The sequence below is a fragment of the Durio zibethinus genome, chromosome 12 (genome assembly GCF_047325235.1).
Source record: "Durio zibethinus cultivar Kanyao isolate XHJ-2024 chromosome 12, ASM4732523v1, whole genome shotgun sequence".
Lineage (NCBI taxonomy): Eukaryota > Viridiplantae > Streptophyta > Magnoliopsida > Malvales > Malvaceae > Durio > Durio zibethinus.
The window spans coordinates 17227262-17299350 of NC_143173.1; the positions used below are offsets into that span (position 1 = coordinate 17227262).

Consider the following 72089-nt stretch of genomic DNA (forward strand, 5'->3'; position numbering starts at 1 on the left):
TTTATTGTTTCTTAGTGTAGTATGGATTAGGGATAATGTTAAGGATGTCAATAGATACGGGGAAGGTAGAGCATTTTTCGTCCCCTATCCACGAACTTTTATATTATATTTAGTCTCGTATCCATACTAAATGAATATTTCAAATTTATTTTTATTTCTATTCTCGTAAGTATTTAATGAGTATGAGCAATTCCCATTTCGTTATAATTCACCAAGCTAATTGAGTTAAGTCTAATTACACTAAGAAAATATGATATATTAGCTAGAATTATATATAAGAATATATATGTAGCTTCAGTAGTGTGTAGTCAGGGAAAGGTTAGATCGATGTTTGCAATCTCACCCCTGTTTTTCAGAAAGGATGTTAATACAATTTATAATTAAATGTTTAAATTTAGGCAATAACATTAGACAAAAGGTTAAATCCGAGTCTAATGCAAATGAATAAAATTGCGAATAAATAAAAATTGGCGAATAATAACTTTTTTTTTTCTTTCATTGTGCATGTTCACTTTGGGAATTTATTGAGTTGTTGGTTTATTTAAGCTTAAAATGGTGGTTCTTTTTTTAGACAAGCTTGTTAACTGACTTCCTTGTGATTGTGATTTGAGGGCTATCCATTTAGCTGCAATACAACAAGGAGAGAATGCAATAGGAAGATTAGGTCTCTTGTAGCAGTAAATACAACTAATTCTTGTTATAACAATTTTGAGATCACTAAATGAAAATTTTAAAAGTTTTAAAATCGGAAAAGTCATCATTATTTTTTTTATTTGATTGATCACCTAAAAAGTTTATTTTTTTATTAAAATTTTAAAATTAATTAAAACTTATTAAAAAGAAAAATTTTGTATGATTTACGAAAACAAATTTGAGTTTGAGAGTTTGGTTACACGTATGAAAGGATTGGCATCCCACAATACCTGTTTAAAAAATGATACCAATTGATCACATGCTATCCTTTTATTTAAATAAAAGTAATCTTAATTTTAATATTTTAAATAATCTCTTTAATTTTTTATTTTTTAAAAAAATCTTTTTAAAACTTTTTATTTAACAATAAGAGGAATATCTTTAATTTTGAAAATTTTCTTAAATTTTCCAACATTGAGAAGGAATTTCTAAAAGTATTTATTCACTTATGATTTTCATAATAATCTTTAAAATTTGGCATTATATCCCTTTGTAACAATAATTGTTGGGATACCCTCAAATATCTAAGTTGTAGGGTACCTAAATTTATTTTTATTTAAAAATATTAGCTTTTATTAAAAACAACTTTTCAAAATCATTATTTATTGATTTATATTTTTTGACAATGATAATGTGCATGGTATAACATGAAGCAGGTAAATAATACAAACACAAATTAAAAGATGCAAATTCAAACTGAAATATGCAAATGATCAATGTCATAATGTGTATGTCCTAAAACAAATCCATTAGACACAAAAATCATAGAGTTGTCTTCAATTTTTTTTAATTAGGGGTAATTGGTTACTTAAATAAATCTACTCTTTAAGGTTATTTTAAGCTTAATCAAGGATTTCTAAAAGAATTGGTTTTAGCCTTTTAAACAGAACTAGGTTCAAGAGTTTAGTTACATGTAAGAAAGCAGTTTAGTTACATGTAAGAAAGCTTATAGTACCTCTATAATGCCTATAAATTAGTATTAATTAATCTTAAATTATCCTTAGCCTTAATTAACATGACCATACCTTATTCTTATTATTTATTATTTTTATTAATTTTACTATTTAAATATTGGACATATTTTTAAGTTTTTTCCAACACTTTGATCGACCCCTTAAAAATATTCATCACATCAAAAGTATTCAAATAACACACTTTTTCCTTGAAGATGCTACGTTATCAAATTTATTAAAGATTTTATGGAATTTAATACATAATAAAATTTACAATTCAATAAACTACAAATAAAATACACAATTCAATAAAACATAATAATAAAATAATCACAATTTAATCAATCATAAAATCGTCACAATTTGTTTCCAATTTTAATTTTTTTAATTAGAAATAAATAAAATTTTTCATTTTGAAATCAATTTCTAAATCCTCCAATGTCTTTCTTAAATTTAAAAAAAGTTCTTTCACCTAGAAATTCTTAAAAAAAATTACATACTAGTAACTTTCTTAGAATTTCATCGTTAGATGAAATTTTATTTATTTCTAAAGTATTTATTGAATACTACACCAAATAACCAGCTATACAAAAATTCTAATTACCTAATCTAACATTTATTTTCTTCTCATCTTAACCCCTTTTATTTATTTACAAAGTAATTGAAAAAAAATATCTAAAATTTTAAAAGTTATAAATGCATGAAAAAGAAATAAAAAACTAAATAAATAAGCAAACGAATACAAGATAAATAAATAAATATATAAACACATCAAATAAACAAAAGAAAGGGAAAGAAGAAAACAATCAGAATGCCAATACCATCTAATTGAAACTTGTTGAAAACCATAGGTATCTAAGACTATAATTTATGGGGTACATCTTGACTAAAGGACATGACCCCATATCTCCATTTAACAACCTAGGAAGTCTAGTCCAATGCAAGAAAGAAAAGAAAGAAAACACAAGTGGCAACATGCATTCACTATATCTTGGTTTTCAACGTGACAAGCAGGACCAGGTGTTGATTGCATTGGGTTTTAATATGTTTTGCATAAAAGAAATTTGGAAGTATTGAATGAACCTGGTTAGTTATGTCATGATCTTGACAATTTTGCATAAAATCCTTGAGATGATTTTTTGATTTCTAGTGGTTTTGGGCTGCTACTTTCTGTTTCGGGATTTTGGGTATGGTGTATTGTGATAGCTGGAAATTAGGGAAGGTAAAGTCAATCCTTTGTGTTTTTTGCTTGTAATTGAAAATTTTTTTTCACTGCTAATTCCTTTTCAAGAATTTTCTTTTTAACCTGCCCTATTTTTATGATGATGAATATATAAAGAACACATCCCAATTGTGAAAGAGTTATCAACCAATTTTCAATGATTACAAACTAACCCAATTTCAGCACTTTTAATCCTTTACCAATTCTCTTACTAAAGTCTAAGCCAAACAAATCTCTTTTCTTTTTTTAAAATAATAACTTTAAACTAAATACAATAAAAAATAAAAAAATAAAATAGAATTCAAAATCTCATCGTAAAATGTGAATTGATCTTGGACTAAATGAGGTGTTTACAATCAATTTTAATTACATCATATAATTGTTTAGCTTTATATCTTTTTATTCTTCATAATCCATTTAAAAACATTTAATCATAAAAGAAATTTTATTTGTTTATTTATTTTTGTGCTGAAATTTTTTTTAATTCTTCAATATCTAAGTAAAATTTAATAAAATTGATATTTTTTATTTGAGTTCTCATAAATACATATTTTTTAAATTAATATAATATTATTTTATAAAAATAGTTATTTGAATCTTCTCTATTATTTAGACAGTATTTTCAAAATTATTTTTTTACTTAGAGATATCATTTTATTTTTATTATCAAAAAATCTACTCTTAAAAAAAATCATTATTAGATCACAAAATTATTATTATTATTATATTTATTAAAAATTTACTATTATTTTTTGATAACCTCAATATTCCATAAACAAACTTATTTTCAAGAGTATTTAAAAACATAAAGAAAACAAATGCACATAATAATAAAGCAAAATAAAAAAAAAAGAATAAAAAATATCAAATAAAATTTTTGGGTTTGAACCCAAATCAACAAAAACAAAATGGTCCAAATCTGCTAGCCTCTTGGGTCAGGAATTGATGCAAGTTGGGTCGGGTTAATACCGAGTCGGGTTTTAAGATAATATAAAAGCAAATATTTTTAATCCATTTCATTTCCCCCGCTTCACAAAAAAGACTTTCTTCTCTTCAAAAAATGCAAAAGAACCGGCCACTCCCCAGATCCCAACGACCGGCCGCCGCGTTGCCACCGCCTACCACGGCCGGCCGCCGCTTGCAGACTTCCTTTTCAGCCCACATTTCACCTAGAGCCTCCTTTTCACCTCCTCTTCTCAAATCCGAGCTCAGATTTCTCAAAATCAGCCATCCAAAGTATTAGATCTAAGCCAAAAGCCGTGGCACAAAACTCCAAAACGATACACCTGCTCCGCCGGAAACACCACCGTTTCTTGATATGTTATTCCCTCCCCAAGATCAACCTGTCCTCCAAAAATTGCTTCCATAATCTCCCTAAAACTCCCTAAACCGAGAACCCAAATCCCCCCTCTCTCTCTTCGTTTCAAACTTGCTTCTTTTTTTTTTTTTGCTTGTGGCTTCCCCACGGGGAATGAGGTTTATTTTATTATTATTTTTTTTTGGTATTTTTGTATGTTCTTCTGGTGTTAGAAAAGAGAAGCAGGCATTTTTTTTTTGTATGGATTTCGGTTTTCAAAGAACAAAAGTTTTTTTCTTGGCTGGGATGGTAGAGGGTGGAGTAGTTTGGCTGCTGGTGTGGGGATTGGGGGCTGTGATGGTTTGGTGGTCAGTGGTGGCTGTGAGGCGTAGGCAGTGGGCTTCGGCTGGGGCGTCTGCTGGAGTGTTGGTGGTTGAGGGCTGTAGGTTGTTGGCGGATGGTGGGTCGTGGAGGCAGGGGGCTGAACGAGATTAATTAGGGTGCTTTTGGGTGTCGGTGTGGCTAGACTTGGTAGTTTTAAGTGCTGGGATTTTTGTTTTTTGGAGTTTTTGGGTCAATGATGGAGAAAGGGGAGGTTTTTTGGGTGCAGGCAGATTAGCTCTTGGTTTTTTCTGTGAAAATTGGCTTCCTTCCTCCCGTGTGTACGAATCCCCCTGTGCCCAAAAAAATTTCGGTTCTTGTAGGATTCAATTTCTAAAAAGAAAAAAACTTGGTAATTGATTTTAGTTGGAATCATGTTGCAGCGGCCATTGCTGCATTTTTGGGAGGTGTAGCACGCTGCACTTTGGGTCCTGAAGACTTTGATGAATTGGTGTTAGAAACCAACAGATAAAATGGAAGGTGAAAATTTCAGAGCTTAAAATGGAGGCAACAGTTTGGGGAAGGAAAAAGTGGATCTTGGAAAGCTGGCTCCAAGCTTTAGTCTTTTTACTTTTTTAATAATTAAAGAAATTAAACTTAAAAATAAATTTGGACCCTAAAATTAAAGGTTGAATTGTCAAATTTTGAACTTTAAATTTTGATCTTAAATTTTGGATTTTAAGCTCATATCATTTAGGTTCGAATGGACCCAAAATAAATTGAATTGGGTTTTGATTTATGTAAGATAGTCAAAATTTGATTAATTTAAAACAAATTTAAATGAATTTAAATAAATTTAAATAGTTAAATTAATTTATATCAAATTATTTAAATCAAATATAAAATTAAACGTGTGTTTAAGAATAAAATTAGATGTTTACAATTCTATTTTCAAATTTATTGGCAAGCTGGCAGGATATGCTCATGATACTCGTTGGACGCTTTGTTTCTCTCTAATTAGCCTAAAAGCTGCGAAAAAAGATTAGAGTACATTATGTAAAATTTACAATATATTTTGAGAGTCAGTTATATTTTTTGGTATTTTGAAATTGTAAGAATTTGGTCTCTAGTAATTAAAGCCAAGTATTCAGCACTTTGCAAATAAAGGAGATGATTGTCGGCTAAATGCCAATCATTTGCTATATAGGCAATAGTAGCTTTCATTGACTAAATTTAAATTACACGAATAAAAGTGAGGAAAGAGAATTAAGCAATTTATTCCATTAAATAACAGTGTCCCTCAACCATAACTGTCAATCCTCTAAATGCAAACAAATAATCTGAATAATAAATCTAAAGGAAAAATCCTTTTTTTTTTTTGGAACATTAATTCTGAACATTATTTATTTTGATATTTTTCTAATTGGGTTTCATAGGGAAGGAAAAATGGTTTGGCTCAATATTTTTTGAGCCTAAGAAGGATTTTGCGGCCCACTAGTACGCTTTGGGATCAGATCCGTCAAAGTGGTAAAATTGTCAATTCATAATGCCTGATGCCTTCTAAAACCCAAACGGGACTCCGAGTTGATATAACATTGTATCTCAAGTCTGGCAGCTGTTTAGCCGAATCCAGAGACTGCAGGAGCTTAAGCAGCAGCCATGGGTACGCCATTTTCTTTAGTTTTTCATATCTAACATTCATGATTTAATAGCTAGCTAGCTCTTATTTTCTCTATTGTTTTTCGTTAATGGAAGGATTTAAGTCTGGGATCTGTTTATTTGTTTTTGCAGAGTGAAGGGTTTTTCTTTGCTTTATTTTTTTTCCTTTATTTGATTAAATCTAGAAACTTATTGAAGGTTTGGTTCTGACTTATTATTAGTTTCTCATCTTTTTTATATATTTTATAACTATATTTGCCACATTAAAAAATTAGATGGTAAGTGGTAGAAATGGGCTTTTAGTTGACTGGAAGTCTTTTAAAATGAACAGGGTTATATTTGATTGCTTTTTTGTAAATATATTTAGATGGATCATTGTTTTGGCATTTTGGGTTCTGATTTGTGATGATTTTGTTTTTGCTGGGTTTTTTGGGGAAAATATGGGCTTACAAGTACGTGTCAGAGCTATGGAGGACGAGGCGATCTGATGTGATGAGGTTCTTGCAGATGGTCAGGTGTAGGGAGTACCACCAGCACCCTTCCATTGTTCGAGTTAACCACCCAACTCGCCCTGACAAGGCTTGTCGCTTGGGAAAGAAAGCCAAGCAGGTAAGCTGATTCATTGTTTCTTTGATATTGCTTTCTTCCTCTGCATTTTTATGAGGTTTGGTATTTTATCTTTTAATTTTTGGCTTATCCTATTTGCTTTATTGCAGTTGTAACATATTTTAGTTATATGATTATCCTTTGGTCTGAAAAACTGCATTGCAAAAATGTTTATGGCCGGACTTACTTTAAATGTGAGACGACTCATATGTTGCTAATATAGTTGTAATATATATATATATAATTATATTTACAAATAAAATAATAAATTAAATGATTTTATGATTGGCAACAATAAAATTGTTATGAAAGGTATAAAGAAATTTCAACAGTAATGTAACAATAATACGAAAGGTATAAAGAAATTTCAAACAGTATTCATGTAACAATAATAGTTGTTATAATTAATTAAATTGGTTGTATTAAAAATTTACTGCTACAAAATTTATTGTTATAATTAAAAAATTATTGCAAAAATAATTTTATCAACAATAATAGTAGATATGTAAAAGATTTTTCAACGATTATAATCGTTGTTAAAGTTATTTATTGAAATGACAAAAATCATTATACTAAACGTAATTAGCAATGATATGTGATTATGTTGCAAAATAAGTTTTTGTATTCGAAATTTATGGTTGTTAAAATAAAATTAAAGCAAAAACATTTAATCGTTACAAAATATTTTATGTAATTAAAATAATATTAATATATAAGTTTTTATAATCAAATTTTATGGTTGCAAAATTAAATTTATACAACATTATTTTGTTGTTGCAAAATTTTATACAATGACATTTTATCATTGTGAAAAAAATGATTTATTTGGCAACAATTAAAAGTCATTGTAATTTTTATTTTTTTCAACAACACTATAAGTTATTGCATTAATTCTTTATTAACAAGGTTAATAGCAATGATAAAAAATTATTTCAAAACAATTTTAACAACGATAAATAATTATTTAGTAACGTGTTGGACTGTTATAATATATCAATTTTCTTATAGTACAAACATAATCAAATTAAGCACAAATATTGGAAAGATTGTTCATCACTTCATTAAATAATTAATGGCTAAGTGAGTTAAACTAATAATATATCAATGTTAGATAAAAGAAAATAATTCTGCACTACAAAAAAAAGTCATTTTTATTGACACTTATAAATGTCAATGAAAAATTAAAAAAGTGATGATATTACTGTTGCGGGAGTTAAGTGAATGTTGATGAAAACTTTTTGATGGTCAAGTCACCAATGTCAGAATTACAAATGTACTTGCTGATATTATTTTTTTGGTACTTTAAATTACTGTTATAAGTAAATAACTTTTAAATGTATTTTAAAGTGTTGGTTAAGATCACATTTTATTTAAATTTTTATATTATTTAGTGAGTTATATTGACACTTAAAATCATCCTTAAAAGTTTTAGTTTTTTTAAAATAATTTTCATATTGCTAATCTTTGTAACCAATAAAATTAAAAAATAATTCATACCAATTAATAGAGAACACAGTCTGAGAAATGAAAGTCTGCAAGTCACTTTTGCAATTTCTGGCAAAAGAACATTTTTAGATTATTTATTTCCCAAATTTTTATTTTCTACTTGAGAAATGCGATCATCTTTCTTGCAACATTTTTTTTTATTTTCTATTGGAGGAACATTAGAGTGATATGTTTTATTTGGAATCCATAGTATTATTGAATCATATTTTGAAAATAAACTATGCAAAGTTTATTTAACTTCATGCCAATGGTTTTCCTGTTACTTTATTCTATGAAGGTGTCAATATTTTTTATTCAATAAATTGTGAGTAGCTAAAATACAAGTAACTCAACTGAGAACATATGATATAATTGTTTATATTTTTGTATTCAGAAGGTTGTCAATTTTTTTTCAATTTAGAAGAATTAGTTTTTCTTTTTTTCTTGATATACTTGAACTCTTGATTTGAAGTAAGGATTTGAAGTTAAATAGTCCAAAGACATTTTTCGCTAAAATGTTTTAGTGCACAACAATGGCTAATCATTTTTCTATAAATTTCCTCATGTTTTCATTTGCCAATTATTAATTTTCTATAGAATTATTTAATAAATTGAAAACAAACCTTTGAAAGAAAAAATGTCAATGTCCTCTTTTGGTTTAAAATAAAAATTGTTCGTGAAAAGATCACTTTTTTTGTTTTTGATTTGATAAATGATAGGGAGAGGAAAAAGCATAAAATTAATGATTTGAAAATAATGTGAATTTTTTGTACTTTTTAATTAATGATTTGAAAACAACGTTTAAAAAAAATAGAAATAAATTTTATTAAAAAAAACTGTTGATATCATAGTAACTATTGAGTTTGATTAAAAATAGGTAGGAAAAGAAAAGTTATACAAATTATATATATTAATTCCAATTTTTTCATATTTTATTTAGTTAATTATTTGAAAATAAACTTTTGAAATAAACTTATATTTTATTAACTAATGCCTTGAAAATAAAATTTTGATAGAAAAAAAAAAACAAATCAATTTAATTTAGAAAACTTTTCATGTTTCACTAACCATTAAATCGAACTAAAATGATGGGGAAATATTCCATAAAATCCGAAGTATATTTAAAGATCTTTTCAATTTGAAGAAAGTTTGTATCATCCAATGTATTTAGACTTTATTGTCAAAAAATGTCTCAATTTGGAGTGCTTGGATCAAGGCTTATTCTCTTAAAGGAGAAATTATTTGGCAGGTGTTTGAAACTCAAAATTGTAGTTGAAGTTGGAAAAACTACCATGGCTACCCTCAGTTTACAACCCTAAATCTTATAAAAAAATCAAATGCATAACTAATTCAAACCTTTGAAATTCAATATTTCTTTAAATCTAATATCAAACCCAAAAAATTTGATACAAAATATCAAACTTAGAACAACTCTACCAATATTTAAAGCCTTTGTCTATGGTTTAGCATTTTGAGAAATTACATTTTGAAGATTTTAATTTTGTTCTTTTTTCACTGCAAATATATCAATAATTTCACACAAACCAAAATCTAAAAATCAACTCAAAACAAGGTAATATAAAAATCTCATAATTAGCATTACTATGTGCAATTTTTCGTACGGCAAATATTTTATTTTATTTGAGGCCCAACTCAATTGGACTTGGCCTAATTTGAAATCCAATTATTGAATTTTAGATTTTAGATTTTTATTTTATTTTTCTGCAGTCTTTTTATTCTTATTTATTTTATTTTATTATTATTCTATTTATCTTGATTTTATCCTTAACTATCTGATTATCTTTTTAAAAAAATTGATAATTTGAAAGTTTAAAATAATGTTTTTTCGGTGAAGATGCTAGCTTCATCAGAAGCAGTTTGAGATTTAAATTACTTTAGGGATAATCTTTAAGTTTAAAGAAATCTAATCCGAAGTGAGTTGAAACTCTTGTGATCTTACCTAAAATAAACTTTCAATTCACAACAACTAAAAAAAAAATCACAAAGAAAGCAATCAGCAGAGAAAATCAGAGGGTAACACAGGGAAGATAGGAAGCAAATCCTCATTTTGTTCGGCCTAGCTCCCAATTACCAGTCACCACCATTAGTCATCCACTACCTAAACCAGCCACCAAAGACTACCATTACCTTTCCTCGCCCAAATAGTAATCATCGATCCAAAATCCAACAAATAATCAAAACACAATAAATAATTAATTGACATGTGCATCACACTTGAAGTATTGAAACATGGTTAAACTCAGACAGAGACCTCACAAATTTTATATCAGTAAAGTGACAATATCATGATTCATAAGTATTAAAATCAGCAAAATTCACTAGCAATGTCAATGTCTACAAGCTATTAAGAACATCAGGTAACCATCAAAGGCTAATTGCATCCTGATACCAATCCCATTACAATTACCAAAACTACCAAAACATCAAAAAGTTATCAAATTATCAATTATCATCAATAATGCAATAGCATCATCCTCAAAGCTTCCATATTTCTTTAGTTATTGGCACATAGCAATCCCAATGAATTCGATGCATCTGAAACCTGCAATATAATACATTTTCTGGATTAGTTCAATCATAAGGACCACCTCATATTAGTAAAGTAAGGGGTTTTTTTGTTATTTTAGCCAATATTCTTCTACAAGTGAATAGTAAGGCCTATAGAGCTGAACAGCTAAACAAGAGGGGTTTGACAACTGCTAGGAAAAATAATACCACCATGAGTGTAGGTAATTTACTCAATATACTGGCAAGACGTGGTTTTAAATTTTAAGCCAGTACTATAAGTTGAATCATAAACTTACAGGGTGAAATCCACCTTGGTGTAGAAATTCGAGAGCAGCATGACAAAAGAAACCAAACCTTTCTGCATCTTTTCTGCAGCCATAAACACAACCTGTCCAAAAGAATCTGCAAGCAACAATACACCAAAGGATTCTTATGATTATAATTTTTTTTTTTAACGAAGTGAAACATTGTAATTCTTAAAGGTGCTATAGGAGTATAAAAATTACCCGTTTTCTGGCTCCACAAAATAAACTGGAAGGCCTTCCACTTTTCCAAACCAAACTTTAACTTCAGTGCCACCCCAAGAATAGCCTGGTAATGAATATCCTTCACCTATATCATAGAACATTCATTTGACAGATCTGAAATTATTAAAATGACAAGTTTGAAAAAAGTAAAGAGATGAATGAATTGTTTTATATCTTTTTTGAATATTAAGATATGAATGAATGAAATCGAGAATCTGATTATATGACAATAAACATCTTTTAAGTAGCATTCCCAAAATTTTCGTCATGTATAGCCCAAATAAAGATGAGGGCAGGGAAGCCTTATATGAAACTTTTGTTTTCTGGAAAACCCAATAAGAAAAGGTTATGCGACAATTTAGCACCGATATCTTATTAAAGGAAAAATGCACTTCAGCCACCTCATGCAAGATAGATAACACCACACGCGAGCTTACAAACAGCATGCCTAGTAATCAAGAATACAAACAAAAAAAAAATCCATAATTTTTATAAACACCGATTTTATCCGGGTCAATCGTTTTATATTTAATAATAATAATAATAATATTTTTAATAAAAATTATTAATAAACAAGAAAAAAACAAAATAAGTAAACAAACAAAAGAGATAAAAATCAGGGGTTGGTACGGTGCCAATGTCGCCAACCCCTGACCAGCCCCCGACCAGCCTTTTGCTAGTCACCTTATAGCCACCAACTAACCACCCTACAGCTAATCAAATCTCACCTAATTGAAACTCTTTAAAGGACGAAAAATTTTTTTTTCAGGGGGTTCGAAAAAAAAAAATTGTTTTTCTAGCTTGAGAGTTTTGGAACAAAAAAAAATTTTCCCAGCTTGAGAGTTCTAGAACGAAAAAAATTTTCCAACTGGGAGGGTTCTGATTCTAAAACGAAAAAAACTTCGATCTACCCACAAACCCAAACACCCAAAATACCCAAACAAAAAAAAACAACCGAAAAACAGACAGAACCGCACAAAACAAAATACAAAAAAAATTAACACAGTCCTCCCCGTAGGGAGGAACCCAGCGCCAAGCTTCCTGCACGAAGAAGAAAAAAAAATGTCAGCTTAAAAAAAAAAAAGAGAAAGAACGCAAAAAAAAAAAATTTCATCGAAACTTTGCCAACAGATCTAGAAATTTTGAGACTCCTTTTGGTGAAAAAGGAGGCCAAATCTGCGCTCAGGGGTCGAGAAGAGTTTGTAGGAGAATTTTGAGATTTTTCGACCACCGGAGACAGCGGCCGGCAGGCGAGCGGCTGATGAAGAAAGAAAAAAAATGAAGGTTTCTTTTTTTTTTTGGAATGAAAAACTGACCAAAAAAAAATTTGAACTTTTTATATAAACTGCCAAAATCAAAACGACGTCGTTTCATTAAAGGCCCAAAACGACGTTGTTTTAACCCCTAAGGATCCACGTGTCGACTCGCGACCCGATCAGGGATCCGCGCACCCGACTCGCGACCCACTTCCTTCATTAGCCTCTGATCGGTATGATTGGACCGGTACTGAACCGCGCCAGACCGAACCGAACCGGTAAATGAACTGCTCAGACCGAGCCGAACCGTCGGATTGAACCACGCGTTGACCGGATCGTTGACCGATCCGGTTCAAGTAAAAAATTTTTTTTATATATTATTTTATTAATATTTATGTATGTTAAAATATTTATATTTGTTAAATTAAATGATGAAATTGTTGTTAAATTTTTTTAAATTATGTTAATTTTTTTATAAATAAACTTTAAAAACAATAATATAAAAATAATTTTAATAATAATACTAAAATAATAAAAAATGTAAGAAAAGAAAATTTTTATCCAACGATGAGATTCAAAGATATTCCGAGTAATGATGCCTACAAAATCTATAGGTGATAAAATTTTTTTTAAATACTATCAGTATATTGGATATTTATAAAAAAAAATTTTAATACAGTAAAATTTTTTTTTTAGTAATAAATAAAAATTGATTAATAAAATTAAAAATAATAAAAATAGGAAGAAAAGAAATTTAATCCAATGATGGGATTCTAAAAGTATTCCGCGTAGAGATGCTTTAAGAAATCTCTAGGTGAGAAGATTTTTTATAAAATATTACTAGTGTATTGGAATATTTATAGAAAATCTTCAATATAATTAAATTCTTTTTTCTTCAAAATTTCAATTACAAATTAAAAAATTAATAAAACAATTAATAAAATTTCTAACAAATGAGAATAAAATGTGTGCATAAATATGGTAACATTTTACATTGCATGCATGATATTTTCTTATAAAAAATAAATTCGAGCCTTCGAGGATGAGATTCTAAGGTATTCCGAAAAACGATGCCTAAGAAATCTCTAGGTGAGAAAAAGTTCTTCTAATGTTACCAACGTACTAAAACATTTTAAGAATTATTTCAATAAAAAAGTTTTAATTTATTTTTCTCGAGAATAATTTTTTTTAATAAATAAAAAATCAAAGAAATTATTTTTTCGAACACCAAAAATTGGACTATTTTTATCAAAATCAAAGGATAACATGTAGTTAATTGGTACTGTTTTTTAACAGGCGCTGTGGGGGTGCTAATCCTTCCTCACACGTAACCGACTCCCGAACCCAGACTGTTTCGCAGACCGAAAAATTATTTTGTTTAATAAATTTTAATTAATTTTAAAATTTTATTAAAATGATATGTTTTAATAGGTGGTCAATCACACCTAGCCAAAAAAAAGATTGGTGGTGACTCCATTTTGTTTATTTCGTTTTCAAATTCGTAGGCGGACACAAAACCGTTATGACAATTTTAAGGAAATTAAGGCAATCCAGTGAAAACAATTAAGATGAAAAATGTGGCTAAAGTGATGGCAATGAAGTTTACATGGCCAAGGTTCAAGCAGTCATACTTTGGAAGAATGATGTCCACATTGTTGTTTAAATCTTGAACAGCACGCGAGAGACTTGTAACGACATCACCCAGATCTCCAACCTGCAAAGTTATAAAAAGGAAGTAATTGAGAAAAAGAAGGATAATGGAAAATCTTTTGGGTTTTTTCTACATATTCGACCACAAACTGGAAATAATACAACACAGATGTCTGTGATGTTCCATTTCTGTCTGTGGTTCAGCATCCTCTCCCCCAACTGTCTCATTTCCAAAACACTTTTCATTAGGAAAAGACATTTCTTTCTGGCCTTCTTTCAGCTTAAAGAATTTTCTCTTCATTAAGAGAAAGAATCTGAATGGACTCATAAGCAAAGAAAAACTAGAAAAGAAACCTTGATATATATCAGGGCAATAAAAAAAGGTTTAAAAACCCAAACTCCCTGAATGTCCAAAAGTTACCTTTACTATTTAGGATGTGAACTTTAATGGGATTTTGTATTCCCGTGTACAAATACAATAGATCTCTCTCTTTCAGTCTCACTCAAGAGCTTCATGCAATCACATTTAGAGAAGAAACACCAGTACTTCTTGTATGGACATGATTGAAGGATTTATTCCTACTGAATTCACAAGTGACCTGCTCCTCTATCCTCTGGAAGGACAACTGCAAGTAACACAGAATTTACATGATCAGTCTTCTTTCTTTCTTTCTTTCTTTTTTCTATAATTTATATTTTTGAAAATCATTTTCTAACCACAATAAAATGAAGAAAGATGAACATCGACAAGCTTACACTTGCATCTATTATTATTATTCTATCTCAACATGGCAACTAAATTTGGTTGGTAGATAAGACTGAAGACAAAAATCAGAAAAAAAATTAAAAAAAATGAATATAGTTCACAAATTAAGAACATGCAATAATAGTTTACATACCTTAATAAGCGTGGCCAAGTTGATGATAAGTGACCAATTCCACGACATTTCAAAACCTAAGATGACAAAACCATATGAAACCAAATCAAGTCAAATTCAATACTGCCTTATATACATTACGGTGTTATTATGACTCAAATATATGTGTGTATATATATATATACATATATATATGTATTATTTGATTACTAAGAAGAACAAGAAAGTTACGGAAATAACCATTGAAAAGAACAAAAAATGTTGTTTTTACTAAAGAGTGTTATCTTAGGAATATTTAATGTTATTTGTATGGAAAATGTTTAATTAGTTATCCGAAAAAAGAAAATATTTTTAATATATATTTTGGATAATTGAAATATAATAATATATAATTAAAAAGCATGAAGGTACCTTCAATATGGACACAGAATACATAGCTGTACTGCCAATGGTCTGCAAGAAAAATATAAAGTTCCAATGAAAATTGTCTTGGAAGGTAGTTAGAGGCATTCTATGTACTTTTCAATAATCTTAAACTATATACAAACAATTGTGTATCTTACTTTATTAATCCTTCTCCATGTTTTTCAAAAGCTCTCTTTTGATATTTTTTAGCATGGAAACAACATCCTTCATATTTATCCTGTTTTCAGGTAATTCAGATGAACAATCCAAAGCTAACGCCATGATGGACGATATACAATTCACTTTGACAACAAAATATTCATCCTCTTTATGCACTAAACTGGAGTCCGCTACATCAATTATTCCTTTAGATAGAATAGTGACATTTTCACCCAATGTCTTAAACTCATTTCTCCAGAAAAAGATTCATCAGTGGGCCTCTTTCTTGTGAAAATTTCCATTAATAGAATACCATAACTATAAACATCACTTTTTACAGAAATAATTCCTGCTGATCCATATTCTGCATTTTAAACATAATTGAATAATTAAAAAATGTTATAGCTTCATAATCATAAAAAATTGCTAATGTTAGAATATAGGAAAAAAATAAAACATCACCTGGTGCCATGTAGCCAATAGTGGCAAGTGTCATTGTTTGTTTCACAGAATCTTCTCCCAACAATTTGGAAATGCCAAAATCTCCCACATGAGCAACCATGTCTTTGTCTAGTAAGACATTACTTGGTTTTAGGTCACAATGGATTATAGGTGTTGGATGTCCCGAATGGAGGTATTCTAATGCTGATGCGACATCTATCATTATGTTGATTCTTTGTAGAATATCCAGGAAATAATTGTAAGAATATAACCATTTCTCAAGACTCCCATTATGCATGAATTCAAGCACTAAGGCTTTGAAGTCAATAGTAGAACAACAACTAATGACCTTGACAAGATTGCGGTGAAAGATATTGCTCATCACTTCACATTCAATGTCAAAACTCCTAAATGCTCCATCTATTTGTAAATTAAAAACTTTTATTGCAACATTTGTCCCATCTAAAAGTATTCCTTTGTATACAGAGCCAAAACTTCCTGAACCAAGTAAGTTGTTTCCACTAAATCCATTAGTCCCTTCCAATTGTTGATTATATGAAATTCTTCTCCACTTCACGACAGGAATTAAATCTTCAACAATCGCCAAATTCTTATTCCCCCGCTGCCATTTTTTATAGACAATTATGACTGCTACAACTATTATTATTGAAGCAAATGTTGGTAAAACATACCTCAAAGCATGTAGAGCGGTCTTCTTGAATTTTCGATGGATTTTATTTTTGCAAGGTGAGACTTGTAGTCTAGGTGAACCATAGAGTGCATAATTTTTCATGAATGATTTGGCCGTGAAGTTTAAAAAGGGACCTCCACTTGGGATTTCCCCTTCCAATCTATTGAAAGACACATTAAAATAATTGAGATCATAAAGTCTTTCCAAAGACTTGGGAATGACTCCAGAGAGATTATTGTTAGATAAATCCAAACATTTCAAACTCATCAAGTCACCAAATGATTGAGGAATCGGACCATGTAATCTATTACTAGCAAGATTCAAAACCTGTAGATTATGAAGACTTCCAATTGTGGGCGGAATATCACTTGATAATAAATTCCTTGACAAATTCAAAGAGATAAGTACTTCCAAATTTCCAATGTCAAGTGGAAGTGAACCGTTAAGATAGTTTGATGACAAGTCTACTTCTAAAACATCTTTAAGGCTCCAAAAAGTTAGAGGTATTTGCGAATTCAATTTGTTGGAGAACAAATATAGATATCTTAGAGAAGTCAAATCACACAAACATGTTGGTAAAGGTCCATCAAGCTCATTAGCAGCCAATGATAATTTGAACAATCCCTTCAAACCACAAAGATCATGTGGGACAAAGCCTTGTAACTTATTTCCAAAAAGATTCAAAAATTGGAGATTTTTTAGCCTTCTTATTGTTGTTGGAATACGTCCCATCAATTTATTAGAGGAAAGTTCTAACGTTATAGCGTTGCTTAAGCTACCAATTTCCATGGGAATGCTGCCTCTAATTTTGCAATCATGGACACTTAATTGTTGAAGTGATGTGGAAAGATTTGAGATAGAAGCTGGAAGGATGCCATTCAATGGGTTGAATAATAGGTCTAAAATTCTTAGATACTTGCAATTTGCCAAGGAATTGAGAAAGCTCCACTCATGAGTTGAAGTTTTGGTGGTCAAATGATTCGACCAAAGGCGCAAGCTCTTAAGGAACCTCAAATTGCCAAGTGTATCTGGAATAAGGCCAAAGAATGAGTTTTGTTCTAATTCTAGGATTCTGAGCTTAGAAACATTAGAGATAGAACCAGGAATATTTCCACTGAGATTATTGCCCCATAAGTAAAGCTCCTCAAGATTTGAAGCAGAGCTCATGTATGGTAATTTACCTAAAAAGACAAAAAAATAAAAAAACAAGTTTGCATCTTTCTATACAAGAAATAATTTAATTCTTTTGCTTTGTTGTGTTTTTCATGAATCTATGATGCAGGCTGGAGTGAATGCAATGCTTACATCCACAAATGTGAGTGAGGAAGAACATGAAACAATTATAAGTATGAAGGTACAAGAAAGGAAGGGAGAAAAAAAATATGATAAGGTTTCTAGTATATGCTTAAAATGTTTTGCATTTATGTGAGAATTTTATTTTCTTTAACTTATCTCAATTGGTTTAATGATAAAAAAGATTGAAGAAAATTTGGATGATAAAATTGTTCACGAAAGAAAAGGAAATAAGATAAAAATGAAGAAAATAAAAAAAAGATAAGTATATTTCCATTAATTTGTTTGAGAAAAGAAAATTCTGAAAGTGTAAATATTTGGAAATAAATTAGAATTTTTATCTGTGCCATTTTAGGAAAAAAGGCACAAGAGAAATGATAAAATTTCTTTCATTTTAGATTATATGCATAATATAAGAGAAAAATACAAAGATTCTCTGAAAAGATTGTTAAAAGTATATGCACTCTCTTTAGTTTGAAAATCACTTTCTTACTTCCCTAAGGTTTGATAGAACCTTAAGAGTACTTTAACAGAGGAGTTTCATTTGAGGTTTGTTGGAGTAATACTGTATACATTTTACTACTACAATAAAAAATTATGATGACAAAAATGTGAATTTGATGAAAAAGATTTTAAAATGATGCTTTTGATTACACAATTATTAGAGGGTGAAAATCCTTGCCTTAGTCCGATTTAGAGGGTAAGTAAAGGTAAGTCAAAAAGCTCTTCTTGGATACTATGAAGGCCACACAAGAACATTACCTTCAGAGAAAAAAATTTGTTACACTGTTTGTTGATGGAATTTTTCCAGGTTGTAGTGTCGTTAATCTCAAGCAACAATTTGTCAGATGTGGGAGGGTGGTTGATTTTTACGTCTCCAAAAATCAAATTTCTAAATGGTTTGCACTTGAGGTATTCCACTCTATATGTTCAAATGGCAAGGTATGATAAAAGATCTCACGTTAGTTCTAAACCCACCACTCAGTGTAGACACCGGTTTTGTCCGGATCTACTGTGTTTGTTTTAATTTTAATAATAATATTTTTAATAATAAAAAATTTTATTAATAAACAAAACAGAAAAAACAAAATAAGTAAAAAAACAAAAAAGACAGAAACCAGGGGGCTGGTGCGGCACCGTCGCCGCCCCTCTGGCAACCCCCTTGGTAGCCACCCGACCAGCCCCTGACCAACCCCTCACCAGCTCTCTTTTAGCCTACTTATAGCCACCTTAGAACCACTGAATTTCCCTAGATCCAAACCCTTTAAAATCCCTAACCAAAATCCTAAAAAAAAAAAAGAGGCTGGATCTCTGGTTTTTTCTCTCCGAAACCTCCCTCAAAAACACCCAAAAATACCCAGAAATCAGAAACAAAAAAACAGAAACAAAAACCAAAAACCAACAGAAACAAACCAAAAAAAAAAAAAGCAACAGAAACAGAAACGCAAACAAACAAAAAAACACAGTCCTCCCCGTAGGGAGGAATCTCAACGCCAAGCCACCTACACCAAGAAAGAAATATTTCGGTTAGTATTTCAACAAAAAAAAAACAAACAAAAAAAAAAGAAACCGAAACTTTGAACCCCGATCTACGTTGATCGAGGCTATTTCTGGTGAAACGAGCACCGGATTTGAGACTAGGAGGTTGAACGGAACCTCCTGTCACCTTTTCAAATTTTTGGCCACCCCCGGCGGCGACTCCCACGGTGACCGGCGCGGCAGCCAGACGGCAACCGGTTGGCATCCCTCTCTCCTGCTCTCTCTCTCTCCCTCGCTTTTTTTTTTTTTTTCTGAAACCTAACCAAAATGACCAAAAAAATTTCTGACCCTTTTATATAAACACCCAAAATCAAAATGACGTCGTTTCATTAAAGCCTCAAAACGACGTTGTTTTAGCCCAGAGGATCCGCACGTCGACCCGCGACCCGACCAGGGGTCCGCGCACTCGACCCGTTGACCCGCTCCTTCTCCGCCTCTGACCGGTCTAATTGGACCGGGATCGAACCGCCCAAACCGAACCGAACCGGTACCGAACCGAACCGGTACCGAACCGCTGAACCGCCCAGACCGAGCCGAACCGCTGAACCGAACCGGACCGTTGACCGGTCCGATTCAGGTATTTTTTTTTTGAATTTTTTTATTTTTTATATATTATTTTATTAATATTTATGCATAATAAAATATCTATATTTGTTAGACTAATTAATGAAATTGTGGTTAAATATTTTTTTATATAATTATGTTAATTTTTAGGATAAACTTTAAAAACAATAATACAAAAATAAATTTAATAATAATACTAAACTAATAAAAAATGAAAGAAAAGAATTTTTATCCGACGATGAGATTCAAAGGTATTCCGAGTAGTGATGCCTACGAAATCTCTATGTGAGAAGATTTTTTTTAAATACTACCAGTGTATTGGAGTATTTATAAAATATTTTTAATACAATAAAAATTTTCTTTTTTTTAAGAGTAATAAATAAAAATTAATAAATATAAGTAATAAAAATAGGAAGAAAAAAAATTTAATCCAATGATGAGATTCTAAAAGTATTTCAAGTAAAGATGCTTTAAGAAATCTCTAGGGAAAAAGATTTTTTATAAAATATTACCAGCGTATTGGAATATTTATAGAAAATCTTCAATATGATTAAATTCCTTTTTTTCTTCAAAATTTTAAAAATTAATAAAAAAATTAATAAAAATTTTAATAAAAGAGAATAAAATGTGTGCATAAACATGGTAACATTTAGCATTGCATGCATGGTATTTGCTTACGAAAAATAAATTCGAGCCTTCGAGGATGAGATTCTATGGTATTCCTAGAAGCGATGCCTAAGAAATCTTTAGGTGAGAAAAAATTCTTCTAATATTACCAACGTACTGGAACATTTTAAGAATTATTTCAATAAAAAGGTTTTAATTTATTTTTCTCGAGAATAAATTTTTTCCTAATAAATAAAAAAAATCAAAGAAATTATATTATTATTTTTTGAACACCAAAAATTGGACTATTTTTATCAAGATCAGAGGATAATATGTAGTTAATTGGTATCATTTTTTTTAACGGGCGTTGTGGAGGTGCTAATCCTTCCCCACACGTAACCGACTCCCGAACCCAGACTGTTTCGTAGATCGAAAAATTATCTTTTTTAATAAATTTAAATTAATTTTAAAACTTTATTAAAAGGATATGTTTTAATAGGTGGCCAATCGCACATAGCCAAAAAAGATTGGTGGCGACTCCGTTATTTTTATTTCGTTTCCAAATTCGTCGGGCGGACACAAAATCGTTACGACAGTTTGGCGACTCCACTGGGGATGCCTTTTATTTTCGAGAGTCAGGCCAAAATTAACTACTTGTTATCCTCAAATTTTGATTTAAACAGTCTTAATCAATTTCTTAAATTTTTATTCTTCATTTAAAAAAAAAAAAACAAAAACAAATCAAAAATAAAAAGCAAAAAAATTCACACACATTTCTTTTACTATACTTCTTATGTTTTATTTTTTTGTATATATTACTGTCAATAAATTAGGATATATTTGCACACAATGGCACGATGCATCTCATACATGAGCTCTATACCCGGGCTCTATCCTTTTATAGGAGGAAGTAAAGTACCTATTGCTCTCGTGAAGTGATAACCTCCGCAATGGCAAGCGAAATACTTCCACTCGAATTGAACCCTTTTCGTTCGTAGCCTGTAATGGGTGAGGATCGGGGTGCCTTACTAGTCCAATATGGATGACAGTGAGGAACAATTTGGGAACCTTTAGACCCTGTCAATCCAAACCCAGCATATAATAAGCTTAGGAAACCAGCCTTATGTAGAGCCCCGTCCATCTTCTTGTAGAAAATACCTAAGAATAAAAGTTGTGTATAATACGAAACAAAAAAAAATCTCAAAAACACTAAAAAACTAAAAAAAAAACATTTTTTTTCAAATCTCACTAACTCAATTTTGTTTCTTTTTCTTTTTGCATTAATCATATCATACAGTTTTGCATCTAGATATTTGCTCTAGGACATTTCTTCCAAGAAGTTTTCATGGATCCCATAGAACTACAGATTTGCTCATCCTCGGTCAGTGTGCCATGTGAGTCGTATAATGAAATACATGTTTGGTCGAAAGAGGCTCAATAAAAGAATGGAGATTGTTTGCCTACCAGTTATGTGTTTGAGTTACCCGAGAAAATGCATTTAGATCTCACACAGAATGATTTAAAAGAGTTAAATGCTATCTAGGGTCAGTTAAGTGAAGAAAGAAAAGAAAGCTTTTGTAAAAAGTATGGGCAGATTGCATCCCTCATTTCAGTAGTGGTTGATGAACGGCTGGTCAAAGAAGCTATACAGTTTTGGGATCCATCCTATAGATGCTTCACCTTTAATCAGGAAAATTTGGTGCCAACTATTGAGGGGTATTCGATTTTGCTCGGGATAGAACTACAATGTCCAGATAAAATATTTACCCGAAAGCCAAAATTAGGTTATCGCAAAAAGTTAGCCAAGCTTATGGGGGTTAAAGTAGAAACCATTGATTCCTTTGTGAAGTCTAAAGGTGAACATCTTGGCATTCGTTGGGACTTTCTCCGAAACTTCATTCAAGAGCATTTGGATAATGATCAAGGTATGGATATGTTTGCTCTAGCATTGTATGGCATGGTAATCTTCCCGAAGACTTTGGGTTACATTGAGGTAATTGTGGTAGACTTTTTCGAGCAAATCAAAACCTAAGCAAGTAATCCCGCTCTAGCAGTCCTAGCTGAAACCATCAGGTCATTGAATTTCTGTCGACGAAATGGGAAAGGACAATTCATAGGATGTGCATCTCTATTATACGTATGGGTCAGAAGTCATTTCAAATGTGGGAAGAGTGCATTTTCGAAATCATATCTTCGAAATAAGGCACCACTCGAAGAGTTTTGTAAAAGCCAATGGCCGACATTAAAGACTACGAAAGAATGAGTCATTTTCTTGCGAAGGCTTACTGGAGATGAAATCGAATGGATGGCACCTTGGATGCCTCGTGTGCCCTTGTTGTATCGTGGAGGAAATGAGCCATGGATTCCATTATTAGGGCTATGGGGCGTTGTAAGTTACGCTCTATTGATGGTACTTAGGCAATTTGGTGCAAAATAGTTAGTTCCTGCTACTTATGGCCTGATCCAAGTAGAATTCATTTACGGGGAATCGAATCCATCAAGAACCTCGGAGCAGTTGATCCAAGCATGGAAGAGAACACAAAGAATGAGGTTAGGGCCTCTCATCGACAAAGTCACTTCTGATTACCAGATTTGGAAAGCAATGCGCCCTAGAGACAGTACTCCATCCTGATGATAGCTTATATCAATTGGTTAATCTTTCAGAAGAAGTGCAATTATCAGAAGTTGAGCTTGTCAAGAAAGAATTAGAAGCTGAAAAAGAAGAAATAAGAAGAGAAAATTTAAGACTTCGCGAGAAAGTAAGGCAATTAAAATATGAAGTGGAGATACAAGTGAGTAGATTAGAAAAAGTCATAAAAGAACGGGATCTGGCTAATAGTGACTTGAAAGATCTACACCAAGAAAATAAGAGGTTACGAGTTCAATTCAAAACTGAAAAAGTTACCAAGTCTTACCTTGGCCAACAACGTGAAATTGATGAGCTCCGAAAGGGAATAAACCAATGGAAGGGCAAAGCTCAAAAAAAGCAAGAAGAGACCACTAGAATTTCTCAAGAATGTCAGAATTGGAAGGGATTATACTCTACGACCTCAACAAGATTAATGGAATGCCAAAATGAAAAGGAAAGATTAAAAGTCATACTCGTAAAAGAGAGAAGAAAGTACTTCGAAGTACTGAACGAGAAAAAATTACTTCATCAGGTGATCCAAGGGTTAGAGCTACAACTGCAAGACCACAAAAGCCATATTTCAGCAATGATAGATGAGTGGCACAGAAGGGAAAAAGATTGGATCTTCACGTGTGATTCAGAAAGGGATGCTCACATGAGATGGAAGGCAGAAAGCTTAGGGAGACAACAGTACATAGAGCACTTGACTAATCAAGTTTGCAAGACAGTGAAAAAAGCATGGGAGATGGTTGAAAAGGTAGAAGCATTAAAAAGAGAAGTCAATCCCATAGGAGAATATGGACAGTGCTTAGTGAACTTTCTGGATGAGGCGAAGGACCATTATGAGCAAGTCAAACGCTTTTATGGATATAACTCTTGGATGTTAAATCCTATGTAATAAAAGTTGTATGAGATCAATAAAAATTTCTGATGTTGAAATTTATCCAAAAGTAAATATCTCCCACTTGCATTCATGCATCATTTTTCACATCATAAGTAAAAAAAAAATAAATTTCAACACATAGCATTCTAATTTTTTCTTTCTTCTTTTTCAAAATAAAAACTTTGTGGTAATAAAGGTTCAAGAATAGCTTGCCCATCAAAAATTTCAGCCCAACCTACTCGTCATTCATACAATACCAGGACACAGACAAGAATCATGGAGCAAGAACAGGTCAGTAGATTTGAGAGAATTGAGAAAGCTCAAGAAGAACTAAAAGGAGATCTTAACACAATAATGGCTATGCTCAAGAAACTTGACAAGGCAAAAGCAATGGAAGAAAGTCCTAGCCTTCAAGAGAAATCACCAGATATGGTAGATCCTGTCTATCCTCCAGGGTTTGAGCCACGACTGAACCAACCTTCACAAGGAGCTAGAGTACCAATTCCTACTCTCGGTGGATATCCTAATCCTTATCCAAGAATGACATCCACACTTGCTCCAGGACAATCTCAAAGTTTTGTTAATCCCATTATGATGGAAAAATCACTTGAGCCAATCTTAGTTCCTGATTTGGATGATCCCAAGGAAAGAGAAAAGCTAGATGCAGACACCTGAAAAGGTAGAAGATACTAGTGCCCGGGAGAAGATGAAGTTATTAGAAGAAAGGCTTAAGGCTGTAGAGGGAATGAATTTTTATGGCTCCACAGATGCGGCTGACCTTTATTTAGTTTCAGATGTGGTAATTTTGCCTAAATTCAAGGTCCTTGAATTCAAAAAATATGATGGCACAAAATGTCCAATGACCCACATCACCATGTATTGTTGAAAGATGGCAGCATATGCTCGAGATGAGAAGTTGTTAATGCACATATTTCAAGATAGTCTCACAGGTTCTGCAGCTAGATGGTATGTCCAACTAGATAGAACTCATATTCGTTCTTGGCAAGAGCTTACAAAGGCATTCCTTACACAATATCGCCATGTCACGGATATGGTTCCAGATCATCTATCTATTCAAAGTATGGAAAAGAAAACAACTAAAAATTTTAAGGAGTATGCACAAAGGTGGAGAGATGTGGCTGCACAAGTCCAACCTCCTCTCACTGAAAAAGAAACAACTGTTTTATTTGTGAACACCTTGAAAGCACTGTATTATGAGAGATTGATAGGCAATACAACCAAGAACTTTGCAGATATGGTGATATCCGGAGAGATCATTGAAAATGCCATAAAGAATGGTAAGCTCGATGCGGGAGAGACAAGTGAAGCAAGAAAAGGTGGAGCTCCAAGAAAGAAAGAAAATGAAGTTCAAGCAGTGAACTATGTAGGGCAACAATTCAGAGGTTTCACACCCTACCCTACACCAGTCTACCAAACCCATTACCCTTCCATAAACCATGTTACATCCATCCCTCATCCATATCAACCATACCAACCATTACAACCACCAGCTTATTCACCCCGTTTTCAATCATCCTTTCAGACACCCACCTACAATCGTCCTGCTGCACCTATTAGACCAGGATGGAGACCCAATCCTAATAGTGGTGTAAGAGCCCCAAGAAATACCCCAAAAAAACCCACTTTCGATCCTATTCCCATGACATACATAGATCTGTATTCTCGACTTGTTGAGAAACATCTACTTGCTCCTGTTATCATTGAACCCTTGAAACCTCTGTTTCCCAAATGGTATGACCCCAATGCGCTTTGTGATTATCATTATGGGAATCTAGGTCATTCCACTGAGCATTGTACTGCTTTGAAGCGTAAAGTGCAAGGGTTAATCAATGAAGGAGTATTAAATTTTGATACTAGCTAACAAGGGACTCCAAATGTCAATAGGAACCCTCTACCAAATCATACCAGACCATCAATAAATGTTTTAGTTGATGGGCAAACAAGCTATGTGAAAAAAAGAATAGAAGAGGTCAAAACTCCTATGCTAAAGTGTTTAAAGCCTTGGTCAAAGTTGACATGTTGAAGCCAATAAAACCTCAAAATTGCTCTGAGGTAATTAACTCAACTAAAAGTTGCAATTATCACAGAGGTGTTCTGGTGCATTCTATCCAGAATTGTCACCAATTCTGTCAGGAGATACAAAATTGATGGATGAAGGTTGAATGGAGTTTTACCAAGAGAAAAAAGAGTTGGTGAAAGCTGAAGTGTCTACCATTGATTCAAAGAATAAGTTTGGGCATAGACCAATAACTATCTATTATGATGAGAACCCAACATCGAAGCATGAAAGGCCTGTCTCTCGACCAGTGGTGACAATTAAAGTTTCCGGCCCTTTTTCATATCAGAATAATAAAGCAATACCTTGGAAGTATGATTACGATGTCGTAGTCAATCCAGATACTGCCAACATAACGGGTGTAGGAGGCATAACTCGAAGTGGCAGATGCTATACCCCAGAGGCTCTAGAAAGAGCTAGAAAGGAGAAAGCCAAGGTAGGGGAAAAAAATGAAAGTCATAGTGGTCTTGACGCAGCACCAGAAAAAGAATGTCAGAAGCCAGTATCTGAAAGTGAAGCAGGTGAATTTTTGAAGTTAATAAAACATAGTGAGTATAGCGTGGTAGAACAGCTTAACAAGATGCCAGCTAGAATTTTGCTATTGTCATTATTGCTCAATTCAGAGTCACACCACAATGCTTTGCTGAAGGTGCTAAATCAAGCATATGTGTCTCACAATGCTTTTGTTGAATATGTGGAACAGCTTGTTGGCAATCTGACGATTTCAAACTATATCTCTTTCAATGATGAAGAGATTCCTCCTGAAGGTAGAAGAAGTACAAAGGCTCTTCACATTACTGTGAAATGTAAAAGTCATATAATGGCTAAGGTTTTGATTGATAATGGCTCATCCATCAATGTTATGCCTGTAACTACTCTGACAAAACTTCCTGTTGATGGATCTTATATGAAACCTAGTCATATGATAGTGAGAGCCTTTGATGAAACTAGAATAGAGGTGCTAGGAGATATAGAAGTGCCATTACAGATTGGCCCATGCACTTTCAACGTGAATTTTCAAGTCATGGACATCTCTCCTTCATACAGTTGTTTGTTGGGTAGGCTGTGGATTCATATGGCAGGTGCTGTTCCATCTTCATTACATCAAACAGTCAAATTCATTGTTGAAGGGAATCTAACATGTGTGGTAGGAGAAGAAGATTTATTGGTAACTCAACCGATAAATACTCCTTATGTGAAATCAGCAGATGAAGCTTTGGAATGCTCTTATAGATCTTTCGAGATTGCCAATGCAACATATGTAGCTGGAGGATCTAAATTGTATTCATCACACTTGTCTACGATAACTAAAATGGCAGTCAAACAGCTTACCAAGATGGGATGGTGACCTGAAGTCAGACTTGGGAAGAACCTGCAAGGAATCACGAAGCCATCGGCCATATATGAAAAGAGAGACAGATTTGGCTTGGGATATAAGCCAACAAGAGGGGACAGAGTAAGAATGGTGAATGAGAAAAGAGATAAGAGGATAGCTAATCTTAAGAGATATGAGCCGGAGTCAGAGCCCATAATCATTCCACACCTCTATGATTCTTTTCACTTATGAGGATACATTTATCCAGATTTACCGGGAGCCCCAAGTGCAGAATTCATGGAAAAATTTTCAGAGCTGGCCATTCAAATGGTGGATGATGGAGAAAGGATGAGTCAAAGTGAAGAGCTGTTCGTGTACCCTTGTCCTTCAGATTTTGAGATGGATAATTGGAAAGTTACAGACCTGCCTGTTGTTTTTAAGACTTTAGAAAAGTAATGTGAAACTTTAAATCCCTAATTACTTTCTTCGAGTATTAGATCTTTTATGGTGTGTTTATGTTTGTTATTTTAATAAAAGACTCAGAAGAATGCATCCGCATTTCTTCTGTTATTTTTATCCTTATTTTACCTTTCCATTCTTTTCTTTCCATCATTTTCTTGCCATTCCATTTTGTGTGCCAATGTTCTCTTCATCTTACCCTTTGTAGGGTTTCAAACAATGAACACGAAGATAATCATGGCAATAATCTCATATTTGATTTTGAAAATTTAATTTATGTTGATGAACTTGATAATGAGGAAGATTCAGATAACTATACACTGCCTCCTGATTTGTTAAAATTAATGGAACATGAAGATAAGCCAATTGAACTCCATCAAGAAATTACTGAATCAGTGAATTTGAAAGATGATGAGAATAAAAGAGAGGTCAAAGTTGGTACATCTTTTTTACTAGCTGAAAGATAGAAGCTAGAAGAACTGCTCCGAGAATATGCAGATGTGTTCGTGTGGACTTACCAGGATATGCCAGGACTCAGCATTGATATTGTAGAACACAAGTTACTTTTAAAACCAAGATGTAAGCCGATGTAGCAAAAGCTAAGGTGCATGAAACCAGAGATGCTGCTAAAAATTAAAGAGGAAGTGAAGAAACAATTCGATGCTGGATTCTTGGAAGTGGCAAAATATCCTGAATGGGTAGCCAACATAGTGCCAGTTCCTAAGAAGGATGGAAAAGTGAGAATGTGTGTCGATTATCGAGAGTTGAATAGAGCAAGCCCTAAGGATAACTTTCCTCTACCTCACATCGATACTCTAGTAGATAATACTGCTAGGTATTTCATATTTTCCTTTATGGATGGTTTCTCAGGCTATAATCAGATCAAGATGGCTCGAGATGATATGGAGAAAACTATATTTGTGACCATGTGGGGGACATTCTGTTACAAAGTCATGCCTTTTGGGTTAAAGAATGCTGGTGCCACTTATCAAAGAGCAATGGTGACTCTCTTCCATGATATGATGCATAAAGAAATAGAAGTGTATGTGGATGATATGATCGTAAAATCTCGTGAAGGAGAGGATCATATAGTCAATCTTAAAAAGTTGTTCGACAGGTTGAGAAGATTTCAGCTGAAGTTGAATCATGCTAAATGCACATTTGGAGCCAAATCAGGAAAATTATTGGGCTTTGTAGTCAGTGAAAAAGGAATTGAAGTTGATCCAGATAAGATACAAGCCATCCAAAACTTATCTCCTCCTCATACCTTTAAAAAGTGCGAGGTTTCTTAGGGAGATTAAATTATATTGCTCGCTTCATCTCTCAACTCACTTATAAGTGTGATACTATTTTCAAGCTTCTCAAAAAACATGATCCTAGAGAATGGAATGATGAATGCCAAGAAGCTTTTGATAAGATCAAAGAATACTTGTCAAATCCACCTGTGTTGGTGCCACCAATGCCAGGAAAACCTTTGATTTTGTACTTGACAGCGCATGAAAATTCAATAGGATGTGTGCTGGGGCAAAGAGATGAAACTGACAGAAAAGAACGAGCAATTTACTACTTTAGCAAGAAGTTCACTGATTATGAGTCAAAGTATTCACCATTAGAGAAGATGTGTTGTGCATTAACCTGGATAGCTCGAAGGCTTAGACAATACATGTTTTATCACACTACTTGGCTCATAGCAAAGCTGGATCCTATTAAGTATATCTTTGAAAAGCTCGCATTGACAGGAAGAATAGCACGATGGTAAGTTATGCTTTCAGAATATGATATCATTTATGTGACTCAAAAGGCTATTAAAGGGAGTGCAATAGATGAATTCCTTGCTGATCGTGCAGTCGAAGATTATGAGCCAATGAAATTAGATTTTCCTGATGAGGATGTGATGGCCATTGAAGAAAATGAACCTGTTGAAAAATCATGAAGGATGTATTTTGATGGAGCTGCTAATGCTTTGGGTCATGGTATTGGGACAATTTTGATGTCTCCTGATGGACATTATTACCCCATCACAGCCAGATTAAATTTTAATTGCACAAACAATGTGACCGAATACGAGGCTTGTGTTATGGGTCTACAAGCAACAATTGAAAAGAAGATCGAAGTGTTAGATGTGTTTAGAGATTCAGCTCTAGTCATCTATCAGTTACGAGGTGAATGAAAAATAAGAGACTCTAAGTTGATTCAGTACCATAAATACATCTCTGAGTTGGTTAAGCAATTTGAAGAAGTTCAATTTGAGCATCTACCTAGGGAGGAAAACCAAATTGCTGATGCACTGGCTACTCTAGCTACAATGATCAAAATAGATGGAAATACTGAAATTCAACCCATCAAGCTGGATGTGAAAGATGTACCAGCACATTGCTTAGGTGTTGAAAAAGAAATTGATGGAAGGCCATTGTATCATGACATCATTAAAAGCCAGCAGTACCTAGAACATGCAACAGAAAATGATAAGAGGACTATCAGAAGATTGGCCATGAGTTTTTTCATTGATGAAAATATCCTTTACAAAAGAGGTCGAGATCAAGTACTCTTAAGATGTGTAAATGCAGTTGAAGCAAAGAAGATTATTGAAAAAGTGCATGATGGAGTTTGTGGGGCACATACAAATGGTCATATGATGGCTAGACAAATTATGAGGGCTGGCTATTATTGGTTGACAATAAAGGGGGACTGTATTGATTATGCTAGGAGATGTCATAAATGTCAGATTTATGCTGACAAGATTCATGCTCCACCATCAACATTACATGTTCTAGCTCCTCCCTAGCCCTTTTCTATGTGGGGCATGGATGTCATTGGTCCCATCACTCTAAAAGCTTCGAATGGGCATAGATTCATTTTTGTGATGATTGATTACTTCACCAAATGGGTAGAAGCTGCATCATATGCTAATGTAACCCGATCTGTGGTATGTAAGTTTATAAAAGAGAGATAATATGCAGATATGGGCTTTCAGAGACAATTATTTTTTATAATGCCAAAAACTTGAACAACAAAATAATGAATGAAATATGCACTCAGTTCAAGATCCGTCATCGTAATTCGACACCGTATCGTCCGAAAATGAATGGGGCAGTGAGGCTGCGAATAAGAACATTAAAAGAATCTTGAAGAAAATGACTGAAACTTACAAAGATTGGCATGAGAAGTTGCCTTTTGCCTTGCATGCTTATAGAACATCAGTCAGAACGTCTACTGGAGCCACACCATTCTCTTTGGTGGTATATGGAATGGAAGCTGTGCTACCAGTTGAAGTGAAAATTCCCTCACTGAGAGTCTTGATGGGGGTAGAGTTAGAGGAAGCAGAATGGGTTCAAAATTGCTACGAGCAATTAAACCTCATTGAAGAGAAAAGACTGTCAACACTTTGTCATGGTCAATTATATCAAAAGAGGATGATGGGAGCACATGACAAGAAAACTCGTCCCCGTTGCTTTAGGGAAGGAGACTTAGTGCTAAAAAGAATCCTTTCAAATCAACATGATAATCGGAGGAAATGGACACCAAATTGGGAAGGCCCGTATGTGGTAAAAAAGGCCTTTTCTGGCAGGGCATTGATTTTGGCAGAAATGGACAGAGGTGATTTGCCTACCCCAATAAATTCAGATGTTGTGAAGAAATATTTTGCTTAAAAAAAATGATGACTTATCTAAGCTAAAAACCTGAAAAGGCGGCTTGGATGTGAAGTAGAAGCATCATCAAAAAAAAAATGATGACTTATCTAAGCTGAAAACCTGAAAAGGCAGCTTGGATGTGAAGCATAAGCATCTTAAAAAAAAATAAAAAAAAAAATAAAAATGATCTAAGCTGAAAACCTGAAAAAACGGCTTGGATGTGAAGCAGAAGCATCATCAGAAGAAGATCCAATAACACAGGGGCAAGTGTAGTTTGACGAACTCTGAATGATCAAAGAAGTCATCTGATTTAGTTTTAGAGAAAGAATCTGAGAATATTTTGTTCATGATTATCTTGTGATCATTCTTTTGACACATTTATTTCAATTCAAACACTTTGACATGCACTTGTTGTCAGCCATATACATTTAAAAATAATGCCTATACATTCCTTTATCCTTATTTGATATTTTTGTTCATCAGAGAAATGTGATTGCATTTTATTTGTCTTGAACTTAAAATGATGAAATGAAAAAACAAACATAAAGGATCTTAGCATTACTTTTAAAGTTGACAAAGGCAAATGAAAAAGGATGAGAAAAGCATGACAAGACATTGATGTTGCAAACTTTTTTAAAAAAAAAATATTGTGGTCAGATGTTGAGAACAGATTGGTCATATAAGAATTCGGATAAAAGAAGCCAAAAGCGAGAGATTTCAAGAACCTTTTTACTATAATGAATGATTTTGATTGCATTACATGCATTGTATCATGAGCACTCAGTACATGCATCCATGAGAAGTTGTAACAGAGATAGAACTTTTTCGTTTCTTAATGGAAAAACAAGATTTTGGTAAAGACAATGATCAAACAAAAGAATTCAAAAGAGAAAAATTTACTTGTTCAAAGATGAGAACTCAAATTTGAAAACAGATGAGATTTTAAAGTTGTTGAGCCTCTGCTGAGAGGAGCTTTTCCAAGATGAGATTTTAAAGTTATTGAGCCTCTGCTGATAGGAGCTTTTCCAAGATGAGTTTTAAAGTTGTTGAGCCTCTGCTGAGAGGAGCTTTTTCAAGATGAGATTTTAAAGTTGTGGAGCCTCTGCTGAGATGAGCTTTTTCAAGAGAGAATTTTAAAGTTGTGGAGCCTCTGTTGAGAGGAGCTTTTCCAAGAAGAAAATTTTAAAGTTGTTGAGCTTCTGCTGAGAGGAGCCCTTTTCTGTAAAAAAAAAAAATCGATTCACTTTCGGATAAAATCGTTGTCTTTGTCTTTGCCCTATTTCTGATTCTCAGTAATGTGCAAAGAGGGGCAGCTGTAGACAATGATTTTGTTCGGGTCTATTGTGTTTGTTTTAATTTTAATAATAATATTTTTAATAATAAAAAATTTTATTAATAAATAAAACAGAAAGAAACAAAATAAGTAAAAAAACAAAAAAAACAGAAACCAGGGGGCTGATGCGGCGTTGTCGCCGCCCCTCTGGTAGCCCCCCTGGTAGCCACCCGACCAGCCCCCGACCAACCCCTCACTAGCTCTCTTTTAGCCTACCTATAGCCACCCTAGAACAACCGAATTTCCCTAGATCCAAACCCTTTAAAATCTCTAACCAAAATCCTCAAAAAAAAAAAGAGGCTGGATCTCTGGTTTTTTCTCTTCGAAACCTCCCTTAAAAACACCCAAAAATACCCAGAAATCAGAAACAAAAAAACAAAAACAGAAACCAAAAACCAACAAAAATAGAAACCAAAAAAAAAAAACAACAGAAACAGAAACGCAAACAAACAAAAAAACACAATTCTCCCCGTAGGGAGGAACCTCAGCGCCAAGCCACCTACACCAAGAAAGAAAGATTTCGTTAGTTTAAACAAACAAAAAAAAAAGAAACCGAAACTTTGAACCCCGATCTACGCTAATCGGGGCTGTTTCTGATGAAACGAGCATTGGATCTGAGATCAGGAGGTTGAACGAAACCTCCTGTCACCTTTTCAAATTTTCGGCCACCGCCAGCGGCGACTCCCACGACGGCCGGCGCGGTGGCTAGACGGCAACCGGTTGGCGTCCCTCTCCCCTGTTCTCTCTTTCTCTCCCTCTCTCCTTTTTTTTTTCTGAAACTTAACCAAAATGACCAAAAAAATTTCTGACCCTTTTATATAAACACCCAAAATCAAAACGACGTCATTTCATTAAAGCCTTAAAACGACGTCGTTTTAGCCCAGAGGATCCGCGCGTCGACCCGCGACCCGACAAGGGGTCCGCGCACCCGACCCGTTGACCCGCTCCTTCTCCGCCTCTGACCGAACCACCCAGACCGAACCGAACCGGTACCGAACCGCTGAACCGCCCAGACCGAGCCGAACCGCCAAACCGAACCGGACCGTTGACCGGTCCGATTCAGGTATTTTTTTTTAAATTTTTTTATTTTTTATATATTATTTTATTAATATTTATGCATATTAAAATATCTATATTTGTTAGACTAATTGATGAAATTGTGGTTAAATATTTTTTTTATATAATTATGTTAATTTTTAGGATAAACTTTAAAAATAATAATACAAAAATAAATTTAATAATAATACTAAACTAATAAAAAATGAAAGAAAAGGAAATTTTTATCCGACGATGAGATTCAAAGGTATTCTGAGTAGTGATGCCTACGAAATCTCTAGGTGAGAAGATTTTTTTTAAATACTACCAGTGTTTTGGAGTATTTATAAAAAATTTTCAATACAATAAAAATTTTCTTTTTTTTAAGAGTAATAAATAAAAATTAATAAATATAAGTAATAAAAATAGGAAGAAAAGAAATTTAATCCAATGATGAGATTCTAAAAGTATTCCGAGTAGAGATGCTTTAAGAAATCTCTAGGTGGGAAGATTTTTTATAAAATATTACCAGCGTATTGGAATATTTATAGAAAATCTTCAATATGATTAAATTCTTTTTTTTCTTCAAAGTTTTAAAAATTAATAAAAAAATTAATAAAAATTTTAATAAAAGAGAATAAAATGTGTGCATAAACATGGTAACATTTAGCATTGCATGCATGGCATTTGCTTACGAAAAATAAATTCGAGCCTCCGATGATGAGATTCTAAGGTATTCCTAGAAGCGATGCCTGAGAAATCTTTAGGTAGGAAAAAGTTCTTCTAATGTTACCAACGTACTGGAACATTTTAAGAATTATTTCAATAAAAAGGTTTTAATTTATTTTTCTCGAGAATAAATTTTTTCCTAATAAATAAAAAAAAATCAAAGAAATTATTATTATTATTTTTTTAACACCGAAAATTGGACTATTTTTATCAAGATCAGAGGATAACATGTAGTTAATTGATATCGTTTTTTTTAACGGGCGTTGTGGGGGTGCTAATCATTCCCCACACGTAACTGACTCCCGAACCTAGACTGTTTCGCAGACCGAAAAATTATCTTTTTTAATAAATTTTAATTAATTTTAAAACTTTATTAAAAGGATATGTTTTAATAGATGACCAATCGCACCTAGTCAAAAAAGATTGGTGGCGACTCTGTTATTTTTATTTCGTTTCCAAATTCGTCGGGCGAACACAAAACCGTTACAACACTCAGTACATGGAAAAAGGTGTTATCTGCATAGAAGACTTTAGAGATGGACGATCTTATGCAGAGGCTGTTAATATGTCTGTCAAATCCACTCAGTTAAAGGATAACATTTTATCAGATGGTAAAAAAGAAGAGGTTTTAAAATCGCTTGACATCCTTGATTACATTCCTGAAAATTTAGATTTGGAGAGATAACAGCGAAATGTTGTTGGGATAGTTAGATATCCTGATACTATAAATGCCTTTAACCAAATCTTCTCAGAGGACTTTGATGATTGTTCTGTCATTATCATGGGTGAGAATATGAATCTTTTAACTTTGAAAGCAAAGAAAGTATGTTATTATCTCTGGAACTTGGTCAGGAGTGGTCTCAAAATTGGTTCACGTTTATTACACCATGGAAGCCTAGCTATATATGCCATTCAAACCTTATTTGGTTGAGATTGTCAGGTATTCCACTTCACGCTTGGAATTCTAAGTGTTTCTCTTCCATTGGAAGTTTATAGGGTGAGGTTTTTGAGCTTGATGATTATACACTAACGAAAAAACGTTTAGATGTAGGTAGAGTCCTGATTTTAACAAATGATTATAGAGCCATTCTTGATGAGATTAAGGTCACTGTGGGTGATATTCTTTACTCCATTAAAGTTGCTGAACATGGATACTTTCTTGACATTTCCAGTAGTCCTCACAGATCATGCAGACCTGGACAACTCAGTTTTCATGGATGGCGGTGAGGATGTTTTCTCTGCTCACGGTAAAGATTCCCCGAGTAACTCAAAATTTGAAAATGATGGTAATTTTATGGCTTTGGATGAAGATAACACTGTTATTGCAACTGCTGATACACCTAGAGATTCTAAAGAAGCATATGATGTCGATCTTGGAAATGAGACAAATTTGGAACAATTATGGACATGCGGAGTTAAATACGGGTGTTGCAATTAATTCTTCTTTAGAACCTCTTTTGAATAACGATGAAGCAGAACAATTAAATCTAAATTGAATCATGTGGTTGATGAGTCCAATCTAGTGGATCAAACTATTGATACTTCTACATCTCCTAGGATATCAAATGGCCCATCAGATGCGCTTAGGGATTCTATTGGTGGAAATATCTTAACTGATCTTCAGTCAAATCCAGTTGAGCTTATGAGCAAGAGCGATATAGACGCTGAGAAACTTTTCAACGTTGAAGATAAATTTCACCTTGTTACTATTCGAGCAGGTAAAAGAAGGAAAAAAAGTAAGGCAAAATATTGATCCAAAAGCGAGTCTCGCCAGATAAAGACACCTCTAGTTTCCATTGTTCAAGACCACTTTCGGATGAAGATATTGGTTCTCGAAATAGAGCTTTTCTAGAAGAGACTGAGAAGATTTGGGAAGTTGGTAAATTATTGGGTTTATCCGTAAATGAAGACGATGGTTCCATTATTCAACGTATTGCTGGTTTAGAAAGGCAAGATTGGGGGGAGCTTCATCAAGACTGATACAAAAGGGCTTTGTCGATTTAAAGGTTCTAATGAATTTGGTCTTATTTACAAGCTTTATCAATACTACAGTTAAGGAATTTGGCAAAAGGTATTTTTAAAGTTGTGTTTGAAGGATATGATAGTAGATAGGAGGTTAATATTGGGAGTTTTAACGTTTTGTTATTTGTATGCATTTGGGATATGGAAGTGGCTATGGTGGCTGTTAACTGGAGTAAAAAGAATCATCGACTATGAAAGTTGTTGTCTATATTTTATGAAATTGTGATGCTTTGGAGATCAATTGGGGCATCCAGTTTGATGAAAATTTTTTTAAAAGCTGAATGATATGGTAGATGTCATGGCAAAGGTCGGTGGATAGAGAGAATTTTTTTTTTTTTTTGTTCAAGGCATGGTGGTGATTTTGTTCTGTAAGGGATTAGTGGTGTTTGCTCTCATTATTTGTTTACCGATCATGGTAGTGTTTTTTTTTTTTTCTTTTTTGTTTGGATGTCATGATTTCTTCTTTTTAGGTGGAAGTCTTTCGTTAGAATTGTGCTAGATGTTTTTATGTTGTTTCTGCTGGTATGGTTTTAACTATGTTTCTTGGCAAGATTCTTGTATTTCACTTAAGATGGTCTTTTGATCTCTAATAAAAATATGGCTTAGCAAAAAAAAAAAAATTACATAACTTTTGCTTTTTATTTTGTAAAAGAACAGTTAAATTCCCTAATTTGACAACCAAAAAGGGTAAAAGTAGCACTTATTTTAATTGCATATAATAAAAAAAGCATATAATTTATAATTGTAGACACCGATTTTGTCCGGGTCTACTTTAATAATAATAATAATATTTAAAAATAATTATTAATTATATAAAAATATAAAAACAAAAAAGACAAAAAAACAAAAAAACAAAAAAACAAGAAAATAAAAAAAAAAAAGCTGTAGGGTGGCTGGTGCCCCGACCAGCCACCCTATAGCCCACCTCCTACCACTCCCTAGAGCCACCCCTACAACATCATCCACTCCTTAAAAACTCTCTACTTCTTCCCCACGATGAGGAAGAATCTCGCGAAAAAAGAAACCCTTTCAACTCTCGGATCCCCCTTTTTTTCGAAATATCTCTCGAATCCCTTTTCTCGAAACCCCCTTTTCTGAAACCTCTCCCTCAAACTCCTACCCATCAGAAAACCCAAAAATAGAAACGAAAAACAAAAAAGAAACAAAAAAAAAAACAGAAACAAAAAGTCAAATAGTCCTCCCCGAAGGGAGGAACCTCAGCGCCATAAAGCCCTGTAAACAAGCAAAGAAATCATCAGTTTAAGCCGTTTAAAAAAAAAAAAAGAGAAAGAGAAAGGAAACCGAAAGCTTCAAGCCTCGATCTACGCCGATCGGGGTTGTTTCTGGCAAAACGGACGTTGGATTTGGAAAGAGGGCGTCGAGAATAAGTTCTGGTGACTTTCTGGCATTTTTCGGTGACCGAAAACCACCGGCAACGACGGTTGGCGACGAGCCGCAAAGCGGCCGGCCGAACTCTCCCCCCAACTCTCTCTCTCTCCCTTTCTCCACTTTTTTTTCTGGAAACAGAACCAAATGAGCAAAAAAAAATTTTTCAGTTATTTATAGAAAACATTAAGAGCAAAATGACGTCGTTTTGGGCATAGGACCAAAACGACGCCGTTTCAAGCGTAGAGGATCCGTGCGTGGATCAAACCCGACCCGAGATCCGCGCGACTCGAACTGTCTACCCGCCTCAGCCAACCTCCAGCCAGTTCAGACGAACCGTAAGCGAACCGGTCGAACCGTTCCTGAACCGAACCGAGCGTCGGTTCAAACCATTCCTAAACCGAATCGTGGTCCAGCCGAACCGGATCGTTGACTGGTTCGGTTCAGGTAAAAAAAAATTTTTTTTTTTGAATTTTCTAATTTTGTTTATATATTATTTTATTGTTATTTTAAGTATATTTTTATATTTATGCATGATAAATTTTTAAATTTGTTAGAATAAATATTTAATTATTTTAATAATAATAAAAATGAAAACGATTAAAAATATATATTAAAAATGTTTAAAAAAATATATATTTATTATTATTATTATTATTATTATTATTATTATTTATTATTTTCCCTGCCTAGATGTTGGAGGGAATAAAAATATTTTTCTAAAGAAATAATTTCGCCTAGATGTTGAGGAATTATTATTAATGAATTTTCATAAAAAAAAATAAATATAAGAAATTTTTAAATTAATTTTCAAAAATCACTAAAATCGAACTTACTTCGAAAATCCGCCTAGATGTTGGGGATTTTTAAGATGTTCGTATTTTCTTAAAAACAAAACCTTAAACACTAATTTTTAATTTTCAAATTCCTAAAATCTAAAACCCCTAAAATCCAAAATCCCTAAAATCCAAAGTCCTAAAAATCCTAAGGACACGTATTTGAAGCAATTTGTTCCTGAATGTCGCCTAGATTATGGGGTATTTAGGAAATTTTACTTCATTAAGTCTTTTCACATGATTTCTTAATTCGCATTAATAATAAGATTAATAAATAAAAAGTATAATCTTTGGTACTTTGCTTAGATGTTGGAGAGTCATTAACAAATTATTTTCTATAAAGATTGTTATTTCATTTTGAGGATTACTATGTTAAATCTTAGGCGAAAAGAGTTATTTTAAATTCTGCCTAGATGATGGAGAATTTCAAGATAATTCTTTAACTTAAAGATTTTCTCAATATTCTTAAATAAAAATTTTAGCAAAAATATTTTTTTCAACTAAAGGAAATTAATGTTAAATTTCAAATTAAAACAAATTTTATCCAACATCGAAAATAGCACGTAATTAAATGGTTCCAATTTATGGGCATTGTGGGGCTGCTAATCCTTCCCCACGCGTAACCGACTCTCGGACCCAACCTGACTTTTCGCAGATCGAAATTTATCTTTTTGATAAACTTTAAACTCGTTTTTATAGTTTTATTAAAAAGATAAACTTTGGGTGACCAATCACACCCTAACAAAGGTTGGTGGCGACTCCCTTTTTTTATTTTCCTCGATTTTAAACATCATCTTTTACGTCTGGCGGTCCAAAAATCATTACGACAGCTTGGCGGCTCCACTGGAGACATTTGAGAGTCAAGCCAAAATTTTAATTATACACTATTGACAATGGTTGGATTTAATTGATTTTATTTGATATTTAATTTAATTTAATTTATTTTATTTTTCGAAAACATTCGAGTTAATAAACAAAATAAATTGTATGATAGTTATTAATTTATTTTGATTTTGTGGTTATGATTTATTCATGTTATTTTGATTAATACATTGCCTTACACACACTTTGCATATTCACTCGCATACATGAGCTTTATACCCGGGCTCCATCCTTTTAGGAGGAAGTGAAGTAGCTACGCTCTCGTGAGGTGATAACCTCCGCATTTGCTAGCAAAACACTTCCACTTAGATTGAATCCTTTCCGTTAATAACCCACAATGGGCGAGGATCGAGAAACCTTACTAGTCTATAATGGACGATGATGTGAGGAATAGTCTGGGAACCTTTAGACATATAAATCCTAACCCAGCATATCGTGAGCCATAGGAAACCTGCCTAGGATAACGCCATATCACCTTTTTAGAAAATTATTAAAAATTAGGACATTATACATTATATTATTTGGTTGTATGGTTGTTATATTATTTCTCTTACTTGTTTGTTTTGAATTCTCGAATCATTTTATTTTTTTATTTTATATATTCTTTGATTGTGTGCATTATATTTGAATATGTGATATTTATTTTAGGTTAATCATTAAAAAAAATTAAAAAAAGGGTAAAAGAACATTTCCAAAGATTAAGGATTTTTCTTAAATTCTTTGTTTATTGGCCCAATCAAAAAATCAATTTTCGTGTCCTAATTATTTTTTTCCCTCTAAAATTTTTTTTATTTTGTTTCATTTTTTTGTATTTCATACATCATAAAAAAAAATAATACATGTATCCCATCCTATATACATCATAAAAGGTAGTGTCAGTTTCACTAAGTTGGCATAATACAAGCATTACATCCCATGTAAAAATATAACATGCAAGTTCATGCATTCCATATAAGTATGCTGTATTAGTCATAAGAATACATCTCATTATTCATGTAAATATGTCATTGCATTTCATACATATAAATTCATGAGTGGTAGGGTCGTATGGAACAAACATTGCATTTCATATCCCATATTCTTGCAACATAACATTGCATTTTTTGCATACACATTCATGGTTGATGAAAATTTTTATTTGGGTCTTTGTGCATATAAAAATTCATTGTCATAGGCATATATGCATTTCATGACATTCTATAGCCATCGTATTCATGTATTCATACTTCGTGTGTCATTGTTTTTGTGATATTCATTCAATAAGGGTAGTAATCTAGAATTTTTTGTTTAAATTCTGGAATAAAATGTCTGTCTTGGTGGGAATCAGAGTGACGAAAATGGAAGATCAATTGAAAGCAAGGATTAATGCTTTGGAATTAAATTAAGAGGAATTATGGCTTGAGCTTCGAGAGATGAAACAACAGATGGCTTAATTGATAGAAATGGTTAGAGATAGTGATGGAGTTGAGTTTGTTCCTTCTCAAAGACCGTTGTCATTACCGTCAAGTCAAGGTCAATTGGCTTCCGTTAGTTCCAACACTCCGCCAGAGTATGCTAAAGCATTGGGTGATTTGAACAGTGATCGAAGTTTAGGCAAACTTAAGAGAGGAATGGGTGAACTAGCCACGCAAATAACTGAGCTCAAGAGTTTGATTTCCAATAAGGAGTCACCTGGCTTCAAACAACCACCACCAACTATCTCAAGTCTTAACCTATACCTAAATCCTCCTTATGACCATTTTCAACCTCCTTTCCAAGTACCTAGGATTAAACCCTCAATTTTCATGCAACCACCAAGAATTTCACACCTGAACCCATACCACCATCTCATATTTCACAATCGTCTGTTCAGCTTGCTATCCCGTCACTACCTTTTGAACCTGATCTTCGACCCAGAGTTTCTCAATTCACCTCGAGACCAACTATATCAGCACCTTTTCAGCAAAATAAACCAACCATAGAACAGAAAAACTCTGGTAACACTAAAGGAAAAGCCCCTATTGATCCAATACCCATGTCCTACACAGAGTTATACTCGCTGCTCCTAGGGAACTACTTCATTGCCCATATCCCTGCTGAACCTCGTAAACCGCCTTTCCCTAAATGGTATAACCCTAATGCCCAATGTGAATACCATTTTGGTGTTGTGGGCCATTCTTTGGAAGATTGCACAGTTTTGAAACATAGGGTGCAAGGATTGATGAAAGCCGGTTATCTGAGTTTTGATGCCAAAATGAAGCCAGTTATTCACGAGAACCCTTATTTGATCCATGCCGAAATGGTAGGCAGTGCTACAAGTAACAGTAAAGTTGGTCAGAATGATGAATAAAAAGCTTTTTAAGCAATGAGTTATCCTCCCTAGTAATCATAGTCAACTATTTTTTAGGAAAGACAAAGGGAAGTGGGAGCACGTTTGGCACTTTTTAGCTCTAGTCCTAGAATGGTTCATGATGTGTAAACTTGATGCTTTTGGAAATGAATGAAAACTTCTTTTAACCTAGATTTTTTATGAATTGATGCATCTGTTTATTTTATTGGCGTGCCTAAAAGAGTGTAAGAAAGAATGATGGTTGCAAGTATGTTTTCACCAAACTTTTGAGACAAAAGTGATATATCTAGATGACCCATTTTGAATATAGGATGGAATTCAAGTTTCCCCTCACCAAAGTAACAAAATTTGACTTGCATATCATGCATCATTTGCTTGAATTCATTGTTTTTCATGCCAACTAAGGATAAGGAATGATAATTGTAAATATACTTGTCATAACCTTCGAAGCAATTTTTTTTATATATATAATAGAATTTATGCCATGCATTTCTGACTTCTGGTAATTAATAAAAGGTTCAAGGATAGCTATTCTAGGAAACGAGGTCAGTTGAGTCTGCACACTTATAGCACTCAAGCCAGTACCATAATCATGAAAAATGAAGGTGCCAATCGAATGGACAGAGTAAAAAAGACCCAAGGAGAGATCGGTGAAACAATTACGAGAATGCAACAAAATGTGAACAGACAACTGGCAGAATTAAAACAGATGATAGTGAAATTGACAAAAGAAAAAGAAGTTGTTGAGACGCACAGGATAAGGGAGGAAACAACTATCAAGACACCATTGTATCCATCTGGGTTCACATATGTTCAAGATCCCCATGTGTCACAAGCTCTTTCAACAACTCATCAACCTTATATTGGCCACTTTGCCAAGTTACCATCAGTTCAGACAAATGTCAATCTTGGGCATACTCATTACAACTTCACTACTATGCCTAATATGGATGATCATAAAGAATTGAAGAAATTGAAAAGGGTGCCAGATCCATCAGAAGATATAGTGATAAAAGATAAGTATGATCTATTGAAAGAGAGATTGAAAGTAATTGAAAGCCATGATGTGTACGAGAATGTTGGCGCCAGTGAACTTAGTCTAGTACCTAATCTTGTTATTCCATCAAAATTCAAAGCCTCAAGTTTTAAAAAGTACGATGGAACGAAATGCCCTTTAATACACATTACCATGTACTGTCGAAAGATGACAGGTTACACTTATGATGATAAATTATTGATCCATTGCTTTCAAGATAGTCTCACTGGACCTACAGCAAGATGGTATGCTCAGTTAGACCGAAGTAAGATTTGCTCTTGGAATGAATTAGCTAAGGCCTTTCTAGCACAATACAAGCATGTTGAAGATATGATGCCAGATAGGTTGTCCTTGCAGAACATGAAGAAAAGATCAACTGAAACGTTCAAAGAATATGCACACAGATGGAGAGACATAGTAGCTCAAGTACAACCACCCTTATTAGAGAAAGAAATTACTGTTCTGTTTGTTAATTCTTTGGACGCTCCCTATTATGAAAGAATGATTGGGAATCTCTCTAAAAAATTTTCAAACATGGTGATTTCTGGTTAAATAATAGAAAATGTAATTAAGAGTGGCAAGATTAAGTTAAAAGATGCGACAGATGTTGAAGAAGAAAGTACATCAGAACAGAATAAAAAAGAGGTGCAAGCAATCACACTGGAGGGGCATCTACCTAATAGCTTTATCCCGTACAATCCTTATCTTGCTTATCAACCCCATCACCTGGCCATAAGCCATATCTCTCAAAACTCATATCTTTGCCAATCAAGCCAGCATTTGAGCTTTCTAGCAAACTCTCATCCTCAAGTGGTCATTCATAATCTTGTTCCCACATTTGAATCCATCACTCGACCAATAAAAAATCAGAAAAGACCAAGGAATGATCAAGAGAAATTATCCATCCCTATTTTTCACCTTTTGCCTTTGCTAATAGAAGGTCGATATCTCACTCTTGTGCCTTTGAAACAACACCAAATCCATCAGCAAAGAGTTACAATCTCAATGATAAGTGTGATTACCATATGGGGGTAATTGGCCACTCAACTGAAAAATACAGGCAGTTGGAAGAAAAGGTTGAAGATCTTATCAAGAATGGTATTCTGACTCCGGAGGTAATAGAACAATGGAAGTTGTTGACTCCATTCAATTGTCCAATGTGAGAAGTTGAGATGAAGAGGGAAGCGTCAAGTTTTAAAAATCAGGATATGATGATTTTTTTTTTTTTACTATGTATGTAGGACATATGCATTGTGTCTCTAGGAGTTATTTAACTTATTTTGGAAGAATTGAATACTTTGGATCTTTTTCATGAAATTTTCTCTTTATGCATTTGTTTGGATAAAAGTGCCACATAAGCAACTTTAAAAAAAAATAAAAAGAGAAAAAGAAGTTTTATTTTGTAATAAAGATGGAAGAATTCTTAAAGGAAATGGTGATTACTGTTAGGAAAAAGCTCATCAAATACCTCCACACCTTTTCAAATACTTTCATGTCCTTAATCACTTAAATGATTAGACTCATCAACCATAACCTTTCAGGGAATGTGAGTTTTAGTTCAAACCTTAAAGGGCCGATAATCTTTTCCTGGGCAAAGAATAAAAGAGATTAATTTTGAAAGTTTGTTTTGAATTTCAAAAATCAGATATTCTTTCAAATTTTCCAATTGATAGTCCAATGTGTGTCAAAATTTTGCTATGACCATAGATACAAAAACACTTGAACCTTTTTCTTAAATAACATTTGTTCCATGTCTTAAGGCATATTGAGAAAAAGAAAAAAGAATCATTTTCTGCCTAAGACAATTTATTTTATACCTTTATACCTTTTCTCTTCCTTTCACCAAGAAAATGCCAAAAAAATTTTAAAGCCCAAAGAGCCTTTTTGAACTATGCGATCAATCTTATACGACTTAATTGTCGTTAGAACCTTGAGTAAAAAAGGATGGGGCATAAAAAAAAACAAAAAACAAAAAAAAAGAAAAAAGCAAAAGGGACATATTCAATGATTTGCTCTTCTACCCAAGTGATCATGTTTGAAATGATCAATGGCCATCTTTCTCTATCCTTCTCGTACATAAAAATTATCCATTTGCTACCCATTTGAGCTTATTAAATTTTTTGTTCCAAAATAAACCCTAGCCAAGGATCATTTTCTACATTAGGGGGCAAAATTGGGATACATTCAAGATTAACTTCAAGAAAAGTATCCGATATTGAAAGCGTCTAACATGCCCTTCGGAGGTAAAAGTCTGGGGTAAAAAGTGAAAAAGGCTTCGATTGAAATTTTAAGATTCAAGAAAGTGAACAATCAAAGATAAAGTTAAGTATTTCTAAGGCAAAACAAAGAAACCTTAGAGATAAAAATCCGACGCTTGAATTAGAGTTCGAAAAAATAAAAGAAGAAAAAAAATATGTACCTTGAAAATGAGAATTCAAGGCAAAAAAAAAAGGAGGGTGCGTGAAGTTGCTAAAATTAAAGCTAAATGTTTTTTTTTTTAAAATGAGGCAAAAGAAGAAAGTCAGAGAGTGTTCATTAGGATCCTTGGCCTAATCACCCTGAATAATATATTTGAGCTTATTTATCCATTTTTTCAGAACCCTTAACCTCGGCCTACATTACACACCTTAAAAAGTCAATTTTGATCAAATATGGATACTTGGATTGAAGAGCAATATCCCTGAATTTGTATATACTTGTTGAATTCTTCATTGATAAAAAAAAATATAGCTCTAAGGTGAAAACCCCAAAAGGGCAGTTTAGAGCTAAAGTCATTTTTTTGAGGCCCCAAAATGAAGTTCAGAGTTTCAAGGTTCTATCCGAAATAAAAAGTCTCGATACAAAACCTTTTGAAAGATCAGTACCCATTAAAGACCTTCCTTTAAAAATAAAAAATAGCCTTGTCTTCTTCTCAAATCTTGTTTGAAAAGTAATTGCTAGTTTTGACTCACATTGGAGTATCACGTTTTCAATAAAAAAATGTTTTAAAAATTTATCTTTTTTGTGAGCCTGAAAGAAATTCTTGCAACCCTCGTCGAGCTTTCCATGAGATATGCCCACCAGTAAAAGGTGTTGAATTGTCAATTTACCCTCCTATCCATAAGCATTCCAAATAGTATTCATTAATTTTCAAGAGATTCAAAAGTCTTGAGTTTTAAATGTTTTCATTCAATTGCAAAGATACTTTATGTGGGGTAATTTTTGATCACTTTTGAAAATTTTCAAGATTATTTGAGCATTTTGCATATAATACTGAGATCGTTTTTGGGTGAAAGTAAAATAATGAAAATTTAAACAAATTTAAAAAATAAATAAATAAATAAAAATTTTTCACAAAAAAATGAGGCAAAAAGAGTTTTTGCATTTGCATCACTTGCATCTGCATCATAAGAAAGACATTCGTATTTGCATCACTTGCATTGGCATTTGTACAAGACACTTGCATTCACACCATAAGAAGAATTTGCATTTGCATCATGGCATCTAAGAAAAGGTATTTGTAGAGGCATCTACATGAAAAGGACATTGTCATTTACATTGTGAAAAAGTCAAATGTATCAAGCATTTGCATTCTTACGTTGGCATTGACATTTGCATTTCCATTAGCATCATTTGAATATAATAGATATTTGTATCATGTTTACATTTATCAACTTCGAAAAAATGGAGGCATGTTTTTAAAGTTTTAAAGTCTCTGTTTCAGAAGAACCGTTCTCAATCGAGATTTCAAAGCCTCTGTTTAAGAGGAACCAATTTCAATCAAGATTTCAAAGCCTCTGTTTAGAGAGAACCATCCTCAGAAAAGACCTTTAGAGTCTCAAAAATCTCTGATCAAGCGAAAGCCATGTTTTAAAAGATTTTCAAATTTTAAAGTTTTATTGCCTCTGATTATGAGGAGCATTCAAAGATTTTGAGATTTGTAAGACCTCCAGGCATGATCTCTAAAAGCCTCTGCGCACGACTTTCAAGATTAAAAGATTTTTAAATTTTAAAGTTTCATTGCCTCTGATTATGAGGAGCATTCTAAGATTTTAAGATTCTGTAAGACCTCCGGGCATGATTCCTAAGACCTCCGGGCATAAATTTGATTCGCGGTGTTATCCCGATCAATTCTATAATTTTGACTTACAGTGTTATCCCAGTCAATTCTGTAAGACCTCCGGACATGATTTTAAGACCTCCAGGTAATTCTGTAAGACTTCCGGGCTTAAATTTGATTCACGATGTTATCCCGATCAATTCTATAATTTTGACTTGCAGTGTTATCCCAGTCAATTCTGTAAGACCTCCGAGCATGATTTTTAAGACCTTCGGGTAATTCTGTAAGACCTCCAGGCATGATTTCTAAGACCTCCGGGCATAAATTTGATTCATGGTGTTATCCCGATCAATTCTATAATTTTGACTTACGATGTTATCCCAGTCAATTCTGTAAGACCTCTAGGCATGATTTTTAAGACCTCCGGGTATGATTCTGTAAGACCTCCGGGCATGATTTCTGAGACCTCCCGGTATAAATTTGATTCACGGTGTTATTCCGATCAATTCTATAATTTTGACTTGTGGTGTTATCCCAGTCAATTCTGTAAGACCTCCGAGCATAAATTCGATTCACGGTATTATCCCGATCGATTCTTTATCTTTCAACTTGTGGTGTTATCCCAGTCAATTCTGTAAGACCTCCGGGTATTATTTTTAAGACCTCAGCATAAATTTGATTCACGGTGTTATTCCGATCAATTCTATAATTTTGACTTGTGGTGTTATCCCAGTCAATTCTGTAAGACCTCCGGGCATAAATTCGATTCGCGGTATTATCCCGATCGATTCTTTATCTTTCAACTTATGGTGTTATTTCAATTGATTCTGTAAGACCTCCAGACATGATTTTTAAGACTTCCAGGCATAAATTCGATTCGCGGTGTTATCCCGATCGATTCTTTATCTTTCAACTTATGGTGTTATTCCAATTGATTCTGTAAGACCTCCGGACATGATTTCTAAGACCTTCAGGCATAAATTTGATTCGCGGTGTTATCCCGATCGATTTTTTATCTTTCAACTTACGGTGTTATCCCAGTCAATTCTGTAAGACCTCCGGGCATGATTTGTAAGACCTCCAGACATAAATTCGATTCGCGATATTATCTCGATCGATTTATTATTTTTCGACTTATGGTATCATCCCAATCGTTTTGTGTGTTTTTTTTTTTTTAAAATGATTCAGAAAAAATCATTGTCTTTGTCGTTGCACTATTCCTGATTCTCAGTAATATGCAAAGAGGGGCAGCTGTAGACACCGATTTTGTCCGGGTCTACTTTAATAATAATATTAATAATAATAATAATATTTAAAAATAATTATTAATTATATAAAAATATAAAGACAAAAAAACAAAAAAACATGAAAACAAAAAAAACAGGCTGTAGGGTGGCTGGTGCCCCGACCAGCCACCCTACAGCCCACCTCCTACCACTCCCTATAGCCACCCCTACAACATCATCCACTCCTTAAAAACTCTCTACTTCTTCCCCACGAGAGGAAGAATCTCACGAAAAAAGAAACCCTTTCAACTCTTGGATCCCCCCTTTTTTCGAAATCTCTCTCGAATCCCTTCTCTCAAAACCCCCTTTTCTGAAACCTCTCCCTCAAACTCCTACCCATCAGAAAACCCAAAAACAGAAACACAACAAAAAGAAACGCAAAAAAAAATAGAAACAAAAAGTCAAACAGTCCTCCACGAAGGGAGGAACCTCAGCGCCAGAAAGCCCTATAAACAAGCAAAGAAATCATCAGTTTAAGTCGTCTAAAAAAAAAAAAGAGAAAGAGAAAGGAAACCGAAAGCTTCAAGCCCCGATCTACACCGATTGGGGCTGTTTCTGGTAAAACGGACGTCGGATCTGGAAAGAGGGCGTCAAGAGGAAGTTTTGGTGACTTTCTAGCATTTTCCGGTGATCGAAAACCACCGGTAGCTACAGCCGGCGGCGAGCAGCACAGCGGCCGGAGCGGTGGGTCGACGACGAGCAGCACGGAGGCTGGAGCGGTGGGCCGGCGGCTGGTCGAACTCTCCCCCCAGCTCTCTCTCTCTCCCTCTCTCCCCTTTTTTTTTTTTTGGAAATAGAACCAAATGAGCAAAAAAAAAAATTTTTAGTTATTTATAGAAAACATTAAGAGCAAAACGACGTCGTTTTGGGTATAGGACCAAAACGACGCCGTTTCAAGCGTAAAGGATCCGCGCGTGGACCGAACCTAACCCGAGATCCGTGCGACCCGAACCGTCTACCCACCTCAGCCAACCTCCAGCCGGTTCAGACGAACCACCAGCGAACCGGTGGATCCGTTCCTGAACTGAACCGAGCGCCGGTTTGAACCATTCCTAAACCGAAACCGTGGTCCAACCGAACTAGTCGTTGACTGGACCGTTGACCGATCCGGTTCAGGTAAAAAAATTTTTTTTTTTTAATTTTCTAATTTTTTTTATATATTATTTTATTGTTATTTTAAGTATATTTTTATATTTATGCATGATAAATTTTTAAATTTATTAGAATAAATGTTTAATTATTTTAATAATAATAAAAATGAAAACGATTAAAAATATATATTAAAAATGTTCAAAAAAAATATTTATTATTATTATTATTATTATTATTATTTATTATTATTTTCCCTGCTTAGATGTTGGAGAGAATAAAAATATTTTTCTAAAGAAATAATTTCGCCTAAATGTTGGGGAATTATTATTAATGAATTTTCATAAAAAATAAATAAATATAAGAAATTTTTAAATTAATTTTAAAAAATCACTAGAATCGAACTTACTTCGAAAATCCGCCTAGATGTTGGAGATTTTTAAGATGTTCGTATTTTCTTAAAAACAAAACCTTAAACACTAATTTTTAATTTTCAAATTCCTAAAATCCAAAACCCCTAAAATCCAAAACCTCCCAAAATCCAAAATCCCTAAAATCCAAAGTCTTAAAAATCCTAAGGACACGTATTTGAAACAATTTGTTCTCGAATGTCACCTAGATTATGGGGTATTTAGGAAATTTTACTTCATTAAATCTTTTCACACGATTTCTTAATTCACATTAATAATAAGATTAATAAATAAAAAGTATAATCTTTGGTACTCTGCCTAGATGTTGGAGAGTCATTAACAATTATTTTCTATAAAGATTGTTATTTCATTTTGAGGATTACTGTGTTAAATCTTAGGCGAAAAAAGTTATTTTAAATTCTGCCTAGATGATGGAGAATTTCAAGATAATTCTTTAACTTAAAGATTTTTTCAATATTCCTAAATAAAACTTTTAGCAAAAATATTTTTTTCAAATAAACGAAATTAATGTTAAATTTCAAATTAAAACAATTTTTATCCAACATCGAAAATAGTGCGTAATTAAATGGTACTAATTTATGGGCGTTGTGGGGGTGCTAATCCTTCCTCAAGCGTAACCGACTCCCGGACCCAACCTGACTTTTCGCAGACCGAAATTTATCTTTTTGATAAACTTTAAACTCGTTTTTATAGTTTTATTAAAAAGATAAACTTTTGGGTGACAAATCACACCCTAACAAAGATTTGTGGCGCCTCCTTTTTTTTATTTTCCTCGATTTTAAACATCATCTTTTACGTCTGACGGTCTCAAAACCGTTACGACAATAATTATTATAATATAATATAATTAATTATAATTTAAAATTATGTGAAATTTATCAAAATTTTATATGTAATGCATATTTATAAGTGATGATCCTTATATAATAATTTATTATGATTAGAGAATAACTGTAATAGTATATAGTTAAAAAAATTATAATTGAAATGCTCCAAAGAAAAATTATAATTAGATAACTTTAGACAAATTTATATATTATATTAAAACAATCCTGTGATAAAAGTATGGTAGTTGGAGTCGAATTGAAAATTGAAACGTGATTGGATAAGTGAAGAATGCTTATCTTTTAATTTTGAATGTTGATTTTTTTTAGGAACGGAGTACGACTAAAAAAAATCATTAATACTATATTTTAAAACAATGGTTTTTGTTAATATATATTTTTTTGGAATTGGTTTTTGTTAAATATAATTAATCATAGGTTTGTTCCACAATTACCATATAAACTTTACTCATTTGTCTTAAAAAGAACAGATTGAGTAAAAAGCAATATAGGCTAAGTAAACGTATGAGCCTTAATTTTTGTATTAAAAGAGTGGACTTAATATATAATGTTATAGTGATTTTAATCTAATTTTTAAATTTATTATTTATATGTAGTATAATAATGCTCAACTTAAAATTACCTTATCTATTCAATAAAAAATTTATATTATAGAAGATTTAAATTTAATATTTTATTATAATATTACACCTTGTTGATAAATAATAAAATTATATTAACTTTAATAAAATATTACGTGTTGTTAATAAATAGTAAATTTAGAAAATCTAAAAAATGAACTGACCTAATGTCATTAGCTAATAATAGAAAATTACAAAATGGATCAGTTCCAATTTAATGAAACTTTAAATTGGTGTTAAAAGACAAATATTTGAGGGAATAAACACTAAAAGGCTTTTAATTTGGTTTTATTGATGTGGAAAGACTGTTTCCTTCCTACTTCAAATTAAATAATCATTACAAATTAAATAATTGCAATGGGATAACAAATAATAGCCACATTGGCATTGTAAGTGTTGGGTACCTAACTTTTTTCCACCTTGGCCTACCTTGAAGTCTTAGGTACTGGTGTGGATCCTAACTAGGGGTGTCATTCAATCATAAAACGTTTTCTAAAAAATTAAAAATATTTTCCAAAAGATGGAATTTTGATTTTTAGGTTTGGTTTTCAAATTCCTTTGAGTCTTTGTTTCGCCTTTCCCTAATTTAATTGGAAACAGCATTTGATTTTAAGAAGATAAAAAGGTTTAGAAAATCATTTCTCAAGCCTTTCAATGGCATCTCATTTGTTTAACAGTTTTCATAATTTTATGATTATTTGTTTTATAATTCTAAAGTAAACTTTTTTGAAACTAAAGTAAACAATTTTAAACATAAAAGCAATGAAATGTTTACAATAAAATTACCTGATAGACTATTGTTCGAAAGTTCAATTCTTTTCAAAGAAGAAATGTTGAAGATAGCATGTGGAATCAACCCATTTAAACGCATGGATAGTGCAGATAATTTCTTCAATGAAATAAGATTCCCAATCTCCCATGGAATTTCACCTACAAAGGAACAACAACTTACTATTATAAAACTATTCACTTTCTAAACATTCCAATAATATTGAGGTTATTTAAAATGCAACAAAAGTCAATTACACAAAAAATTCCTAATTTTTTCAATGTTTAAAATATGAAGGAATAATTAATTTTTTCAATACCAAAAGTTTTAGTCAAAATGAGAAAAGAACAAAAGAAAACCAAGATATGACTATTTTTATGTTGGCCATTCTATTAATTTTTATTTTTTAGTTATTTCTTTTGATTCTTTTTTTCAATATAAATAGTAATAAATATCAATCAATTGAAATCTAAATAATCGTATGCAAAAGCTTACCTTCAACATCATTATGACCTAGATATATCTCCTCAAGTTTGGTTAAATTTCCTATACTTCTTGGAATGTGTCCATTGAATTGATTAAAAGATAATGATAAATTTCGAAGATTGCTGCAGTCGCCAATATTTGATGGAATGCAACCAGAAAATTCATTATGGGATATACGAAGCACCTCAAGTTTGGAAAGAGAGTAGCATATATTATTTGGAATACTGCCAGAGAGATTATTGCTATAGAGATAAATTGCTTTCAAAGAAGTAAGGTTAAAGATGGAAGTTGGTATTGGACCAACTAGCCTCATGTTTCCGGCAGAAAATATCTCCAAGCTCAGAAGATTTCCAATTTCTGAAGGGATCTCACCTGTGATAATAACAAAAACCAAGTTGTAAGAGCTCGGTCAAGTGGATGATTAATTTAGATAATGAAATCATTTTCTCCAAATTTTATGAGATTATTGATTAAATTATTTAATTATATTCTCATTCTAAATATTATCTCAAAAGAGTTTAAATACCAAAAGTTTGAGTCATAATGGGGAAAACATAAAAGAAACTTAAGTTCATATGGTTGATTTTCTTTATTTGTCTTTTACTCTGTTCATTTTTGAGTAAAATATACCCTATTATCCGTAACTTTCGTATAATATTTCATTTTCAAACACAAAACGTAATTTATATCCATAACCTTCTAAAAATGTTTCAAATTCACATATTTCATCAACCATGAATGAAAAATCAATGAAACATGCCATGCGACTGAAATTTCAACTCGAAAACCAAAATGATTCACTTCTTTTTGCTATGTAACTAAAAAATATTTAATTTACAATATTTATTATGGTTAAGAGTTAAATTTATTTTTTTAATTTAAAAATGGATTATTTCCAAAAAAAAATATAAATTAGTTTTCAAAAAATAAAAAAAAATTATTTTTATCAAATTTTTTGTTTATTTGAAAAAAATGGAAAAAGGAAATATTAAAAAATAAAGAAAGAAATGGGGAAAAACAAAAAAGAGAAAAAAATAAAAGAAGGAATAATAAAAAAGTAGTTTGGTTAACTAATTTAATAATGACATTTATCAGCCTATTAAATGTTTATTTCAAAATTTAAATGTAAGTTCTAGGAAGAAAATAGTTCATTTAAAACTCAATTACACAAGAAATTCCTAATTTCTTCAATGTTTAAAATATAAAGGAATAATTAATTTTTTCAATACCAAAAGTTTGAGTCAAAATGTGAAAAGTATAAAAGAAAAGCAAAAAATGACTGTTTTCATGTTGGTCATTCTATTAATTTTTATTTTTTACTTATTTCTTTTTATTCTTTTTCTAATATAAATAGCAATATATATCAATCAATTGAAATCTAAATAATCAAATGCAAAAGCTTACCTTCTACATCATTATCACCTAGATATATCTCCTCAAGTTTGGTTAAATTTCCTATACTTCTTGGAATGAATCCATTGAACCGATTAAAAAATAATGATAACTTTTGAAGATTGCTACAAGCACCAATATCTGAGGGAATACTGCCAGAGATACTATTGTTATGGAGATAAATTTCTTTCAAGGAAGAAAGGTTCAGGATGGAAGCTGGCATTGGACCAACAAGGCTCATATTTTGGGCAGCAAATATCTCCAAGCTCAAAAGATTTCCAATTTCAGAAGGGATCTCACCTGTGAAAATAACAGAAACCGAATTGCAAAAGCTGGGTCAAGCAGCACGAGGCATTTTTTTGCTTTGCATCACTATTCATTATGAAATCATTTTCTCCTAATTTTATGAGATTATTGATTAAATTAGATAATTAAATTCTCATTCTAAACATTATCTCAAAAGAGATTAAATGCCAAAATTTTTAGTCATAATGGGGAAAACATAAAAGAAACTTAAGTTCATTTGGTTGAATTTTTTCTATTTGTCATTTACCTTCTTTTCATTTTTTAGCAAACTATACCAATTATATATAACTTTTGTGCAATATTTCATTGTCATCCACAAATTTTAAAATGTGGTTTATATCCATAACCTTCTAAAATTTTTTCAAAATCATATATTTCATCAACCATCAATGAAAAATCAATGAAACATGTCATGCGACAAATTTCAACTCAAAATTCAAAAGGATTCACCTTTTTATGCCATGTAACTAAAGAATATTTAATTTACAATATTTTTTATGGTTAAGAGTTAAATTTATTTTTTAAATTTAAAAACTGAATATTTCCAAAAATTAAATTAATTTTTCAAAAAAATACAAAAAATTATTTTCAGCCAAGAAATTTTACCTGAGAAAATAACATGAGTTTCATGGTCACTGTTAATATTTAGGAGTTTTAACATGATATCAATAATTAAATTAATTGTAGCACTTACTTTCCAAATTATAAAAGTAATTCGTTTACAGTAATTTCAAATTATCAAATAAAGTTTATTTTGACAAAAACTTCAATGTTGATAAGAAAATAAATAAAACTAGTCATGTTTTAATTTAATAGGAAAATAATTACTTATAAATAAAGTAGCTAATTTAATAAATTATCAAATTATCAAAGGAAAATAATAAAAAAAAGCTTACCTTCCAATGTAAATATTTTTTTAAAATTATCAAATACTTTTTTTTTTATTTTGTAAATGAATGTCTTAAAAATAGTTTTTAAAATTATTTTATATAAACATAAAAAAATTAAATATAATACAGTAGACATTTGAAAACATTATAAAATATTAGTAATGTTTATTATTATTATTATTTACTCTGCCACTTATTAAAATATAGTTTTTTAATCCAATATAATAATAATAATAATAATATATTTTAATTTTTTTCTATTTAACTCAAGAAAATATCATGCGAAAAAATAAATGTAAGTTCTAGGAAGAAAATAGTTCATTTAAAACTCAATTACACAAGAAATTCGTAATTTCTTCAATGTTTAAAATATAAAGGAATAATTAATTTTTTCAATACCAAAAGTTTGAGTCAAAATGAGAAAAGTATAAAAGAAAACCAAAATATGACTATTTCCGTGTTGGTCATTCTATTAATTTTTATTTTTTAGTTATTTCTTTTTATTCTTTTTCTAATATAAATAGTAATAATTATCAATCAATTGAAATCTAAATAATCAAATGCAAAAGCTTACCTTCTATATCATTATCACCTAGATATATCTCCTCAAGTTTGGTTAAATTTTCTATACTTCTTGGAATGTGTCAATTGAATCGATTAAAAGATAATAACAAATTTCGAAGATTGCTTTATATTTCCAATATTTGATGGAATGCAACCAGAAAATTCGTTGTAGGATATTTGAAGCACCTCAAGTTTGGAAAGAGAGTAACATATATTATCTGGAATACTGCTATTGCTATGGAGATAAATTTCTTTCAAAGAAGTGAGGTTAAAGATGAAAGCTGGTATTGGACCAACTAGCCTCATATTTCCAACAGAAAATATCTCCAAGCTTAGAAGATTTCCAACTCCCCAAGGGATTTCACCTGTGAACATAGAAAACAATTTGCAAGAGCTCGATCAAGTAGCAGAATATAAAACTAATTATTTTACAATAATTTCAAATTATCAAATAAAGAAAGTATATTTTGTTAAAAGCTTCAACGTTAATAAGAAAATAAATAAAATTAGTCATATTTTAGTTTAACAAGAAAATATTAATTATAAATAAAATATCTAAGATAATAAATTATCAAAGATATATATGTTGTTCACTATTTACGCTTTCCAATTTCGTTCTTTTAAATAATATATATAACTAAGATAAAAATGTTTTAATTTTTACTACTGTATTTTATCACTTTTAAAGTTGATACTTTTTATATATAGAAGATACTTATAATTTTTACTATTTTCTTCTATTTCTTGGCACCTTTTGATTAAATAAAAGCAAGAAAAAAAACAACAACTAATTAAAAGTGGTCTTAATCAACTGTGTTGGAGTCTTGGTTAAAATAAAGCTATTTTTAGTAGCATAAATTAAGGAGTTTCAGCTTGAATCATGTTTCACTAGAAACAAAAATTAATTAGTGATCAATCAAAAGAAAATTATCAAAGAAAAAACAAAGAACTTACCTTCCAAATTATTGCCACCCAAGTATAGCATTTTGAGCCTCGTTAAATTTCCAATACTCCTTGGAATGCTGCCACTGAATCTATTAGAGTCTAATGTTAAATTTTGAAGACACCTGCATTCATCTATACTTGATGGAATTTGACCAGAAAACTCATTTGAGCCCAAGTAAAGTGTCTCAAGATTTGGAAGATGGTGACATATATCTTCAGGTAAACTACCAGATAGATTGTTGAATGAAAGAGAAATCATATGTAGGGAGGAAATGTTATAAATAGCTGAAGGTACGGAGCCAGAAAGTTGATTAAATGCCAGACGAAGTATCTTTAGATTTCGAAGATCACTTATCTCGGGTGGAATGTGTCCTTGCACGAGATTGCTCCTTAAGTTCAAGATCTTCAATTTGGACATTTTAGCTAGTGATTGAGGGATTGTACCTGTCAAACTGTTGTTCCGGAGACTCAAGTATAAAACTTTTTTTAATCCCCCAAACCACGAAGGAATTTCCCCACTAAGAAAGTTGAAGCTTAATTCAATAAGTTCCAGACGATTTAATTGCCCCAACTCTCTCGGTAAATGGCCATGAAAATTGTTGTGACTCAGATCAAGAGATACTAAGAACGAGAGATTTCCCAAATGTGGAGGGACAATTCCTGCAAGATCCATGTTGGGAAGATTCAAAGTGGTGACTCTCCTATGCTTAGAAGCGCAAGAGACACCAACCCAATTGCAAACAGAGGTAGTGGTGGTCCAGTTGTTGGCTAAGATGTTGTGAGGATCAATGATTTGGTGCTTAAATTCGAGAAGAGCATGTTGGTCTGTGTTAAGGTTCCTCACAATCATGGCGTAGCTAACCATGAAACAATGAATGAACATTAAAGCTAGCGAAAGAAATTGGAATATTCTCATGTTCATGGCTGTGGAAGGAAAGCAAATCGATGAAATTGCAGGATGAGTAAGGAAGTTTGCTCAAAGCAATTCTTAAATAGGAATCGACTCGCCATTATGACTAGCCTTCAAGAGGAAAGTCCTGGGATAGTCTTGGTCTTCACAATTTATAAATTATCCAAGCTTTTGATTTTGGTCCCTCTAATTTTCTTCTGATCTCCTTTTACAAGCATTGGTGAAACTAATTTATCTTCTTGTATTCTTTCTTTTTCTTTCTCTCTTTACTTTTAATTTTTTGTCTTGTACACTTTTTAAGGCCCCATGACTCCGCGTTTTACAAGAGAGAGTTGCAAAATAGTAATGGCTCTATCTTTTTTTGTCAAAGAAAAAGTAATTTATAATATTTTTAAAATTTTTTGAGTTAGTTATTGTACAAATCAAAGTAATTTAAATTTAATTAGTAAAATTACTCAAAAATCAAAATGAACATTAAAGCTGGCGAAAGAAAATGGAATTTTCTCATATTCATGGCTAGGGGTGAGCAAAAGTCGATTTAAATGGACTAGACCGACTGAAACTAAGTGAATTCGGTTGAATCGATTTGATTTATTCGATTTTAATTATAATCAATTTTTTAAATCGGTTAAATTAATTAATTCGATCAATTTTCAGTTTTTAAAATTGATAACTGCACTGACCGAATTAACCGATTTTCTAATAACTAAAAATAAAAAAAATTGAGATAAATATTTTTATTTATTTTTTTTGTAAAATATTGTTAAAATTATTAAATTCTTTAGTAATTTAGTTTGAATGATATTAGAGTTTGAATTTTATTGAATTGAATTTGTGGTTAAATAATTATTCATAATAGGAAGAAAAATGATAAAAAAAATCGGTTATTTAACCGAACTGACCGAACCAAACCGATTTTGATCGGTTCGGTTATGGTCGGTTATTTAATAATATTCGGTCGTTTCGATTATTTGTTAAATGAAAATCGATTATTAATTTTTTCAAATCAAACCAATCGAACCGACCATTTACTCACCCCTATTCATGGCTGTGGTGGGATCTATCTATATCAAAACAGGTAACATAAAATATTGAAGAAATTGAGTCTGCATAAAGCATTGTTTAAATAGAATTCTGTACACACTACGAACTCGTCAACACTTAAGACAACAGAGACTATGATAGGATATTGAAGTCAAGACTTGGGGCCTTAGCATTGTCTTGGTCATCACGATTAATGAGCACCCATGCTCTTCTGCAATAAGCCAAGCTTTTATTTTGGACCTTTTCAATTTTTTGTTTTCATAAAGTGAGATAGGTAAGGTGCTAAGGCCTAGTTTAGTATTATCCTCGCGATTGAATAAAGTTTGGGTTAAAAAAAGTGTTTAAAAATATGATAAAAGAAGTGTAATTAAAAATTTTAAGTGTTTAGTGTTATCATGAAAAATTATTATAAGTAATTGAAATGTTTAATAATAATAATAATAATAATAATGAAGTAATTTTTTATTTCAAACACATTTTTTAATTGCAAAAAATCTATCAAGAAATTTTTTTGTTTGAATTTATAAATCAATTTTTTAAATTGAAAAACTATATTTTTTATTTAACATAAAAATTATATCTAAAGTTTGAACGTAAAACTTATTTTCAACACAATACTAAGCGAGGTCTAAATCTCTCCATTTAAAGGCTATTCGTACTATACAAATTCAAAACCTCTTACTCTTGTAGACACCCAATTTGGTTCAGGCCCGGATCAATTGGACCTGGCCCAAATAGGTAGGTATAGACATCCAATTTAGTCCAGGCTCGGATCAATTGGGTCTGGTCCAAATGAGTAGGTCCAATTTTATCTTTGTCATTTTTATTTTTATTTTTATTTTATTTTATATTTTATGTATATCCTATGTATTTTATTATTTATGTATTATTACTAATATATATTTTTTATTATTATTATTTTTATTTATTTTTGTATTTTTATTTATCTAATTATATATCTGATATTATTTTTTTATTTTTATTTATCCTATAATATTTTTTTGATTTATCTTTTCTAATTATCTAGTATTTTTTTTATTTGATTTTTGGAAGGTTGAGATTGAAGGGTGAAGAATCCTACTGGGAATGGGGATTCAATCAAAAGAGTCCAGATCGGATTCAAAGATTGAATCCTCGTCCAAAGAGGAATTGGGATTGATCAGAAACTCTTGATCAATCCCTATAAAAGGGACCCTCTGGAACAGATGAAGAACACACAGAAAACAGTAAGCAAAAGCTACTAATTAAGAGAATAGGGGCGTATAGAGGGAAAAGAAAAGGTTTAGGAGTGTTCTGGGAGTTAGAAGAAATTTTTTGAAGTTTTTTGGCGATTTTTTTTTTTTGGGAATTTCTGGAAATTCCAGATTCCGGTGAATTTTTCGGCAAAGTTTGAATTTTTCGATCAAAATTTTGGCCAAACTTGAAGTTTCCGGCGACCTGCCCAGTTTCCGACGAACAATCCCAGAAACCGGTGATATTCCGACGAACTTTCGACAATATTTTCCAGATTCCGGTGACATTTTCCAGAATCCGACGAACATTCAACCGGAGTTCTTCAGCTTCTAGAGAGAAGGGAGAGGAAAAAGGAAGAAGAGAGAGAGAGAGGAGGAGCATTCTACCGAAAAACAGAGGGGAGTGCCTTTTATACCCTCTCAAAACGATGTCGTTTTGGCCTTAAGTAACCCAGAGGATCCGCGCGTTTTGCCGAAACCCGACCCGACCCGAGCGTCAACCCGCTTCCTGACCCGCGCGTGCCTGCCCCCCTCCGAGCCAAACCTAGCCGAGCCGAGCTTCCGAGCCGCTTCTCCAAGCCGTTTTTTCTTCCTCGAGCCGAGCCGAGCCGCGATCCGAGCCGCTCCAGGTTTTTTTTTTTTTGAATTTTTTTTATTTTCATTTCTTTGTTTATTTGTTTATTTTATTTTTTATTAGATTAGGTTTATCTAATATTCTTTTTATCTTTATTTTATTTTTATTTTTGTTTTACTTTTCTTTATTTTTTTTATTTTTATTTATTTTTTTTATTATTCTATTTTCTTTAAATGAAAAATCAAAATTTTCAAAAAAATATTTTTAGGGAAAAGTTGAAAGTATCAATTTTCCTTAAAAATAAATTTCAAAAAAAGGGTTTTTGAGGAAAAGTTGAAAGTATCAATTTTCCTTAGAAATCAAGGTTTCAAAAAAATATTTTTGAGGAAAAGTTGAAAGTATCAATTTTTCTTAAAAATAAATTTTCAAAAAATATTTTTGGGAAAAAGTTGAAAGTATCAATTTTTCTTGAAAATCAAAATTTTCGAAAAATATTTTTAGGGAAAAGTTGAAAGTATCAATTTTCCTTGGAAATCAAAGTTTCAAAAAGAATAATTTTTAGGGAAAAGTTGAAAGTATCATTTTTCCTTAAAAATAAAATTTCAAAAAAATATTTTTAGGGAAAAGTTGAAAGTATCAATTTTCCCTACACAAGAACAATCATTCTTTCCTTCCTTTCCATTTTGAGTTTTCTTTAACTAATCCGACAACGGAGCCTCTGCAAGGGAAACAGTAGTTTTTCTTGCATACTCTTGAGGTGAGGGAATTTTTTCAATTTTCTGCTAAAAGTATTAGAGTCAATTGAGAATAATTTCTAATAATTAATTACTTGGTAAAATTTTAAGGCTTTTGGATAACACAAAATTTAAGCTGGTATCATCTTTTGATGGGCGTTGTGAGGGTGCTATAACCTTCCTCACACGTAACCGAACTCCCGAACCCTGTTCTGGTTAATAGACCTAAACCTATTCTTTTAGGGACCCTTAAACTTAGGTGTTTCCTAAAAGGATAAATTCCTTAGGTGGCCAATCGCACCTAGATAAAAAAGATTGGTGGCGACTCCCTTAAGTCAATGTCTAGCGATAGATCCCCGGATCTAGACGTTATGACAACTCTTTAAATAATAAAAGTTCTCTTCATCTAAATACAAGTATACAACCTAGCTTGTAAATTTAAATATATTTTACTCATCAAAATGAAATTTTGTTATTTCTGATGAACCATTTCTTTTGTATTTGAGTTTTGTGTTTTCAGTACTATTTTAATTTTAAAATTATTATATTTTAATTCTGGCCTACTACATTCATCCCGACTCTATTAGAATAAAATTTTTGAGTTCCTCCATAATACATATTAGTCTTTTTTTTTTTTTGAATAAATAACATGTGAGAATTTTAAATTTAAAGCCAAATATTATTTTGATTTTTATATTTTTAAAAGTCACTTGTTAGCTCCCATTTTTCAATGTTGTAACAAAATAGTCCATCTGTCAATAACTATGCTAACTCCATCGCTAAACATTTTGTCGGCAACACGCGTTTGCCATGCAGTTGAACATGTGAGCTGATGAGTGAAAAATAAAAATTTTCACAATTTTATTTTTAATAAGTTTTTTTTATTTTTGAAATATAATATAGCTTCAATACATTTTATCAAATTATAGTTCAAACTAAATAATTTTTGTATTTTCAGTAAGTTTTTGTTTTTTAATTTTTAAATATAATTTTTTATACATTTGATCTAGTTTTATAATTTAAAATATACAAAATAGATAAAAAAATTTAAATTTAAAAAACTAGATAATAAATTATAATGTAAAATAAATAAATTTTATAATTTTAATTTTTTTATTTTATATAATATAGATTTTTAAAATTACATTTAAACACAAAAATTCACATAATTTTAGCATCTATTTGTTGACCATTTACTTTGACACATAGTGCTAACTAATCTTTAAGTCATATTTAGTGGAATTTTTTATGGAAGGACTATTTTGATACAACGTTGAAAGTTTAGAGATCAACAAATGACATTTGAATGTATAGGAACCAAAATGATATATAGTCCAAAATTTAAAGACTACGGGTATTATTTACTATGTTTTAGTAAAAATAGTTCCTATTTTCTGTTCTTTGTATTATAATTATCATAAGTTTTTACAAATACCCAAATATTCAAGCTTAAATATGAAATTTGCACTCAATTGATTTAAGTTAGATGCCTATCATACAAATCATATTATCGACAATTAATCAATTATAATTCTTATTGTAGGGTTCATAAAGCAATCATATAGAACCCACAAGTTTAAGTGGTGGACTCCTACATAATTCGTTGTTATGATTAACTAATTTCAATGTTGCAATAAAGAGAATAGTATGTGAAAATGCTACCCTTATCCTAAAGTTTAATATGATCTATATGCACTATCCTCATTTGTTATCTCTTTAAGGATGAAAGTAAAAGATCGCTAATAAGTTATGTTGAAAGAATATCATGAATACATAAATATTACAAGAATCATATCACTTATTGCAAATTAGATTTTGATTGAAATTTCATTTTAAAAATTTAAAATTGGTACCAAAACAACTTGAAGTATATATAACCTTTAAATATAAAGGATAATACCTTAAATAGCCCTTGAGTTATTGTATTTTTTTTAATACGAGACCTAAACTAAAAAAAATTCTAAATTAGGGTCAAGGGCTATTTATGGTATTGACCCTAAATATTATTAGAATCATAACAACTTTGGTTTTAGTTGTACGGTGAAACTTTCCAATCCAATTAAACAATCAAGCAAGTAGAAGCATAATTAAACAATTGATTAATCACAAAAAAATTAGCAATTTAATATGGTTTAGCTCAACTAGCTATAGACACAAAATTTTCAGGGATTTTAATTGGGTTTTAGTTTAAAATTCACCAAGTTTCTCAACTTCTCAAACTGAGGCTCGATTTTGATTCAATAGGGCTTAGGGCCCAGTTTCAATTTTTAGGCTCAAGCCTACTTTTTATTTTTACTTTTATTGTATTTTTAATATTAAAATACATTACTATTAATTAAACATTAACAAAAAATATAAAAACAAACAAAACAAAGGCTAAAAAAGTAAAAAATAAAAAAAGAGTCGATGGTAGTGGGTGTCGTGCACAGCACCATTGCTACCCACTCCCCTGAACCCCCTAAAACCCAACTGCTAACCCCTATACCCTATAATTGCACCCTTAGAATCCTGTGAGCCACACCTTTCCTGGTAGAAGGTTGCAACTGGAGCTCTATAAGTAAAGTTCCGTGGTGGCAAACCAAAGGAAGAAGGAGAAGAGACTTTATAAAAAGAAAAGAAGAAACTTTGCCTTAAAAGACAAAAAACCACCTAAAGACTCTGAAAACAATTGCTGGAAAGCAAACAAAAAAAAAAACATCTTGTCCAAAAAAAATGAAAAGCCATTGCCAACAAAAAATACAAAAAGAAAACACTGTCCCTAGAGGAAAGGGAACCTAGCAACATAAAAAAAAAAAATACAAAAACACAAATAAATTTTGAGTTTTTTTTTAAAGAAGCCAAAGGGTTCTTTTTTTTTTATCTAGGATTGTAGGTTGGTTTATAGGTAAAACGGAAGTAAGATTGGGGTAAAAGGAGCTTGGAGGAATCTTTTAGTTTTTTTAAATCTTTTTCAACAACCGGTAGGACGGTCGATGACCACCATGTGACGGTTGACACGACGGTTGGTGCTAGCTTCTGCCAATGGGCTAACCTTTTGGGTTTTGGGTTGAGAGGATTTTGAATTTTTCTTTTGGAAGGAAGGGGAAAAATGAGCGAAAAAAATTGAGGCTTTTTATATAGGAGACCTATGGGCCAAAATGATGTCATTTTGGGACCTTAAGATCCACGATGGACTTGTAACTTGACCTAGGACCCGGTTCCCCCTTTAGCTCAGATCGATTCAATTAAATCGGTCCAAATCAGCATTGATTGGCCCAAATAGAAGTTGATCGAACGATTGATCAATGCAGTTTAGGTACATTTTTTTGTAATTTTTTGAATTATTATTTGAATATTTTATGTATTATTTTGAATTTTATCATTAGTATTTATGCATGTTAAAATATTTAAATTTATTAGAATAAATTTTAGTTTTTTTAGTAAAAGTGAAAATAAAAATAAATAATAAAAAATATAGTTTAAAGTTTTGATAATTTTATTAAAATTAAAATTAACCTTATAAAATAATATAATTAATAAAAAATAATAACTAAGGATAATTATGATAACAATAATAAAAAAAGGAAAATGGTCTTTTAAATTTTTAAATTTAAAAATAATAACAAAATATAATAAAAAATATAAGAAAGGAATATTTTATATGAGGATAAGATTCTAAGGTATTCTAAGTAGCGATGCCTATAAAATATCTAGATGAGAAAAATTTTTAAATATTACCAATCTATTAGAGTATTTATAAAAAGTTTTTAATAAAATAAAAAATTTTCTTTTTTGGCTATAAAGTAATAAATGAAAATTAACAAAAATTATTAACATGAATAATAAAAAAAAGGAAAAAAGAAATTTTGTCAGGATTCTAAAAAATTTATATCACAAATTTTAACAAATAAAAACTAAAAAAAGATCAAATCCGAACATGATGTCAATATGATCATTAATATTCTTTTTCTTTAAAAATTATCAAATTTAAAAACATGATGAAGAAAAAAGAAAAATATATTTTAAATAATAACATCAATTGAGTCTCATATTAAAAACATTTAAAAATATTTATTAAATATAAATTTTTTTTAAAAAGTTAATAAAAAAAAGAAAAAGTGAAAAACAAGTAATCAAATAACTTAATATATGACCTATCATTGATATAAAGTAGGTCTAAAAAAATTAAAATCTAAAAATGTTATTTACTAAATATATTAAAAAAATAAAAAAGTAAAAAGTAAAAAAACACGTGGCACTCTAAGTATCAAGTATGTTCCACATAAAAAAATCTAAAAAATATTTATTAAATATTTATAAAAATATAAAAAGAGAAGCAAAAAAAGTTAAAAAAGCAAAAAAAGAAAAGTTTTTATATAAATGGATTCCATATATAAAAGATAAAATCTAAAAAACTATATTTTTTAGCATTTAAAAATTATTAAATATTTAAAAAAGACAATAAAGCAAAAAAAGAAAAAAAAAAGGATAGGAAGAACATGTGACACGTGATGCACCCAAAGCTAATCGTACATGAGCAAAATTAACTATATAGATAGATGATTAACCTGATGGTTAATGCTGCTGAAATTCTTTACAAATAATGGAAAGATTTCAAGCTTGAATAAGGAGTTTAACTCATTATAAATAGGTGGCATTATCAATTTTGAGATTTAAAATATAAGAAATTTAAAAAGTATATAAAAATATTTATTAAATATAAAAAAATTTTAAAAAATAAATAAATAAAAGTGAAAAAAAAAATTAAATAACTTGACACGTGAAATAACATTGGTATCAAGTAGGTCTAAAAAATTAAAATCTAAAAAAGTTATTTATTAATTATATTAAAAAATAAAAAAAATGTGGAACTCTTGGTATCAAGTGGGTTCCATACAAAAAAAAAATCTAAAAAAATATTTATAGAAATATAAAAAGAGAAAAGCAAAAAAAGAAAAGGTTTTATGTAAATGCATCCCATATATAAAAGAAAATCTAAAAAACTATATTTTTTAGAATTTAAAAATTATTAAATATTTAAAAATTATACAGAAAAAAAGAGAGAGGATGAGCATGTGACATGTGACACACCCATAGGTACATGAGTAAAATTAACTATATTAATAGGTAGATGATTAGTCCAATGATTAATGCTATTGAAATTCTTTACAACTAATGGAAAGAGTTTATGTTTGATTTAAGAGTTTAGCTCATTTTTAAGAGTTGTTATCCAATAATTTTGATATTTAAATTCTAACATTTGCAACATTTTGTTTCTTCCTAAATTGCAGCCTGATCCTTTATAAAATACAAGATTTCAACTTTGAAAACTTATTAACTTTTAGTTTTTTTTTTTTACCTTTTTTCTATTACTTAAACACTCGATATATAAATGTCATGTAATGATGATAATTTTAATTATTTTTATATAATATAATTAAAATATAATTAAATTAACAAACACAATCTATTTATAATACTAATAATCTCAAATTAATATTTAATTAATATCAAAGTACCCTAAAAGGTCAACAAATTAATTACTTAAATAACTATAACGTAGAGATAAATTAAATTATAAAAATTCAAAATTAGCACATCAAATAAATAAAAATATAAAGCATGATTTTATATTTATAAATAAAAAAAAAAGCATAATAAGAGCTCAAATATAAATTCAACTAAAAAATTTATCCAATGTTTTAAAATGAGCCAAAATACAACTCTCAATTTTACTTGCAAAATGTCAAGAGTACCCACAATATTGGACAAATTTTCTCTATGTCCCTTATGAACATGTGTAACTGTCACATCTTTTATAACTATTAATTTTCAATTTGTGATAGATGATAATAGATTATGATTTTGTAAAAATTTTTTCCAAAGGCAATAGTAATGTAGCCGGACAATAAAATCTTTATTTTTTTTATGCTAAATAAAATCTTAAATTTATTTTTTTAATCAAAATTATGGATATATATACATATTAATATTAAAGGGATTGATTGAGTTGGTGTCATGATTTAATCAAATACTAAACCTTTTTTTTTTCTTGGTCAAGAATCAAACACCAAGTTGGTAAATTTACTTTAAATCTAAAGTTCAATTACAATAATAATATATATTTAGGAATATTTATGTATTATTTTTTTAAACTAAAACAAACTTTTTTACCATCATTTCAAAAAAGCTACCCACCAAAAAAGTTACTTCCTTTAAAAAAAATTTTATTTTTAATTAATAATTTTTTTATCCACATAGTGGATGTCTCAAAATTTAGTACATTTATAAATCTTTAGCCGAGTTTGATACTATAAGTTAAGTGATGTGAACTTAATCAGGGTAGTTAAAATAAATAAATAAATGCTTTTTTTTTCTCTTTTCTTAATAACAATTTCAATGAGTTATTTTCACTTTTCTTTTCTCAATAACTGTTTCAATAAGTTATTTTTTTTCTCATTCATGCTTTTTGAAAATCATATATATATATATGTTATTTTAACCTATTTTTAAATTATAAAATTATTTATTATTCCATTCACGTAGTGCATGTATATAAGATTAATATTTATAAAACTCCTACTAAATACGATTCAAGTAACACCAACTCAATCGAAGAATTAAAAAAAAAAAACTTCATGATGTAATAATGAAATATAAATTAATAAGGATATTTTAGTCTTTACATTCTTTGAAAGCTGATTCAAGTCCAGTTCTTTTTAAACTTACATTTCTCTCTGTTTTTCCTCTATTAAAAAACTATACACTAGTTACATTCCTATTTTTCTTTATTTTACATTTTCAAATAACTCTATATATATTCTTTCTCTTTTAGCATTTATCTAAAGGTATAATTCTTGTTTATTACTTCACCTAGATAATGGGTGCTTCAAATATTTGTATATATATAATGCTAAAACATTTCCCATGCGATGCTTAACATTTGGTAAATAAATATAACTTTTCACCAAGGTACAAATATAATTTCCATAGTTGGACAAACGTAATTTATCATTTGTTGAATTTTATACAAAATTTCACTTTGATAAATAAATATAATTATTTGAAATTTCTAATTAAAGTTAATTTAATTTAATATATGAAACCTTTTGTAAAAGGGAATTTCAAGGGAAGTTGGAGTGCCAATTTTTCTGAAATTTCTCTAAGTGAAATTGGTATATGAGGAGAGTCAAAAATTATTTTTAGAAATGAAATTACGAAAATATTCATAAAATAATTTGCGAGGAAATGAAGTTAAGAAAAATTAACGCAGTTGCACCATGTTCATGGGTGTGGGAATTGATGAAATTGCAGGATTCAACTCCAAGAGGAAAGTCGTCCTGGGATGGTCTAGGTCTTCACAATAAATAAAACGAATCAAGCTTTTGATTTTGGACCCTCTAATTTGCCTTTAATCTCCTTTTACAAAGCATAGCAAAACTAATATATCTTTTTCTCTTTTTCTTTGTATTCATTGGACTTATATACTTTTCGAGACCTAACTAATATTCCTTGACTCCACGTTTTACACCACAGAGATGCAAAATACTATTGCTCTATCACTTTTGTCACAGATTTGCAGTCAGTCATTCTTTTGTGTGTGTGTGTCTATATATATATTCTAAGAGATATAAATTATATTAGGATAACTGATTATCATCGATAATATTAAATATTTTTAAAAAATAATTTTATATTTTTAGAATAAAATAAAATCTTTTTTTTTGCCACGTGAACATTGTTTAGGCTCACTTATTTTTACCACAATTTTTTTTCTTAATATCTACACAAATTCAAATAAGGATAGAGAGATTTTGGGACAAATGGAGCATTAGTTTATGATAATACCATATATCAAAGCCGTGATTGGTGTAATCCAAAACTGTGCAAGCAATTCTGTCACCATGAGAGAGACAAAAGAAGAGTCGAAATGTGCATAACGATTAAATTTTTGTCTTTTTAATTCATCAAAAGCAGCCGTGTTCTAAGTGCTAGGCCTTGGATCAATCCAAATCATCTTGCTTTCCGCAAAGATCAAAGCAAACTAAAAAATTTTAAGTCAGGAAAGCTATAATGATCGTTTTCTAAACGCAAGGATCAATCAAATGGTCTTGGTTGCATATGCATCAAAGCAGACTAGGAAATTTTAGGTGAAGAATTAAAGCTACCAAATGTAAAGATAAATCAATCTTCTCGCTTTCAAAGCAAATCATTCTGTTGTCATACATTAGATAAGTAGTTGAGGTTGGGTGTAGAAGCTTTTAATTTCTAACAATTTTTTCTTAAGGCAAATTAAAATCTTTATTATAAAAAACGATAGTGCTTTTAATTTTTTTCTTTAAAAGATGATTTTATATATATACAAAAATTTGCAGCCTAAAGATTGGAAAATAGAATACAAGTGTTGAGATTTAAATTTTAAACTTATCAATGTTACTTCTTAAAGGTAGCTGAATGAACTAAATGAGTTAAACTTTTTAATTATATTGGTCAAGCTACTTGCTTGAACCTGAAAGCCTACTCGAAATTTGAGAAGGTTTTGACAAGAATTTTAGACTCGTTAAATGAGCTAGGACTTAAATTTTATGTTAGTTTAAAAAATGTGCTATGCCTTTGACATAAATTTTAAAGCCTGAGCCCTACTCAGCTTGAATAATTATTATATATTTTTTATATTTATATTACATAAAAAATAATTAAATAATATACAAGTGTACATTAATATCCCATGCTTATATATACTAATTACATTCAAACACCAAATTAAGTTAACAAAGTATTTTTTTAGGCTTTATTTTGTTGATTATTTATTTTATCATAGTTCATATTTATTACAAAAATTATTTTTATTTTTATTTAAAAAATATAGACGATCCTAGACATCTTTTAAAAATGAGTTGGGCCTAAGCAACAAAATGAGGTCATATTTTGGGCCGGATTGAGTTTAGGCAAGTTTGAAACTTGTTAATGCTTTATCTAGATTAAGCCTAAATTTGATCTAACTCGATTTATGAATAGGTTTAATTACTAATATTATGTGTTCACACAGCTAATTTGCCAATATGATAGTTGAGTCTATTTTATTTTTTTTTCTCTTTTTAATGTATTTAATTTAATAATTTTATTATACTATTTGAAAAATTAATATTAATGTTAATTTGTGAATAATTTTAAACATAAAAAAATTATGAAAATTGGAAAAAGAAAAAAAATTTTCCTTGGCCACATTAAGAATTTTGTCACACTTAATACCAAATTTTTGGTCCTAGCTTTACAAGATCACTTATTTTTCAAAAAGATATTTAAAGTTTGTTTGGTCTGATTGAAGTCTTTTTTTTTAAGAGGTGTTAAAATAGTATTTGTTAAACAAAATGCAAAAATCTCTAAAACAAAAAAACCTATTTAATAATATTTTTATTAAATAAAAATTAAAAGGTTTAACTTTATAAGGCAAAAAAATAAATAAAAAAGATATATTTTATTAATTAGAAATTAAAAAATAAATGAAATTAACAAAAAAATTTGGATCAAGGAAAAAATATGTATGTGAAATAATGCATTCTTATTATTTTATGAGTTATTTACAAATGAGAATGTAAAAAAATTGGAAAAATATTTGTTATTATACAATAACAATTTTGAAAAAGTTTTAATTTATAACATTGTTTAAAAAAGCCAACTAGGCTTCAATTAATAACTTTAAAATTTTGAAAGTCAAATATTTTATTTATATTTTTGCGATAAAAAACCCTTGAATAAATTAGGCCAAACACTTCTTTACTAATATATATATATATATATATATATATATATATAGACACACACATACACTAGGGTTTGCCTCAGGCTTTGTTTAGAGTTATTTTTTATTTTAAAATATAAATTACTAAAATTTTTATCTTAATAAAAAGTATATATAATTAGTTTGTTAGATAATTTAAATTTGAATGTTTTAAATATAATTAATTGATAATATATGTGTATTTTTAATTTATTTTTTATTATTTTAAAATCAAAATTTATTTAATAAAATTTATTATTATATTTACTTAATTATACAAAAATTATTGTTTTTATTATTGAAACAATTATTTTATTATACTCAACCAAAAATAATTATTTTATTATTTAATTTTTTTCAAATAATTTTATTTTTATTTCATTTTTAAACAATTTGATAGATTTAACTTATGCACAAATTAAAATTAAAAAAAAAGAATGGGCTAACAAATGTTTAAGTTATTACTACTTACCCCAAATTTGTTAGGCTCAAAGCTAATTCAAATTAGGTTTAATTAAACCAGCCCACATTTTCTTTACTTTTCTTTTTTTATCTGTTGCTATTGATATTGTCGTTTGTATTTAAATTCCTAAACTTAGAGTTCTTTGATTCATTTTGTTCTGTTTCTTCTCTTTTTAGCTTTTATCTTTCTCTCTATATTTCCTCTCTATCTAGATTTTGATTTGGGGATATTGCCAGCATTGCTATTTATCTTTTTCTCTTATATTTTCTCTTTATCTATCAAGTTTTTTTATTATTTTAATCAGTTTAGATTTTTCAAAATCTTTACAAAAAATGTAGATTTAAGCCAAAATC

The 72089-nt window shown here is 31.0% G+C and overlaps 3 protein-coding genes and 1 pseudogene across 13 annotated transcripts; 1 reads left to right on the forward strand and 3 right to left on the reverse strand.

The window, feature by feature from the left end:
• Positions 1–5829: 5829 nt before the first annotated feature.
• Positions 5830–53520, forward strand: LOC149515789 (large ribosomal subunit protein eL15y-like). 8 transcript variants are annotated; one of them, XM_089740916.1, is made up of 3 exons: positions 5830–6149; positions 6609–6754; positions 18055–18570. In XM_089740916.1, exons 1-3 carry the CDS (start codon positions 6146–6148, stop codon positions 18199–18201), a joined length of 297 nt encoding a protein of 98 aa, XP_089597042.1. In that variant the 5' UTR covers positions 5830–6145; the 3' UTR covers positions 18202–18570. The 8 variants fall into 8 exon arrangements, 1 of the variants encoding a protein (XP_089597042.1); XR_016326005.1 differs by having other exon boundaries at positions 5832–6149; positions 6653–6754; XR_016326004.1 differs by lacking the exon at positions 18055–18570 and adding an exon at positions 15730–15868 and having other exon boundaries at positions 6000–6149; positions 6653–6754.
• Positions 10556–14638, reverse strand: LOC111298049 (starch synthase 3, chloroplastic/amyloplastic-like). Of its 3 annotated transcripts, XM_089740918.1 has the most exons (5): positions 14620–14638; positions 14180–14262; positions 11272–11377; positions 11062–11167; positions 10556–10799 (listed from the first exon to the last, which is right to left on the reverse strand). In XM_089740918.1, the coding sequence occupies exons 2-5, from the start codon at positions 14199–14201 to the stop codon at positions 10752–10754; spliced, it is 282 nt and encodes a 93-aa protein (XP_089597044.1). In that variant the 5' UTR covers positions 14202–14262; positions 14620–14638; the 3' UTR covers positions 10556–10751. The 3 variants fall into 3 exon arrangements, with proteins under 3 accessions (XP_089597044.1, XP_089597043.1, XP_089597045.1); XM_089740917.1 differs by lacking the exon at positions 14620–14638 and having other exon boundaries at positions 14180–14517; XM_089740919.1 differs by lacking the exon at positions 14620–14638 and having other exon boundaries at positions 11272–12333; positions 14180–14517.
• On the reverse strand, positions 14784–18071 carry LOC149515790 (putative receptor-like protein kinase At3g47110; annotated as a pseudogene). The gene is made up of 5 exons (XR_016325997.1): positions 16103–18071; positions 15640–16004; positions 15488–15529; positions 15098–15153; positions 14784–14824 (listed from the first exon to the last, which is right to left on the reverse strand). The product of XR_016325997.1 is annotated as a putative receptor-like protein kinase At3g47110 (transcript).
• Positions 53521–56986: 3466 nt separating the features above from the next.
• On the reverse strand, positions 56987–58246 carry LOC149515791 (uncharacterized). Its single transcript, XM_089740915.1, has one exon. It carries the CDS (start codon positions 57939–57941, stop codon positions 56991–56993), a length of 951 nt encoding a protein of 316 aa, XP_089597041.1. The 5' UTR covers positions 57942–58246; the 3' UTR covers positions 56987–56990.
• Between the last annotated feature and the right edge of the window lie 13843 nt (positions 58247–72089).

Bases quoted from the DNA above. Each gene is read 5' to 3' on its own strand.
- LOC149515789 (XM_089740916.1), top strand. The intron at 6,755-18,054 runs GTAAGCTGATTC...TCTATGATGCAG, and splicing joins TGGGAAAGAAAGCCAAGCAG to GCTGGAGTGAATGCAATGCT.
- LOC111298049 (XM_089740918.1), bottom strand. From the start codon at position 14,201: ATGTGGACATCATTCTTCCAAA. The intron at 11,378-14,179 runs GTATGACTGCTT...TCTATGATATAG, and splicing joins GTGGACATCATTCTTCCAAA to GTGAAGGATATTCATTACCA. The intron at 10,800-11,061 runs GTAAGTTTATGA...ATTATATTGCAG, and splicing joins ACCAAGGTGGATTTCACCCT to GTTTCAGATGCATCGAATTC.
- LOC149515791 (XM_089740915.1), bottom strand. From the start codon at position 57,941: ATGAACATGAGAATATTCCAATTTCTTTCGCTAGCTTTAATGTTCATT.